This window comes from Podarcis erhardii, assembly GCF_964252035.2.
Source record: "Podarcis erhardii genome assembly, chromosome: 6".
NCBI classification, from domain to species: Eukaryota; Metazoa; Chordata; class Lepidosauria; order Squamata; family Lacertidae; genus Podarcis; species Podarcis erhardii.
This window is the reverse complement of record NC_138510.1, coordinates 92,272,897-92,344,985: the sequence shown is the minus strand read 5'-3', so window position 1 is coordinate 92,344,985 and position 72,089 is coordinate 92,272,897.

The following is a 72,089-nucleotide window of genomic DNA, read 5'->3' as shown; positions in this document are numbered from 1 at the left end:
CAATTCACTCAAAAATGGTGCCAAACTGTTGCAAACGATCCCCTGAAAGGTTTTTCGGTGGAAACAGATGCGGTTTTATCATCGGAAACAAAATTAGCCCTCGATGTCTGAACAACTTTTTTTTAAAAAAATCCCTAAGCCGCGCGGTCACAATTTCTTCAAGATTTCTGACGTTCTGCAATTCACTCAAAAATGGTGCCAAACTGTTGCAAACGATCCCCTGAAAGGTTTTTCGGTGGAAACAGGTGGGTTTTTATCATCGGAAACAAAATTAGCCCTCGATGTCTGAACAACTTTTTTAAAAAAAAATCCCTAAGCCGCGCGGTCACAATTTCAGCAAAAATCTGACATTCTGCAATTCACTCAAAAATGGTGCCAAAGTGTTGCAAACGATCCCTGAAAGGTTTTTCGGTGGAAACAGATGCGTTTTTATCATCGGAAACAAAATTAGCCCTCGACGTCTGAACAACTTTTTTTTTGAAAAATCCCTAAGCCGCGCGGTCACAATTTCTTCAAAATTTCTGATGTTTTGCAATTCACTCAAAAATGGTGCCAAGCTGTTGCAAACGATCCCCTGAAAGGTTTTTCGGTGGAAACAGGTGGGTTTTTATCATCGGAAACAAAATTAGCCCTCGATTTCTGAACAACTTTTTTTTAAAAAAATCCCTAAGCCGCGCGGTCACAATTTCAGCAAAAATCTGACGTTCTGCAATTCACTCAAAAATGGTGCCAAACTGTTGCAAACGATCCCCTGAAGGGTTTTTCGGTGGAAACAGGTGGGTTTTTATCATCGGAAACAGAATTAGCACTCGACGTCTGAAAAACTTTTTTTTGAAAAATCCCTAAGCCGCGCGGTCACAATTTCTTCAAAATTTCTGACGTTCTGCAATTCACTCAAAAATGGTGCCAAACTGCTGCAAAAGATCCCCTGAAAGGTTTTTCGGTGGAAACAGGTGGGTTTTTATCATCTGAAACAAAATTAGCCATCGACGTCTGAACAACTTTTTTTTGAAAAAATCCCTAAGCCGCGCGGTCACAATTTCTTCAAGATTTCTGACGTTCTGCAATTCACTCAAAAATGGTGCCAAACTGTTGCAAACGATCCCCTGAAAGGTTTTTCGGTGGAAACAGGTGGGTTTTTATCATCGGAAACAAAATTAGCACTCGACGTCTGAACAACTTTTTTTTGAAAAATCCCTAAGCCGCGCGGTCACAATTTCTTCAAGATTTCTGACGTTCTGCAATTCACTCAAAAATGGTGCCAAAGTGTTGCAAACGATCCCCTGAAAGGTTTTTCGGTGGAAACAGATGCGTTTTTATCATCGGAAACAAAATTAGCCCTCGATGTCTGAACAACTTTTTTTTAAAAAAATCCCTAAGCCGCGCGGTCAGAATTTCAGCAAAAATCTGACGTTCTGCAATTCACTCAAAAATGGTGCCAAACTGTTGCAAACGATCCCTGAAAGGTTTTTCGGTGGAAACAGATGCGTTTTTATCATCGGAAACAAAATTAGCCCTCGACGTCTGAACAACTTTTTTTTTGAAAAATCTCTAAGCCGCGCGGTCACAATTTCTTTAAAATTTCTGAAGTTTTGCAATTCACTCAAAAATGGTGCCAAGCTGTTGCAAACGATCCCCTGAAAGGTTTTTCGGTGGAAACAGGTGGGTTTTTATCATCGGAAACAAAATTAGCCCTCGATGTGTGAACAACTTTTTTTTAAAAAAATCCCTAAGCCGCGCGGTCACAATTTCAGCAAAAATCTGACGTTCTGCAATTCACTCAAAAATGGTGCCAAACTGTTGCAAACGATCCCCTGAAGGGTTTTTCGGTGGAAACAGGTGGGTTTTTATCATCGGAAACAGAATTAGCACTCGACGTCTGAAAAACTTTTTTTTGAAAAATCCCTAAGCCGCGCGGTCACAATTTCTTCAAAATTTCTGACGTTCTGCAATTCACTCAAAAATGGTGCCAAACTGCTGCAAACGATCCTCTGAAAGGTTTTTTGGTGGAAACAGATGCGTTTTTATCATCAGAAACAAAATTAGCCATCGACGTCGGAACAACTTTTTTTTGAAAAAATCCCTAAGCCGCGCGGTCACAATTTCTTCAAAATTTCTGACGTTCTGCAATTCACTCAAAAATGGTGCCAAACTGTTGCAAACGATCCCCTGAAAGGTTTTTCGGTGGAAACAGATGCGTTTTTATCATCGGAAACAAAATTAGCCCTCGATGTCTGAACAACTTTTTTTAAAAAAAATCCCTAAGCCGCGCGGTCACAATTTCAGCAAAAATCTGACGTTCTGCAATTCACTCAAAAATGGTGCCAAACTGTTGGAAACGATCCCCTGAAAGGTTTTTCGGTGGAAACAGATGCGTTTTTATCATCGGAAACAAAATTAGCCCTCAATGTCTGAACAACTTTTTTTTGAAAAATCCCTAAGCCGCGCGGTCACAATTTCTTCAAGATTTCTGACGTTCTGCAATTCACTCAAAAATGGTGCCAAAGTGTTGCAAACGATCCCCTGAAAGGTTTTTCGGTGGAAACAGGTGGGTTTTTATCATCGGAAACAAAATTAGCACTCGACGTCTGAACAACTTTTTTTTTGAAAAATCCCTAAGCCGCGCGGTCACAATTTCTTCAAAATTTCTGACGTTCTGCAATTCACTCAAAAATGGTGCCAAACTGTTGCAAACGATCCCCTGAAAGGTTTTTCGGTGGAAACAGATGCGTTTTTATCATCGGAAACAAAATTAGCCCTCGATGTCTGAACAACTTTTTTTAAAAAAAATCCCTAAGCCGCGCGGTCACAATTTCTTCAAAATTTCTGACGTTCTGCAATTCACTCAAAAATGGTGCCAAACTGTTGCAAACGATCCCCTGAAAGGTTTTTCGGTGGAAACAGATGCGTTTTTATCATCGGAAACAAAATTAGCCCTCGATGTCTGAACAACTTTTTTTTAAAAAAATCCCTAAGCCGCGCGGTCAGAATTTCAGCAAAAATCTGACGTTCTGCAATTCACTCCAAAATGGTGCCAAACTGTTGCAAACAATCCCTGAAAGGTTTTTCGGTGGAAACAGATGCGTTTTTATCATCGGAAACAAAATTAGCCCTCGACGTCTGAACAACTTTTTTTTTGAAAAATCTCTAAGCCGCGCGGTCACAATTTCTTCAAAATTTCTGAAGTTTTGCAATTCACTCAAAAATGGTGCCAAACTGTTGCAAACGATCCCCTGAAAGGTTTTTCGGTGGAAACAGATGCGTTTTTATCATCGGAAACAAAATTAGCCCTCGATGTCTGAACAATTTTTTTTAAAAAAATCCCTAAGCCGCGCGGTCAGAATTTCAGCAAAAATCTGACGTTCTGCAATTCACTCAAAAATGGTGCCAAACTGTTGCAAACGATCCCCTGAAAGGTTTTTCGGTGGAAACAGATGCGTTTTTATCATCGGAAACAAAATTAGCCCTCGACGTCTGAAAAACTTTTTTTTTGAAAAATCTCTAAGCCGCGCGGTCACAATTTCTTCAAAATTTCTGAAGTTTTGCAATTCACTCAAAAATGGTGCCAAGCTGTTGCAAACGATCCCCTGAAAGGTTTTTCGGTGGAAACAGGTGGGTTTTTATCATCGGAAACAAAATTAGCCCTCGATTTCTGAACAACTTTTTTTTAAAAAAATCCCTAAGCCGCGCGGTCACAATTTCAGCAAAAATCTGACGTTCTGCAATTCACTCAAAAATGGTGCCAAACTGTTGCAAACGATCCCCTGAAGGGTTTTTCGGTGGAAACAGGTGGGTTTTTATCATCGGAAACAGAATTAGCACTCGACGTCTGAAAAACTTTTTTTTGAAAAATCCCTAAGCCGCGCGGTCACAATTTCTTCAAAATTTCTGACGTTCTGCAATTCACTCAAAAATGGTGCCAAACTGTTGCAAACGATCCCCTGAAAGGTTTTTTGGTGGAAACAGATGCGTTTTTATCATCAGAAACAAAATTAGCCATCGACGTCTGAACAACTTTTTTTTGAAAAAATCCCTAAGCCGCGCGGTCACAATTTCTTCAAAATTTCTGACGTTCTGCAATTCACTCAAAAATGGTGCCAAACTGTTGCAAACGATCCCCTGAAAGGTTTTTCGGTGGAAACAGATGCGTTTTTATCATCGGAAACAAAATTAGCCCTCGATGTCTGAACAACTTTCTTTAAAAAAAATCCCTAAGCCGCGCGGTCACAATTTCAGCAAAAATCTGACGTTCTGCAATTCACTCAAAAATGGTGCCAAACTGTTGCAAACGATCCCCTGAAAGGTTTTTCGGTGGAAACAGATGCGTTTTTATCATCGGAAACAAAATTAGCCCTCAATGTCTGAACAACTTTTTTTTGAAAAATCCCTAAGCCGCGCGGTCACAATTTCTTCAAGATTTCTGACGTTCTGCAATTCACTCAAAAATGGTGCCAAACTGTTGCAAACGATCCCCTGAAAGGTTTTTCGGTGGAAACAGGTGGGTTTTTATCATCGGAAACAAAATTAGCACTCGACGTCTGAACAACTTTTTTTTTGAAAAATCCCTAAGCCGCGCGGTCACAATTTCTTCAAAATTTCTGACGTTCTGCAATTCACTCAAAAATGGTGCCAAACTGTTGCAAACGATCCCCTGAAAGGTTTTTCGGTGGAAACAGATGCGTTTTTATCATCGGAAACAAAATTAGCCCTCGATGTCTGAACAACTTTTTTTTAAAAAAATCCCTAAGCCGCGCGGTCACAATTTCAGCAAAAATCTGACGTTCTGCAATTCACTCAAAAATGGTGCCAAACTGCTGCAAACGATCCTCTGAAAGGTTTTTTGGTGGAAACAGATGCGTTTTTATCATCAGAAACAAAATTAGCCATCGACGTCTGAACAACTTTTTTTTGAAAAAATCCCTAAGCCGCGCGGTCACAATTTCTTCAAAATTTCTGACGTTCTGCAATTCACTCAAAAATGGTGCCAAACTGTTGCAAACGATCCCCTGAAAGGTTTTTCGGTGGAAACAGGTGGGTTTTTATCATCGGAAACAAAATTAGCCCTCGATTTCTGAACAACTTTTTTTAAAAAAAATCCCTAAGCCGCGCGGTCACAATTTCAGCAAAAATCTGACGTTCTGCAATTCACTCAAAAATGGTGCCAAACTGTTGCAAACGATCCCCTGAAGGGTTTTTCGGTGGAAACAGGTGGGTTTTTATCATCGGAAACAGAATTAGCACTCGACGTCTGAAAAACTTTTTTTTGAAAAATCCCTAAGCCGCGCGGTCACAATTTCTTCAAAATTTCTGACGTTTTGCAATTCACTCAAAAATGGTGCCAAACTGCTGCAAACGATCCTCTGAAAGGTTTTTTGGTGGAAACAGATGCGTTTTTATCATCAGAAACAAAATTAGCCATCGACGTCTGAACAACTTTTTTTTGAAAAAATCCCTAAGCCGCGCGGTCACAATTTCTTCAAAATTTCTGACGTTCTGCAATTCACTCAAAAATGGTGCCAAACTGTTGCAAACGATCCCCTGAAAGGTTTTTCGGTGGAAACAGATGCGTTTTTATCATCGGCAACAAAATTAGCCCTCGATGTCTGAACAACTTTTTTTAAAAAAAATCCCTATGCCGCGCGGTCACAATTTCAGCAAAAATCTGACGTTCTGCAATTCACTCAAAAATGGTGCCAAACTGTTGCAAACGATCCCCTGAAAGGTTTTTCGGTGGAAACAGATGCGTTTTTATCATCGGAAACAAAATTAGCCCTCGATGTCTGAACAACTTTTTTTTGAAAAATCCCTAAGCCGCGCGGTCACAATTTCTTCAAGATTTCTGACGTTCTGCAATTCACTCAAAAATGGTGCCAAACTGTTGCAAACGATCCCCTGAAAGGTTTTTCGGTGGAAACAGGTGGGTTTTTATCATCGGAAACAAAATTAGCACTCGACGTCTGAACAACTTTTTTTTTGAAAAATCCCTAAGCCGCGCGGTCACAATTTCTTCAAAATTTCTGACGTTCTGCAATTCACTCAAAAATGGTGCCAAACTGTTGCAAACGATCCCCTGAAAGGTTTTTCGGTGGAAACAGATGCGTTTTTATCATCGGAAACAAAATTAGCCCTCGATGTCTGAACAACTTTTTTTTAAAAAAATCCCTAAGCCGCGCGGTCACAATTTCAGCAAAAATCTGACGTTCTGCAATTCACTCAAAAATGGTGCCAAACTGCTGCAAACGATCCTCTGAAAGGTTTTTTGGTGGAAACAGATGCGTTTTTATCATCAGAAACAAAATTAGCCATCGACGTCTGAACAACTTTTTTTTGAAAAAATCCCTAAGCCGCGCGGTCACAATTTCTTCAAAATTTCTGACGTTCTGCAATTCACTCAAAAATGGTGCCAAACTGTTGCAAACGATCCCCTGAAAGGTTTTTCGGTGGAAACAGATGCGTTTTTATCATCGGAAACAAAATTAGCCCTCGATGTCTGAACAACTTTTTTTTAAAAAAATCCCTAAGCCGCGCGGTCACAATTTCAGCAAAAATCTGACGTTCTGCAATTCACTCAAAAATGGTGCCAAACTGTTGCAAACGATCCCTGAAAGGTTTTTCGGTGGAAACAGATGCGTTTTTATCATCGGAAACAAAATTAGCCCTCGACGTCTGAACAACTTTTTTTTTGAAAAATCTCTAAGCCGCGCGGTCACAATTTCTTTAAAATTTCTGAAGTTTTGCAATTCACTCAAAAATGGTGCCAAGCTGTTGCAAACGATCCCCTGAAAGGTTTTTCGGTGGAAACAGGTGGGTTTTTATCATCGGAAACAAAATTAGCCCTCGATGTGTGAACAACTTTTTTTTAAAAAAATCCCTAAGCCGCGCGGTCACAATTTCAGCAAAAATCTGACGTTCTGCAATTCACTCAAAAATGGTGCCAAACTGTTGCAAACGATCCCCTGAAGGGTTTTTCGGTGGAAACAGGTGGGTTTTTATCATCGGAAACAGAATTAGCACTCGACGTCTGAAAAACTTTTTTTTGAAAAATCCCTAAGCCGCGCGGTCACAATTTCTTCAAAATTTCTGACGTTCTGCAATTCACTCAAAAATGGTGCCAAACTGCTGCAAACGATCCTCTGAAAGGTTTTTTGGTGGAAACAGATGCGTTTTTATCATCAGAAACAAAATTAGCCATCGACGTCGGAACAACTTTTTTTTGAAAAAATCCCTAAGCCGCGCGGTCACAATTTCTTCAAAATTTCTGACGTTCTGCAATTCACTCAAAAATGGTGCCAAACTGTTGCAAACGATCCCCTGAAAGGTTTTTCGGTGGAAACAGATGCGTTTTTATCATCGGAAACAAAATTAGCCCTCGATGTCTGAACAACTTTTTTTAAAAAAAATCCCTAAGCCGCGCGGTCACAATTTCAGCAAAAATCTGACGTTCTGCAATTCACTCAAAAATGGTGCCAAACTGTTGGAAACGATCCCCTGAAAGGTTTTTCGGTGGAAACAGATGCGTTTTTATCATCGGAAACAAAATTAGCCCTCAATGTCTGAACAACTTTTTTTTGAAAAATCCCTAAGCCGCGCGGTCACAATTTCTTCAAGATTTCTGACGTTCTGCAATTCACTCAAAAATGGTGCCAAAGTGTTGCAAACGATCCCCTGAAAGGTTTTTCGGTGGAAACAGGTGGGTTTTTATCATCGGAAACAAAATTAGCACTCGACGTCTGAACAACTTTTTTTTTGAAAAATCCCTAAGCCGCGCGGTCACAATTTCTTCAAAATTTCTGACGTTCTGCAATTCACTCAAAAATGGTGCCAAACTGTTGCAAACGATCCCCTGAAAGGTTTTTCGGTGGAAACAGATGCGTTTTTATCATCGGAAACAAAATTAGCCCTCGATGTCTGAACAACTTTTTTTAAAAAAAATCCCTAAGCCGCGCGGTCACAATTTCTTCAAAATTTCTGACGTTCTGCAATTCACTCAAAAATGGTGCCAAACTGTTGCAAACGATCCCCTGAAAGGTTTTTCGGTGGAAACAGATGCGTTTTTATCATCGGAAACAAAATTAGCCCTCGATGTCTGAACAACTTTTTTTTAAAAAAATCCCTAAGCCGCGCGGTCAGAATTTCAGCAAAAATCTGACGTTCTGCAATTCACTCCAAAATGGTGCCAAACTGTTGCAAACAATCCCTGAAAGGTTTTTCGGTGGAAACAGATGCGTTTTTATCATCGGAAACAAAATTAGCCCTCGACGTCTGAACAACTTTTTTTTTGAAAAATCTCTAAGCCGCGCGGTCACAATTTCTTCAAAATTTCTGAAGTTTTGCAATTCACTCAAAAATGGTGCCAAACTGTTGCAAACGATCCCCTGAAAGGTTTTTCGGTGGAAACAGATGCGTTTTTATCATCGGAAACAAAATTAGCCCTCGATGTCTGAACAATTTTTTTTAAAAAAATCCCTAAGCCGCGCGGTCAGAATTTCAGCAAAAATCTGACGTTCTGCAATTCACTCAAAAATGGTGCCAAACTGTTGCAAACGATCCCCTGAAAGGTTTTTCGGTGGAAACAGATGCGTTTTTATCATCGGAAACAAAATTAGCCCTCGACGTCTGAAAAACTTTTTTTTTGAAAAATCTCTAAGCCGCGCGGTCACAATTTCTTCAAAATTTCTGAAGTTTTGCAATTCACTCAAAAATGGTGCCAAGCTGTTGCAAACGATCCCCTGAAAGGTTTTTCGGTGGAAACAGGTGGGTTTTTATCATCGGAAACAAAATTAGCCCTCGATTTCTGAACAACTTTTTTTTAAAAAAATCCCTAAGCCGCGCGGTCACAATTTCAGCAAAAATCTGACGTTCTGCAATTCACTCAAAAATGGTGCCAAACTGTTGCAAACGATCCCCTGAAGGGTTTTTCGGTGGAAACAGGTGGGTTTTTATCATCGGAAACAGAATTAGCACTCGACGTCTGAAAAACTTTTTTTTGAAAAATCCCTAAGCCGCGCGGTCACAATTTCTTCAAAATTTCTGACGTTCTGCAATTCACTCAAAAATGGTGCCAAACTGCTGCAAACGATCCTCTGAAAGGTTTTTTGGTGGAAACAGATGCGTTTTTATCATCAGAAACAAAATTAGCCATCGACGTCTGAACAACTTTTTTTTGAAAAAATCCCTAAGCCGCGCGGTCACAATTTCTTCAAAATTTCTGACGTTCTGCAATTCACTCAAAAATGGTGCCAAACTGTTGCAAACGATCCCCTGAAAGGTTTTTCGGTGGAAACAGATGCGTTTTTATCATCGGAAACAAAATTAGCCCTCGATGTCTGAACAACTTTCTTTAAAAAAAATCCCTAAGCCGCGCGGTCACAATTTCAGCAAAAATCTGACGTTCTGCAATTCACTCAAAAATGGTGCCAAACTGTTGCAAACGATCCCCTGAAAGGTTTTTCGGTGGAAACAGATGCGTTTTTATCATCGGAAACAAAATTAGCCCTCAATGTCTGAACAACTTTTTTTTGAAAAATCCCTAAGCCGCGCGGTCACAATTTCTTCAAGATTTCTGACGTTCTGCAATTCACTCAAAAATGGTGCCAAACTGTTGCAAACGATCCCCTGAAAGGTTTTTCGGTGGAAACAGGTGGGTTTTTATCATCGGAAACAAAATTAGCACTCGACGTCTGAACAACTTTTTTTTTGAAAAATCCCTAAGCCGCGCGGTCACAATTTCTTCAAAATTTCTGACGTTCTGCAATTCACTCAAAAATGGTGCCAAACTGTTGCAAACGATCCCCTGAAAGGTTTTTCGGTGGAAACAGATGCGTTTTTATCATCGGAAACAAAATTAGCCCTCGATGTCTGAACAACTTTTTTTTAAAAAAATCCCTAAGCCGCGCGGTCACAATTTCAGCAAAAATCTGACGTTCTGCAATTCACTCAAAAATGGTGCCAAACTGCTGCAAACGATCCTCTGAAAGGTTTTTTGGTGGAAACAGATGCGTTTTTATCATCAGAAACAAAATTAGCCATCGACGTCTGAACAACTTTTTTTTGAAAAAATCCCTAAGCCGCGCGGTCACAATTTCTTCAAAATTTCTGACGTTCTGCAATTCACTCAAAAATGGTGCCAAACTGTTGCAAACGATCCCCTGAAAGGTTTTTCGGTGGAAACAGGTGGGTTTTTATCATCGGAAACAAAATTAGCCCTCGATTTCTGAACAACTTTTTTTAAAAAAAATCCCTAAGCCGCGCGGTCACAATTTCAGCAAAAATCTGACGTTCTGCAATTCACTCAAAAATGGTGCCAAACTGTTGCAAACGATCCCCTGAAGGGTTTTTCGGTGGAAACAGGTGGGTTTTTATCATCGGAAACAGAATTAGCACTCGACGTCTGAAAAACTTTTTTTTGAAAAATCCCTAAGCCGCGCGGTCACAATTTCTTCAAAATTTCTGACGTTTTGCAATTCACTCAAAAATGGTGCCAAACTGCTGCAAACGATCCTCTGAAAGGTTTTTTGGTGGAAACAGATGCGTTTTTATCATCAGAAACAAAATTAGCCATCGACGTCTGAACAACTTTTTTTTGAAAAAATCCCTAAGCCGCGCGGTCACAATTTCTTCAAAATTTCTGACGTTCTGCAATTCACTCAAAAATGGTGCCAAACTGTTGCAAACGATCCCCTGAAAGGTTTTTCGGTGGAAACAGATGCGTTTTTATCATCGGCAACAAAATTAGCCCTTGATGTCTGAACAACTTTTTTAAAAAAAAATCCCTATGCCGCGCGGTCACAATTTCAGCAAAAATCTGACGTTCTGCAATTCACTCAAAAATGGTGCCAAACTGTTGCAAACGATCCCCTGAAAGGTTTTTCGGTGGAAACAGATGCGTTTTTATCATCGGAAACAAAATTAGCCCTCGATGTCTGAACAACTTTTTTTTGAAAAATCCCTAAGCCGCGCGGTCACAATTTCTTCAAGATTTCTGACGTTCTGCAATTCACTCAAAAATGGTGCCAAACTGTTGCAAACGATCCCCTGAAAGGTTTTTCGGTGGAAACAGGTGGGTTTTTATCATCGGAAACAAAATTAGCACTCGACGTCTGAACAACTTTTTTTTTGAAAAATCCCTAAGCCGCGCGGTCACAATTTCTTCAAAATTTCTGACGTTCTGCAATTCACTCAAAAATGGTGCCAAACTGTTGCAAACGATCCCCTGAAAGGTTTTTCGGTGGAAACAGATGCGTTTTTATCATCGGAAACAAAATTAGCCCTCGATGTCTGAACAACTTTTTTTTAAAAAAATCCCTAAGCCGCGCGGTCACAATTTCAGCAAAAATCTGACGTTCTGCAATTCACTCAAAAATGGTGCCAAACTGCTGCAAACGATCCTCTGAAAGGTTTTTTGGTGGAAACAGATGCGTTTTTATCATCAGAAACAAAATTAGCCATCGACGTCTGAACAACTTTTTTTTGAAAAAATCCCTAAGCCGCGCGGTCACAATTTCTTCAAAATTTCTGACGTTCTGCAATTCACTCAAAAATGGTGCCAAACTGTTGCAAACGATCCCCTGAAAGGTTTTTCGGTGGAAACAGATGCGTTTTTATCATCGGAAACAAAATTAGCCCTCGATGTCTGAACAACTTTTTTTAAAAAAAATCCCTAAGCCGCGCGGTCACAATTTCAGCAAAAATCTGACGTTCTGCAATTCACTCAAAAATGGTGCCAAACTGCTGCAAACGATCCTCTGAAAGGTTTTTCGGTGGAAACAGATGCGTTTTTATCATCAGAAACAAAATTAGCCATCGACGTCTGAACAACTTTTTTTTGAAAAAATCCCTAAGCCGCGCGGTCACAATTTCTTCAAAATTTCTGACGTTCTGCAATTCACTCAAAAATGGTGCCAAACTGTTGCAAACGATCCCCTGAAAGGTTTTTCGGTGGAAACAGATGCGTTTTTATCATCGGAAACAAAATTAGCCCTCGATGTCTGAACAACTTTTTTAAAAAAAAATCCCTAAGCCGCGCGGTCACAATTTCAGCAAAAATCTGACGTTCTGCAATTCACTCAAAAATGGTGCCAAACTGTTGCAAACGATCCCCTGAAAGGTTTTTCGGTGGAAACAGATGCGTTTTTATCATCGGAAACAAAATTAGCCCTCGATGTCTGAACAACTTTTTTTTGAAAAATCCCTAAGCCGCGCGGTCACAATTTCTTCAAGATTTCTGACGTTCTGCAATTCACTCAAAAATGGTGCCAAACTGTTGCAAACGATCCCCTGAAAGGTTTTTCGGTGGAAACAGGTGGGTTTTTATCATCGGAAACAAAATTAGCACTCGACGTCTGAACAACTTTTTTTTTGAAAAATCCCTAAGCCGTGCGGTCACAATTTCTTCAAAATTTCTGACGTTCTGCAATTCACTCAAAAATGGTGCCAAACTGTTGCAAACGATCCCCTGAAAGGTTTTTCGGTGGAAACAGATGCGTTTTTATCATCGGAAACAAAATTAGCCCTCGATGTCTGAACAACTTTTTTTTAAAAAAATCCCTAAGCCGCGCGGTCAGAATTTCAGCAAAAATCTGACGTTCTGCAATTCACTCAAAAATGGTGCCAAACTGTTGCAAACGATCCCTGAAAGGTTTTTCGGTGGAAACAGGTGGGTTTTTATCATCGGAAACAAAATTAGCCCTCGACGTCTGAACAACTTTTTTTTTGAAAAATCCCTAAGCCGCGCGGTCACAATTTCTTCAAAATTTCTGACGTTCTGCAATTCACTCAAAAATGGTGCCAAACTGTTGCAAACGATCCCCTGAAAGGTTTTTCGGTGGAAACAGATGCGTTTTTATCATCGGAAACAAAATTAGCCCTCGATGTCTGAACAACTTTTTTTTGAAAAATCCCTAAGCCGCGCGGTCACAATTTCTTCAAGATTTCTGACGTTCTGCAATTCACTCAAAAATGGTGCCAAACTGTTGCAAACGATCCCTGAAAGGTTTTTCGGTGGAGACAGATGCGTTTTTATCATCGGAAACAAAATTAGCCCTCGACGTCTGAACAACTTTTTTTTTGAAAAATCCCTAAGCCGCGCGGTCACAATTTCAGCAAAAATCTGACGTTCTGCAATTCACTCAAAAATGGTGCCAAACTGTTGCAAACGATCCCTGAAAGGTTTTTCGGTGGAAACAGATGCGTTTTTATCATCGGAAACAAAATTAGCCCTCGACGTCTGAACAACTTTTTTTTTGAAAAATCCCTAAGCCGCGCGGTCACAATTTCTTCAAAATTTCTGACGTTTTGCCATTCACTCAAAAATGGTGCCAAGCTGTTGCAAACGATCCCCTGAAAGGTTTTTCGGTGGAAACAGGTGGGTTTTTATCATCGGAAACAAAATTAGCCCTCGATTTCTGAGCAACTTTTTTTAAAAAAAATCCCTAAGCCGCGCGGTCAGAATTTCAGCAAAAATCTGACGTTCTGCAATTCACTCAAAAATGGTGCCAAACTGTTGCAAACGATCCCTGAAAGGTTTTTCGGTGGAGACAGATGCGTTTTTATCATCGGAAACAGAATTAGCCCTCGACGTCTGAACAACTTTTTTTTTGAAAAATCCCTAAGCCGCGCGGTCACAATTTCTTCAAAATTTCTGACGTTCTGCAATTCACTCAAAAATGGTGCCAAACTGTTGCAAACAATCCCTGAAAGGTTTTTCGGTGGAAACAGGTGGGTTTTTATCATCAGAAACTGAATTAGCACTCGACGTCTGAACAACTTTTTTTTGAAAAATCCCTAAGCCGCGCGGTCACAATTTCAGGAAAAATTTCTGACGTTTTGCAATTCACTCAAAAATGGTGCCAAGCTGTTGCAAACGATCCCCTGAAAGGTTTTTCGGTGGAAACAGGTGGGTTTTTATCATCGGAAACAAAATTAGCCCTCGATTTCTGAACAACTTTTTTTTAAAAAAATCCCTAAGCCGCGCGTTCACAATTTCTTCAAGATTCCTGACGTTCTGCAATTCACTCAAAAATGGTGCCAAACTGTTGCAAACGATCCTCTGAAAGGTTTTTTGGTGGAAACAGATGCGTTTTTATCATCAGAAACAAAATTAGCCATCGACGTCTGAACAACTTTTTTTTGAAAAAATACCTAAGCCGCGTCGTCACAATTTCTTCAAAATTTCTGACGTTCTGCAATTCACTCAAAAATGGTGCCAAACTGTTGCAAACGATCCCCTGAAAGGTTTTTCGGTGGAAACAGATGCGTTTTTATCATCGGAAACAAAATTAGCCCTCGATTTCTGAAAAACTTTTTTAAAAAAAAATCCCTAAGCCGCGCGGTCAGAATTTCAGCAAAAATCTGACGTTCTGCAATTCACTCAAAAATGGTGCCAAACTGTTGCAAACGATCCCCTGAAAGGTTTTTCGGTGGAAACAGGTGGGTTTTTATCATCGGAAACAGAATTAGCACTCGACGTCTGAAGAACTTTTTTTTTGAAAAATCCCTAAGCCGTGCGGTCACAATTTCTTCAAAATTTCTGACGTTCTGCAATTCACTCAAAAATGGTGCCAAATTGTTGCAAACGATCCCCTGAAAGGTTTTTCGGTGGAAACAGATGCGTTTTTATCATCGGAAAGAAAATTAGCCCTCGATGTCTGAACAATTTTTTTTAAAAAAATCCCTAAGCCGCGCGGTCACAATTATAGCAAAAATCTGACGTTCTGCAATTCACTCAAAAATGGTGCCAAACTGTTGCAAACGATCCCCTGAAAGGTTTTTCGGTGGAAACAGATGCGTTTTTATCATCGGAAACAAAATTAGCCCTCGACGATTGAGCAACTTTTTTTTTGAAAAAATCCCTAAGCCGCGTCGTCACAATTTCTATAAAATTTCTGACGTTCTGCAATTCACTCAAAAATGGTGCCAAACTGCTGCAAACGATCCCCTGAAAGGTTTTTCGGTGGAAACAGGTGGGTTTTTATCATCTGAAACAAAATTAGCACTCGACGTCTGAACAACTTTTTTTTGAAAAAATCCCTAAGCCGCGTCGTCACAATTTCTTCAAAATTTCTGACGTTCTGCAATTCACTCAAAAATGGTGCCAAACTGTTCCAAACGATCCCTTGAAGGGTTTTTCGGTGGAAACAGGTGGGTTTTTATCATCGGAAACAGAATTAGCACTCGACGTTTGAAAAACTTTTTTTTGAAAAATCCCTAAGCCGCGCGGTCACAATTTCTTCAAAATTTCTGACGTTCTGCAATTCACTCAAAAATGGTGCCAAACTGCTGCAAACGATCCTCTGACAGGTTTTTTGGTGGAAACAGATGCGTTTTTATCATCAGAAACAAAATTAGCCATCGACGTCTGAACAACTTTTTTTTGAAAAAATCCCTAAACCGCGCGGTCACAATTTCTTCAAAATTTCTGACGTTCTGCAATTCACTCAAAAATGGTGCCAAACTGTTGCAAACGATCCCCTGAAAGGTTTTTCGGTGGAAACAGATGCGTTTTTATCATCGGAAACAAAATTAGCCCTCGATGTCTGAACAACTTTTTTTAAAAAAAATCCCTAAGCCGCGCGGTCACAATTTCAGCAAAAATCTGACGTTCTGCAATTTACTCAAAAATGGTGCCAAACTGTTGCAAACGATCCCCTGAAAGGTTTTTCGGTGGAAACAGATGCGTTTTTATCATCGGAAACAAAATTAGCCCTCGATGTCTGAAGAACTTTTTTTTGAAAAATCCCTAAGCCGCGCGGTCACAATTTCTTTAAAATTTCTGACGTTTTGCAATTCACTCAAAAATGGTGCCAAGCTGTTGCAAACGATCCCCTGAAAGGTTTTTCGGTGGAAACAGGTGGGTTTTTATCATCGGAAACAAAATTAGCACTCGACGTCTGAACAACTTTTTTTTTGAAAAATCCCTAAACCGCGCGGTCACAATTTCTTCAAAATTTCTGACGTTCTGCAATTCACTCAAAAATGGTGCCAAACTGTTGCAAACGATCCCCTGAAAGGTTTTTCGGTGGAAACAGATGCGTTTTTATCATCGGAAACAAAATTAGCCCTCGATGTCTGAACAACTTTTTTTAAAAAAAATCCCTAAGCCGCGCGGTCACAATTTCTTCAAAATTTCTGACGTTCTGCAATTCACTCAAAAATGGTGCCAAACTGCTGCAAACGATCCCCTGAAAGGTTTTTCGGTGGAAACAGGTGGGTTTTTATCATCTGAAACAAAATTAGCACTCGACGTCTGAACAACTTTTTTTTGAAAAAATCCCTAAGCCGCGTCGTCACAATTTCTTCAAAATTTCTGACGTTCTGCAATTCACTCAAAAATGGTGCCAAACTGTTCCAAACGATCCCCTGAAGGGTTTTTCGGTGGAAACAGGTGGGTTTTTATCATCGGAAACAGAATTAGCACTCGACGTTTGAAAAACTTTTTTTTGAAAAATTCCTAAGCCGCGCGGTCACAATTACTTCAAGATTTCTGACGTTCTGCAATTCACTCAAAAATGGTGCCAAACTGCTGCAAACGATCCTCTGACAGGTTTTTTGGTGGAAACAGATGCGTTTTTATCATCAGAAACAAAATTAGCCATCGACGTCTGAACAACTTTTTTTTGAAAAAATCCCTAAGCCGCGCGGTCACAATTTCTTCAAAATTTCTGACGTTCTGCAATTCACTCAAAAATGGTGCCAAACTGTTGCAAACGATCCCCTGAAAGGTTTTTCGGTGGAAACAGATGCGTTTTTATCATCGGAAACAAAATTAGCCCTCGATGTCTGAACAACTTTTTTTTAAAAAAATCCCTAAGCCGCGCGGTCACAATTTCAGCAAAAATCTGACGTTCTGCAATTCACTCAAAAATGGTGCCAAACTGTTGCAAACGATCCCCTGAAAGGTTTTTCGGTGGAAACAGATGCGTTTTTATCATCGGAAACAAAATTAGCCCTCGATGTCTGAACAACTTTTTTTTGAAAAATCCCTAAGCCGCGCGGTCACAATTTCTTCAAGATTTCTGACGTTCTGCAATTCACTCAAAAATGGTGCCAAACTGTTGCAAACGATCCCCTGAAAGGTTTTTCGGTGGAAACAGATGCGGTTTTATCATCGGAAACAAAATTAGCCCTCGATGTCTGAACAACTTTTTTTTAAAAAAATCCCTAAGCCGCGCGGTCACAATTTCTTCAAGATTTCTGACGTTCTGCAATTCACTCAAAAATGGTGCCAAACTGTTGCAAACGATCCCCTGAAAGGTTTTTCGGTGGAAACAGGTGGGTTTTTATCATCGGAAACAAAATTAGCCCTCGATGTCTGAACAACTTTTTTAAAAAAAAATCCCTAAGCCGCGCGGTCACAATTTCAGCAAAAATCTGACATTCTGCAATTCACTCAAAAATGGTGCCAAAGTGTTGCAAACGATCCCTGAAAGGTTTTTCGGTGGAAACAGATGCGTTTTTATCATCGGAAACAAAATTAGCCCTCGACGTCTGAACAACTTTTTTTTTGAAAAATCCCTAAGCCGCGCGGTCACAATTTCTTCAAAATTTCTGATGTTTTGCAATTCACTCAAAAATGGTGCCAAGCTGTTGCAAACGATCCCCTGAAAGGTTTTTCGGTGGAAACAGGTGGGTTTTTATCATCGGAAACAAAATTAGCCCTCGATTTCTGAACAACTTTTTTTAAAAAAAATCCCTAAGCCGCGCGGTCACAATTTCAGCAAAAATCTGACGTTCTGCAATTCACTCAAAAATGGTGCCAAACTGTTGCAAACGATCCCCTGAAGGGTTTTTCGGTGGAAACAGGTGGGTTTTTATCATCGGAAACAGAATTAGCACTCGACGTCTGAAAAACTTTTTTTTGAAAAGTCCCTAAGCCGCGCGGTCACAATTTCTTCAAAATTTCTGACGTTCTGCAATTCACTCAAAAATGGTGCCAAACTGCTGCAAAAGATCCCCTGAAAGGTTTTTCGGTGGAAACAGGTGGGTTTTTATCATCGGAAACAAAATTAGCCATCGACGTCTGAAAAACTTTTTTTTGAAAAAATCCCTAAGCCGCGCGGTCACAATATCTTCAAGATTTCTGACGTTCTGCAATTCACTCAAAAATGGTGCCAAACTGTTGCAAACGATCCCCTGAAAGGTTTTTCGGTGGAAACAGGTGGGTTTTTATCATCGGAAACAAAATTAGCACTCGACGTCTGAACAACTTTTTTTTAAAAAAATCCCTAAGCCGCGCGGTCACAATTTCTTCAAAATTTCTGACGTTCTGCAATTCACTCAAAAATGGTGCCAAACTGTTGCAAACGATCCCCTGAAAGGTTTTTCGGTGGAAACAGATGCGTTTTTATCATCGGAAACAAAATTAGCCCTCGATGTCTGAACAACTTTTTTTTAAAAAAATCCCTAAGCCGCGCGGTCAGAATTTCAGCAAAAATCTGACGTTCTGCAATTCACTCAAAAATGGTGCCAAACTGTTGCAAACGATCCCTGAAAGGTTTTTCGGTGGAAACAGATGCGTTTTTATCATCGGAAACAAAATTAGCCCTCGACGTCTGAACAACTTTTTTTTTGAAAAATCTCTAAGCCGCGCGGTCACAATTTCTTCAAAATTTCTGAAGTTTTGCAATTCACTCAAAAATGGTGCCAAGCTGTTGCAAACGATCCCCTGAAAGGTTTTTCGGTGGAAACAGGTGGGTTTTTATCATCGGAAACAAAATTAGCCCTCGATTTCTGAACAACTTTTTTTAAAAAAAATCCCTAAGCCGCGCGGTCACAATTTCAGCAAAAATCTGACGTTCTGCAATTCACTCAAAAATGGTGCCAAACTGTTGCAAACGATCCCCTGAAGGGTTTTTCGGTGGAAACAGGTGGGTTTTTATCATCGGAAACAGAATTAGCACTCGACGTCTGAAAAACTTTTTTTTGAAAAATCCCTAAGCCGCGCGGTCACAATTTCTTCAAAATTTCTGACGTTCTGCAATTCACTCAAAAATGGTGCCAAACTGCTGCAAACGATCCCCTGAAAGGTTTTTTGGTGGAAACAGATGCGTTTTTATCATCAGAAACAAAATTAGCCATCGACGTCTGAACAACTTTTTTTTGAAAAAATCCCTAAGCCGCGCGGTCACAATTTCTTCAAAATTTCTGACGTTCTGCAATTCACTCAAAAATGGTGCCAAACTGTTGCAAACGATCCCCTGAAAGGTTTTTCGGTGGAAACAGATGCGTTTTTATCATCGGAAACAAAATTAGCCCTCGATGTCTGAACAACTTTTTTTAAAAAAAATCCCTAAGCCGCGCGGTCAGAATTTCAGCAAAAATCTGACGTTCTGCAATTCACTCCAAAATGGTGCCAAACTGTTGCAAACGATCCCTGAAAGGTTTTTCGGTGGAAACAGATGCGTTTTTATCATCGGAAACAAAATTAGCCCTCGACGTCTGAACAACTTTTTTTTTGAAAAATCTCTAAGCCGCGCGGTCACAATTTCTTCAAAATTTCTGAAGTTTTGCAATTCACTCAAAAATGGTGCCAAGCTGTTGCAAACGATCCCCTGAAAGGTTTTTCGGTGGAAACAGGTGGGTTTTTATCATCGGAAACAAAATTAGCCCTCGATTTCTGAACAACTTTTTTTAAAAAAAATCCCTAAGCCGCGCGGTCACAATTTCAGCAAAAATCTGACGTTCTGCAATTCACTCAAAAATGGTGCCAAACTGCTGCAAACGATCCTCTGACAGGTTTTTTGGTGGAAACAGATGTGTTTTTATCATCAGAAACAAAATTAGCCATCGACGTCTGAACAACTTTTTTTTGAAAAAATCCCTAAGCCGCGCGGTCACAATTTCTTCAAAATTTCTGACGTTCTGCAATTCACTCAAAAATGGTGCCAAACTGTTGCAAACGATCCCCTGAAAGGTTTTTCGGTGGAAACAGATGCGTTTTTATCATCGGAAACAAAATTAGCCCTCGATGTCTGAACAACTTTTTTTAAAAAAAATCCCTAAGCCGCGCGGTCACAATTTCAGCAAAAATCTGACGTTCTGCAATTCACTAAAAAATGGTGCCAAACTGTTGCAAACGATCCCCTGAAAGGTTTTTCGGTGGAAACAGATGCGTTTTTATCATCGGAAACAAAATTAGCCCTCGATGTCTGAACAACTTTTTTTTGAAAAATCCCTAAGCCGCGCGGTCACAATTTCTTCAAGATTTCTGACGTTCTGCAATTCACTCAAAAATGGTGCCAAACTGTTGCAAACGATCCCCTGAAAGGTTTTTCGGTGGAAACAGGTGGGTTTTTATCATCGGAAACAAAATTAGCACTCGACGTCTGAACAACTTTTTTTAAAAAAAATCCCTAAGCCGCGCGGTCACAATTTCTTCAAAATTTCTGACGTTCTGCAATTCACTCAAAAATGGTGCCAAACTGTTGCAAACGATCCCCTGAAAGGTTTTTCGGTGGAAACAGATGCGTTTTTATCATCGGAAACAAAATTAGCCCTCGACGTCTGAACAACTTTTTTTTTGAAAAATCCCTAAGCCGCGCGGTCACAATTTCTTCAAAATTTCTGATGTTTTGCAATTCACTCAAAAATGGTGCCAAGCTGTTGCAAACGATCCCCTGAAAGGTTTTTCGGTGGAAACAGGTGGGTTTTTATCATCGGAAACAAAATTAGCCCTCGATTTCTGAACAACTTTTTTTAAAAAAAAACCCTAAGCCGCGCGGTCACAATTTCAGCAAAAATCTGACGTTCTGCAATTCACTCAAAAATGGTGCCAAACTGTTGCAAACGATCCCCTGAAGGGTTTTTCGGTGGAAACAGGTGGGTTTTTATCATCGGAAACAGAATTAGCACTCGACGTCTGAAAAACTTTTTTTTGAAAAATCCCTAAGCCGCGCGGTCACAATTTCTTCAATATTTCTGACGTTCTTCAATTCACTCAAAAATGGTGCCAAACTGCTGCAAACGATCCCCTGAAAGGTTTTTCGGTGGAAACAGGTGGGTTTTTATCATCTGAAACAAAATTAGCCATCGACGTCTGAACAACTTTTTTTTGAAAAAATCCCTAAGCCGCGTCGTCACAATTTCTTCAAAATTTCTGACGTTCTGCAATTCACTCAAAAATGGTGCCAAACTGTTGCAAACGATCCCCTGAAAGGTTTTTCGGTGGAAACAGCTGGGTTTTTATCATCAGAAACAAAATTAGCCCTCGATGTCTGAACAACTTTTTTTAAAAAAAATCCCTAAGCCGCGCGGTCACAATTTCAGCAAAAATCTGACTTTCTGCAATTCACTCAAAAATGGTGCCAAACTGTTGCAAACGATCCCTGAAAGGTTTTTCGGTGGAAACAGATGCGTTTTTATCATCGGAAACAAAATTAGCCCTCGACGTCTGAACAACTTTTTTTTTGAAAAATCTCTAAGCCGCGCGGTCACAATTTCTTCAAAATTTCTGAAGTTTTGCAATTCACTCAAAAATGGTGCCAAGCTGTTGCAAACGATCCCCTGAAAGGTTTTTCGGTGGAAACAGGTGGGTTTTTATCATCGGAAACAAAATTAGCCCTCGATTTCTGAACAACTTTTTAAAAAAAAAATCCCTAAGCCGCGCGGTCACAATTTCAGCAAAAATCTGACGTTCTGCAATTCACTCAAAAATGGTGCCAAACTGTTGCAAACGATCCCCTGAAGGGTTTTTCGGTGGAAACAGGTGGGTGTTTATCATCGGAAACAGAATTAGCACTCGACGTCTGAAAAACTTTTTTTTGAAAAATCCCTAAGCCGCGCGGTCACAATTTCTTCAAAATTTCTGACGTTCTGCAATTCACTCAAAAATGGTGCCAAACTGCTGCAAACGATCCTCTGACAGGTTTTTTGGTGGAAACAGATGCGTTTTTATCATCAGAAACAAAATTAGCCATCGACGTCTGAACAACTTTTTTTTGAAAAAATCCCTAAGCCGCGCGGTCACAATTTCTTCAAAATTTCTGACGTTCTGCAATTCACTCAAAAATGGTGCCAAACTGTTGCAAACGATCCCCTGAAAGGTTTTTCGGTGGAAACAGATGCGTTTTTATCATCGGAAACAAAATTAGCCCTCGATGTCTGAACAACTTTTTTTAAAAAAAATCCCTAAGCCGCGCGGTCACAATTTCAGCAAAAATCTGACGTTCTGCAATTCACTCAAAAATGGTGCCAAACTGTTGCAAACGATCCCCTGAAAGGTTTTTCGGTGGAAACAGATGCGTTTTTATCATCGGAAACAAAATTAGCCCTCGATGTCTGAACAACTTTTTTTTGAAAAATCCCTAAGCCGCGCGGTCACAATTTCTTCAAGATTTCTGACGTTCTGCAATTCACTCAAAAATGGTGCCAAACTGTTGCAAACGATCCCCTGAAAGGTTTTTCGGTGGAAACAGGTGGGTTTTTATCATCGGAAACAAAATTAGCACTCGACGTCTGAACAACTTTTTTTAAAAAAAATCCCTAAGCCGCGCGGTCACAATTTCTTCAAAATTTCTGACGTTCTGCAATTCACTCAAAAATGGTGCCAAACTGTTGCAAACGATCCCCTGAAAGGTTTTTCGGTGGAAACAGATGCGTTTTTATCATCGGAAACAAAATTAGCCCTCGACGTCTGAACAACTTTTTTTTTGAAAAATCCCTAAGCCGCGCGGTCACAATTTCTTCAAAATTTCTGATGTTTTGCAATTCACTCAAAAATGGTGCCAAGCTGTTGCAAACGATCCCATGAAAGGTTTTTCGGTGGAAACAGGTGGGTTTTTATCATCGGAAACAAAATTAGCCCTCGATTTCTGAACAACTTTTTTTAAAAAAAATCCCTAAGCCGCGCGGTCACAATTTCAGCAAAAATCTGACGTTCTGCAATTCACTCAAAAATGGTGCCAAACTGTTGCAAACGATCCCCTGAAGGGTTTTTCGGTGGAAACAGGTGGGTTTTTATCATCGGAAACAGAATTAGCACTCGACGTCTGAAAAACTTTTTTTTGAAAAATCCCTAAGCCGCGCGGTCACAATTTCTTCAATATTTCTGACGTTCTTCAATTCACTCAAAAATGGTGCCAAACTGCTGCAAACGATCCCCTGAAAGGTTTTTCGGTGGAAACAGGTGGGTTTTTATCATCTGAAACAAAATTAGCCATCGACGTCTGAACAACTTTTTTTTGAAAAAATCCCTAAGCCGCGTCGTCACAATTTCTTCAAAATTTCTGACGTTCTGCAATTCACTCAAAAATGGTGCCAAACTGTTGCAAACGATCCCCTGAAAGGTTTTTCGGTGGAAACAGGTGGGTTTTTATCATCAGAAACAAAATTAGCCCTCGATGTCTGAACAACTTTTTAAAAAAGAAATCCCTAAGCCGCGCGGTCACAATTTCAGCAAAAATCTGACGTTCTGCAATTCACTCAAAAATGGTGCCAAACTGTTGCAAACGATCCCTGAAAGGTTTTTCGGTGGAAACAGATGCGTTTTTATCATCGGAAACAAAATTAGCCCTCGACGTCTGAACAACTTTTTTTTTGAAAAATCCCTAAGCCGCGCGGTCACAATTTCTTCAAAATTTCTGATGTTTTGCAATTCACTCAAAAATGGTGCCAAACTGTTGCAAACGATCCCCTGAAGGGTTTTTCGGTGGAAACAGGTGGGTTTTTATCATCGGAAACAGAATTAGCACTCGACGTCTGAAAAACTTTTTTTTGAAAAAAAATTTCTTCAAAATTTCTGACGTTCTGCAATTCACTCAAAAATGGTGCCAAACTGCTGCAAAAGATCCCCTGAAAGGTTTTTCGGTGGAAACAGGTGGGTTTTTATCATCTGAAACAAAATTAGCCATCGACGTCTGAACAACTTTTTTTTGAAAAAATCCCTAAGCCGCGCGGTCACAATTTCTTCAAGATTTCTGACGTTCTGCAATTCACTCAAAAATGGTGCCAAACTGTTGCAAACGATCCCCTGAAAGGTTTTACGGTGGAAACAGGTGGGTTTTTATCATCGGAAACAAAATTAGCACTCGACGTCTGAACAACTTTTTTTTTAAAAAATCCCTAAGCCGCGCGGTCACAATTTCTTCAAAATTTCTGACGTTCTGCAATTCACTCAAAAATGGTGCCAAACTGTTGCAAACGATCCCCTGAAAGGTTTTTCGGTGGAAACAGATGCGTTTTTATCATCGGAAACAAAATTAGCCCTCGATGTCTGAACAACTTTTTTTTAAAAAAATCCCTAAGCCGCGCGGTCAGAATTTCAGCAAAAATCTGACGTTCTGCAATTCACTCAAAAATGGTGCCAAACTGTTGCAAACGATCCCTGAAAGGTTTTTCGGTGGAAACAGATGCGTTTTTATCATCGGAAACAAAATTAGCCCTCGACGTCTGAACAACTTTTTTTTTGAAAAATCTCTAAGCCGCGCGGTCACAATTTCTTCAAAATTTCTGAAGTTTTGCAATTCACTCAAAAATGGTGCCAAGCTGTTGCAAACGATCCCCTGAAAGGTTTTTCGGTGGAAACAGGTGGGTTTTTATCATCGGAAACAAAATTAGCCCTCGATTTCTGACAACTTTTTTTTAAAAAAATCCCTAAGCCGCGCGGTCACAATTTCAGCAAAAATCTGACGTTCTGCAATATACTCAAAAATGGTGCCAAACTGTTGCAAACGATCCCCTGAAGGGTTTTTCGGTGGAAACAGGTGGGTTTTTATCATCGGAAACAGAATTAGCACTCGACGTCTGAAAAACTTTTTTTTGAAAAATCCCTAAGCCGCGCGGTCACAATTTCTTCAAAATTTCTGACGTTCTGCAATTCACTCAAAAATGGTGCCAAACTGCTGCAAACGATCCTCTGAAAGGTTTTTTGGTGGAAACAGATGCGTTCTTATCATCAGAAACAAAATTAGCCATCGACGTCTGAACAACTTTTTTTTGAAAAAATCCCTAAGCCGCGCGGTCACAATTTCTTCAAAATTTCTGACGTTCTGCAATTCACTCAAAAATGGTGCCAAACTGTTGCAAACGATCCCCTGAAAGGTTTTTCGGTGGAAACAGATGCGTTTTTATCATCGGAAACAAAATTAGCCCTCAATGTCTGAACAACTTTTTTTAAAAAAAATCCCTAAGCCGCGCGGTCACAATTTCAGCAAAAATCTGACGTTCTGCAATTCACTCAAAAATGGTGCCAAACTGTTGCAAACGATCCCCTGAAAGGTTTTTCGGTGGAAACAGATGCGTTTTTATCATCGGAAACAAAATTAGCCCTCAATGTCTGAACAACTTTTTTTTGAAAAATCCCTAAGCCGCGCGGTCACAATTTCTTCAAGATTTCTGACGTTCTGCAATTCACTCAAAAATGGTGCCAAAGTGTTGCAAACGATCCCCTGAAAGGTTTTTCGGTGGAAACAGGTGGGTTTTTATCATCGGAAACAAAATTAGCACTCGACGTCTGAACAACTTTTTTTTTGAAAAATCCCTAAGCCGCGCGGTCACAATTTCTTCAAAATTTCTGACGTTCTGCAATTCACTCAAAAATGGTGCCAAACTGTTGCAAACGATCCCCTGAAAGGTTTTTCGGTGGAAACAGATGCGTTTTTATCATCGGAAACAAAATTAGCCCTCAATGTCTGAACAACTTTTTTTTGAAAAATCCCTAAGCCGCGCGGTCACAATTTCTTCAAGATTTTTGACGTTCTGCAATTCACTCAAAAATGGTGCCAAAGTGTTGCAAACGATCCCCTGAAAGGTTTTTCGGTGGAAACAGGTGGGTTTTTATCATCGGAAACAAAATTAGCCCTCGATGTCTGAACAACTTTTTTTAAAAAAAATCCCTAAGCCGCGCGGTCACAATTTCAGCAAAAATCTGACGTTCTGCAATTCACTCAAAAATGGTGCCAAACTGTTGCAAACGATCCCTGAAAGGTTTTTTGGTGGAAACAGATGCGTTTTTATCATCGGAAACAAAATTAGCCCTCGACGTCTGAACGCCTTTTTTTTTGAAAAATCCCTAAGCTGCGCGGTCACTATTTCTTCAAAATTTCTGACGTTTTGCAATTCACTCAAAAATGGTGCCAAGCTGTTGCAAACGATCCCCTGAAAGGTTTTTCGGTGGAAACAGGTGGGTTTTTATCATCGGAAACAAAATTAGCCCTCGATTTCTGAACAACTTTTTTTAAAAAAAATCCCTAAGCCGCGCGGTCACAATTTCAGCAAAAATCTGACGTTCTGCAATTCACTCAAAAATGGTGCCAAACTGTTGCAAACGATCCCCTGAAGGGTTTTTCGGTGGAAACAGGTGGGTTTTTATCATCGGAAACAGAATTAGCACTCGACGTCTGAAAAACTTTTTTTTGAAAAATCCCTAAGCCGCGCGGTCACAATTTCTTCAAAATTTCTGACGTTCTGCAATTCACTCAAAAATGGTGCCAAACTGCTGCAAAAGATCCCCTGAAAGGTTTTTCGGTGGAAACAGGTGGGTTTTTATCATCTGAAACAAAATTAGCCATCGACGTCTGAACAACTTTTTTTTGAAAAAATCCCTAAGCCGCGCGGTCACAATTTCTTCAAGATTTCTGACGTTCTGCAATTCACTCAAAAATGGTGCCAAACTGTTGCAAACGATCCCCTGAAAGGTTTTTCGGTGGAAACAGGTGGGTTTTTATCATCGGAAACAAAATTAGCACTCGACGTCTGAACAACTTTTTTTTAAAAAAATCCCTAAGCCGCGCGGTCACAATTTCTTCAAAATTTCTGACGTTCTGCAATTCACTCAAAAATGGTGCCAAACTGTTGCAAACGATCCCCTGAAAGGTTTTTCGGTGGAAACAGATGCGTTTTTATCATCGGAAACAAAATTAGCCCTTGATGTCTGAACAACTTTTTTTTGAAAAATCCCTAAGCCGCGCGGTCACAATTTCTTTAAAATTTCTGACGTTTTGCAATTCACTCAAAAATGGTGCCAAGCTGTTGCAAACGATCCCCTGAAAGGTTTTTCGGTGGAAACAGGTGGGTTTTTATCTTCGGAAACAGAATTAGCCCTCGACGTCTGAACAACTTTTTTCTGAAAAATCTCTAAGCCGCGCGGTCACAATTTCAGGAAAAATCTGACGTTCTGCAATTCACTCAAAAATGGTGCCAAACCTTTGCAAACGATCCCCTGAAAGGTTTTTCGGTGGAAACAGGTGGGTTTTATCATCGGAAACAGAATTAGCTCTCGACGTCTGAACAACTTTTTTTTGAAAAATCCCTAAGCCGCGTGGTCACAATTTCTTCAAGAGTTCTGACGTTCTGCACTTAACTCAAAAATGGTGCCAAACTGTTGCAAACGATCCTCTGAACGGTTTCTTGGTGGAAACAGATGCGTTTTTATCATCGGAAACAGAATTAGCCCTCGATGTCTGAACAACTTTTTTTTGAAAAATCCCTAAGCCGCGCGGTCGCAATTTCAGCAAAAATCTGACGTTCTGCAATTCACTCAAAAATGGTGCCAAGCTGTTACAAACGATTCCCTGAAAGGTTTTTCGGTGGCAACAGATGCGTTTTTATCATCGGAAACAAAATTAGCCCTCGATGTCTGAACAACTTTTTTTTAAAAAAATCCCTAAGCCGCGCGGTCAGAATTTCAGCAAAAATCTGACGTTCTGCAATTCACTCAAAAATGGTGCCAAACTGTTGCAAATCGATCCCCAGAAAGGTTTTTTGGTTGAAACAGATGCGTTTTTATCATCGGAAACAGAATTAGCCCTTGATGTCTGAACAACTTTTTGTTGAAAAATCCCTAAGCCGCGCGGTCACAATTTCTTTAAAATTTCTGACGTTTTGCAATTCACTCAAAAATGGTGCCAAGCTGTTGCAAACGATCCCCTGAAAGGTTTTTCGGTGGAAACAGGTGGGTTTTTATCATCGGAAACAGAATTAGCCCTCGACGTCTGAACAACTTTTTTCTGAAAAATCCCTAAGCCGCGCGGTCACAATTTCAGGAAAAATCTGACGTTCTGCAATTCACTCAAAAATGGTGCCAAACCTTTGCAAACGATTCCCTGAAAGGTTTTTCAGTGGAAACAGGTGGGTTTTATCATCGGAAACAGAATTAGCTCTCGACGTCTGAACAACTTTCTTTTGAAAAATCCCTAAGCCGCGCGGTCACAATTTCTTCAAAATTTCTGACGTTCTGCAATTCACTTCAAAATGGTGCCAAACTGTTGCAAACGATCCCTGAAAGGTTTTTCAGTGGAAACAGGTGGGTTTTTATCATCAGAAACTGAATTAGCACTTGACGTCTGAACAAATTTTTTTTGAAAAATCCCTAAGCCGCGCGGTCACAATTTCAGGAAAAATCTGAAGTTTTGCAATTCACTCAAAAATGGTGCCAAGCTGTTACAAACGATCCCCTGAAAGGTTTTTCGGTGGCAACAGATGCGTTTCTATCATCGGAAACAAAATTAGCCCTCGATGTCTGAACGACTTTTTTTTAAAAAAAATCCCTAAGCCGCGCGGTCACAATTTCAGCAAAAATCTGACGTTTTGCAATTCACTCAAAAATGGTGCCAAACTGTTGCAAACGATCCCCTGAAAGGTTTTTCGGTGGAAACAGATGCGTTTTTATCATCGGAAACAAAATTAGCCCTCGATGTCTGAACAACTTTTTTTTGAAAAATCCCTAAGCCGCGCGGTCACAATTTCTTTAAAATTTCTGACGCTTTGCAATTCACTCAAAAATGGTGCCAAGCTGTTACAAACGATTCCCTGAAAGGTTTTTCGGTGGCAACAGATGCGTTTTTATCATCGGAAACAAAATTAGCCCTCGACGTCTGAACAACTTTTTTTTTGAAAAATCCCTAAGCTGCGCGGTCACAATTTCTTCAAAATTTCTGTCGTTTTGCAATTCACTCAAAAATGTTGCCAAGCTGTTGGAAACGATCCCCTGAAAGGTTTTTCGGTGGAAACAGATGCGTTTTTATCATCGGAAACAAAATTAGCCCTCAATGTCTGAACAACTTTTTTTTGAAAAATCCCTAAGCCGCGCGGTCACAATTTCTTCAAGATTTTTGACGTTCTGCAATTCACTCAAAAATGGTGCCAAAGTGTTGCAAACGATCCCCTGAAAGGTTTTTCGGTGGAAACAGGTGGGTTTTTATCATCGGAAACAAAATTAGCCCTCGATGTCTGAACAACTTTTTTTTAAAAAAATCCCTAAGCCGCGCGGTCACAATTTCAGCAAAAATCTGACGTTCTGCAATTCACTCAAAAATGGTGCCAAACTGTTGCAAACGATCCCTGAAAGGTTTTTAGGTGGAAACAAATGCGTTTTTATCATCGGAAACAAAATTAGCCCTCGACGTCTGAACGCCTTTTTTTTTTAAAAATCCCTAAGCTGCGCGGTCACAATTTCTTCAAAATTTCTGACGTTTTGCAATTCACTCAAAAATGGTGCCAAGCTGTTGCAAACGATCCCCTGAAAGGTTTTTCGGTGGAAACAGGTGGGTTTTTATCATCGGAAACAAAATTAGCCCTCGATTTCTGAACAACTTTTTTTAAAAAAAATCCCTAAGCCGCGCGGTCACAATTTCAGCAAAAATCTGACGTTCTGCAATTCACTCAAAAATGGTGCCAAACTGTTGCAAACGATCCCCTGAAGGGTTTTTCGGTGGAAACAGGTGGGTTTTTATCATCGGAAACAGAATTAGCACTCGACGTCTGAAAAACTTTTTTTTGAAAAATCCCTAAGCCGCGCGGTCACAATTTCTTCAAAATTTCTGACGTTCTGCAATTCACTCAAAAATGGTGCCAAACTGCTGCAAAAGATCCCCTGAAAGGTTTTTCGGTGGAAACAGGTGGGTTTTTATCATCTGAAACAAAATTAGCCATCGACGTCTGAACAACTTTTTTTTGAAAAAATCCCTAAGCCGCGCGGTCACAATTTCTTCAAGATTTCTGACGTTCTGCAATTCACTCAAAAATGGTGCCAAACTGTTGCAAACGATCCCCTGAAAGGTTTTTCGGTGGAAACAGGTGGGTTTTTATCATCGGAAACAAAATTAGCACTCGACGTCTGAACAACTTTTTTTTAAAAAATCCCTAAGCCGCGCGGTCACAATTTCTTCAAAATTTCTGACGTTCTGCAATTCACTCAAAAATGGTGCCAAACTGTTGCAAACGATCCCCTGAAAGGTTTTTCGGTGGAAACAGATGCGTTTTTATCATCGGAAACAAAATCAGCCCTCGATGTCTGAACAACTTTTTTTAAAAAAAATCCCTAAGCCGCGCGGTCAGAATTTCAGCAAAAATCTGACGTTCTGCAATTCACTCAAAAATGGTGCCAAACTGTTGCAAACGATCCCTGAAAGGTTTTTCGGTGGAAACAGATGCGTTTTTATCATCGGAAACAAAATTAGCCCTCGACGTCTGAACAACTTTTTTTTTGAAAAATCTCTAAGCCGCGCGGTCACAATTTCTTCAAAATTTCTGAAGTTTTGCAATTCACTCAAAAATGGTGCCAAGCTGTTGCAAACGATCCCCTGAAAGGTTTTTCGGTGGAAACAGGTGGGTTTTTATCATCGGAAACAAAATTAGCCCTCGATTTCTGAACAACTTTTTTTAAAAGAAATCCCTAAGCCGCGCGGTCACAATTTCAGCAAAAATCTGACGTTCTGCAATTCACTCAAAAATGGTGCCAAACTGTTGCAAACGATCCCCTGAAAGGTTTTACGGTGGAAACAGGTGGGTTTTTATCATCGGAAACAGAATTAGCACTCGACGTCTGAAAAACTTTTTTTTGAAAAATCCCTAAGCCGCGCGGTCACAATTTCTTCAAAATTTCTGACGTTCTGCAATTCACTCAAAAATGGTGCCAAACTGCTGCAAACGATCCTCTGAAAGGTTTTTTGGTGGAAACAGATGCGTTTTTATCATCAGAAACAAAATTAGCCATCGACGTCTGAACAACTTTTTTTTGAAAAAATCCCTAAGCCGCGCGGTCACAATTTCTTCAAAATTTCTGACGTTCTGCAATTCACTCAAAAATGGTGCCAAACGGTTGCAAACGATCCCCTGAAAGGTTTTTCGATGGAAACAGGTGGGTTTTTATCATCGGAAACAAAATTAGCCCTCGATGTCTGAACAACTTTTTTTTAAAAAAATCCCTAAGCCGCGCGGTCACAATTTCAGCAAAAATCTGACGTTCTGCAATTCACTCAAAAATGGTGCCAAACTGTTGCAAACGATCCCCTGAAAGGTTTTTCGGTGGAAACAGATGCGTTTTTATCATCGGAAACAAAATTAGCCCTCAATGTCTGAACAACTTTTTTTTGAAAAATCCCTAAGCCGCGCGGTCACAATTTCTTCAAGATTTCTGACGTTCTGCAATTCACTCAAAAATGGTGCCAAAGTGTTGCAAACGATCCCCTGAAAGGTTTTTCGGTGGAAACAGATGCGTTTTTATCATCGGAAACAAAATTAGCCCTCGATGTCTGAACAACTTTTTTTTAAAAAAATCCCTAAGTCGCGCGGTCAGAATTTCAGCAAAAATCTGACGTTCTGCAATTCACTCAAAAATGGTGCCAAACTGTTGCAAACGATCCCTGAAAGGTTTTTCGGTGGAAACAGATGCGTTTTTATCATCGGAAACAAAATTAGCCCTCGACGTCTGAACAACTTTTTTTTTGAAAAATCTCTAAGCCGCGCGGTCACAATTTCTTCAAAATTTCTGAAGTTTTGCAATTCACTCAAAAATGGTGCCAAGCTGTTGCAAACGATCCCCTGAAAGGTTTTTCGGTGGAAACAGGTGGGTTTTTATCATCGGAAACAAAATTAGCCCTCGATTTCTGAACAACTTTTTTAAAAAAAAATCCCTAAGCCGCGCGGTCACAATTTCAGCAAAAATCTGACGTTCTGCAATTCACTCAAAAATGGTGCCAAACTGTTGCAAACGATCCCCTGAAGGGTTTTTCGGTGGAAACAGGTGGGTTTTTATCATCGGAAACAGAATTAGCACTCGACGTCTGAAAAACTTTTTTTTGAAAAATCCCTAAGCCGCGCGGTCACAATTTCTTCAAAATTTCTGACGTTCTGCAATTCACTCAAAAATGGTGCCAAACTGCTGCAAACGATCCTCTGAAAGGTTTTTTGGTGGAAACAGATGTGTTTTTATCATCAGAAACAAAATTAGCCATCGACGTCTGAACAACTTTTTTTTGAAAAAATCCCTAAGCCGCGCGGTCACAATTTCTTCAAAATTTCTGACGTTCTGCAATTCACTCAAAAATGGTGCCAAACTGTTGCAAACGATCCCCTGAAAGGTTTTTCGGTGGAAACAGATGCGTTTTTATCATCGGAAACAAAATTAGCCCTCGATGTCTGAACAACTTTTTTTAAAAAAAATCCCTAAGCCGCGCGGTCACAATTTCAGCAAAAATCTGACGTTCTGCAATTCACTAAAAAATGGTGCCAAACTGTTGCAAACGATCCCCTGAAAGGTTTTTCGGTGGAAACAGATGCGTTTTTATCATCGGAAACAAAATTAGCCCTCAATGTCTGAACAACTTTTTTTTGAAAAATCCCTAAGCCGCGCGGTCACAATTTCTTCAAGATTTCTGACGTTCTGCAATTCACTCAAAAATGGTGCCAAAGTGTTGCAAACGATCCCCTGAAAGGTTTTTCGGTGGAAACAGGTGGGTTTTTATCATCGGAAACAAAATTAGCACTCGACGTCTGAACAACTTTTTTTTTGAAAAATCCCTAAGCCGCGCGGACACAATTTCTTCAAAATTTCTGACGTTCTGCAATTCACTCAAAAATGGTGCCAAACTGTTGCAAACGATCCCCTGAAAGGTTTTTCGGTGGAAACAGATGCGTTTTTATCATCGGAAACAAAATTAGCCCTCGATGTCTGAACAACTTTTTTTAAAAAAAATCCCTAAGCCGCGCGGTCACAATTTCTTCAAAATTTCTGACGTTCTGCAATTCACTCAAAAATGGTGCCAAACTGTTGCAAACGATCCCCTGAAAGGTTTTTCGGTGGAAACAGATGCGTTTTTATCATCGGAAACAAAATTAGCCCTCGATGTCTGAACAACTTTTTTTTAAAAAAATCCCTAAGCCGCGCGGTCAGAATTTCAGCAAAAATCTGACGTTCTGCAATTCACTCCAAAATGGTGCCAAACTGTTGCAAACGATCCCTGAAAGGTTTTTCGGTGGAAACTGATGCGTTTTTATCATCGGAAACAAAATTAGCCCTCGACGTCTGAACAACTTTTTTTTTGAAAAATCTCTAAGCCGCGCGGTCACAATTTCTTCAAAATTTCTGAAGTTTTGCAATTCACTCAAAAATGGTGCCAAACTGTTGCAAACGATCCCCTGAAAGGTTTTTCGGTGGAAACAGATGCGTTTTTATCATCGGAAACAAAATTAGCCCTCGATGTCTGAACAACTTTTTTTTAAAAAAATCCCTAAGCCGCGCGGTCAGAATTTCAGCAAAAATCTGACGTTCTGCAATTCACTCAAAAATGGTGCCAAACTGTTGCAAACGATCCCTGAAAGGTTTTTCGGTGGAAACAGATGCGTTTTTATCATCGGAAACAAAATTAGCCCTCGACGTCTGAAAAACTTTTTTTTTGAAAAATCTCTAAGCCGCGCGGTCACAATTTCTTCAAAATTTCTGAAGTTTTGCAATTCACTCAAAAATGGTGCCAAGCTGTTGCAAACGATCCCCTGAAAGGTTTTTCGGTGGAAACAGGTGGGTTTTTATCATCGGAAACAAAATTAGCCCTCGATTTCTGAACAACTTTTTTTTAAAAAAATCCCTAAGCCGCGCGTTCACAATTTCATCAAAAATCTGACGTTCTGCAATTCACTCAAAAATGGTGCCAAACTGTTGCAAACGATCCCCTGAAGGGTTTTTCGGTGGAAACAGGTGGGTTTTTATCATCGGAAACAGAATTAGCACTCGACGTCTGAAAAACTTTTTTTTGAAAAATCCCTAAGCCGCGCGGTCACAATTTCTTCAAAATTTCTGACGTTCTGCAATTCACTCAAAAATGGTGCCAAACTGCTGCAAACGATCCTCTGAAAGGTTTTTTGGTGGAAACAGATGCGTTTTTATCATCAGAAACAAAATTAGCCATCGACGTCTGAACAACTTTTTTTTGAAAAAATCCCTAAGCCGCGCGGTCACAATTTCAGCAAAAATCTGACGTTCTGCAATTCACTCAAAAATGGTGCCAAACTGTTGCAAACGATCCCCTGAAAGGTTTTTCGGTGGAAACAGATGCGTTTTTATCATCGGAAACAAAATTAGCCCTCAATGTCTGAACAACTTTTTTTTGAAAAATCCCTAAGCCGCGCGGTCACAATTCCTTCAAGATTTCTGACGTTCTGCAATTCACTCAAAAATGGTGCCAAAGTGTTGCAAACGATCCCCTGAAAGGTTTTTCGGTGGAAACAGGTGGGTTTTTATCATCGGAAACAAAATTAGCACTCGACGTCTGAACAACTTTTTTTTTGAAAAATCCCTAAGCCTCGCGGTCACAATTTCTTCAAAATTTCTGACGTTCTGCAATTCACTCAAAAATGGTGCCAAACTGTTGCAAACGATCCCCTGAAAGGTTTTTCGGTGGAAACAGATGCGTTTTTATCATCGGAAACAAAATTAGCCCTCGATGTCTGAACAACTTTTTTTAAAAAAAATCCCTAAGCCGCGCGGTCACAATTTCTTCAAAATTTCTGACGTTCTGCAATTCACTCAAAAATGGTGCCAAACTGTTGCAAACGATCCCTGAAAGGTTTTTTGGTGGAAACAGATGCGTTTTTATCATCGGAAACAAAATTAGCCCTCGACGTCTGAACGCCTTTTTTTTTGAAAAATCCCTAAGCTGCGCGGTCACAATTTCTTCAAAATTTCTGACGTTTTGCAATTCACTCAAAAATGGTGCCAAGCTGTTGCAAACGATCCCCTGAAAGGTTTTTCGGTGGAAACAGGTGGGTTTTTATCATCGGAAACAAAATTAGCCCTCGATTTCTGAACAACTTTTTTTAAAAAAAATCCCTAAGCCGCGCGGTCACAATTTCAGCAAAAATCTGACGTTCTGCAATTCACTCAAAAATGGTGCCAAGCTGTTGCAAACGATCCCCTGAAGGGTTTTTCGGTGGAAACAGGTGGGTTTTTATCATCGGAAACAGAATTAGCACTCGACGTCTGAAAAACTTTTTTTTGAAAAATCCCTAAGCCGCGCGGTCACAAATTCTTCAAAATTTCTGACGTTCTGCAATTCACTCAAAAATGGTGCCAAACTGCTGCAAACGATCCTCTGAAAGGTTTTTTGGTGGAAACAGATGCGTTTTTATCATCAGAAACAAAATTAGCCATCGACGTCTGAACAACTTTTTTTTGAAAAAATCCCTAAGCCGCGCGGTCACAATTTCTTCAAAATTTCTGACGTTCTGCAATTCACTCAAAAATGGTGCCAAACTGTTGCAAACGATCCCCTGAAAGGTTTTTCGGTGGAAACAGATGCGTTTTTATCATCGGCAACAAAATTAGCCCTCGATGTCTGAACAACTTTTTTAAAAAAAAATCCCTATGCCGCGCGGTCACAATTTCAGCAAAAATCTGACGTTCTGCAATTCACTCAAAAATGGTGCCAAACTGTTGCAAACGATCCCCTGAAAGGTTTTTCGGTGGAAACAGATGCGTTTTTATCATCGGAAACAGAATTAGCCCTCGATGTCTGAACAACTTTTTTTTGAAAAATCCCTAAGCCGCGCGGTCACAATTTCTTCAAAATTTCTGACGTTTTGCAATTCACTCAAAAATGGTGCCAAACTGTTGCAAACGATCCCTGAAAGGTTTTTCGGTGGAAACAGATGCGTTTTTATCATCGGAAACAGAATTAGCACTCGACGTCTGAAAAACTTTTTTTTGAAAAATCCCTAAGCCGCGCGGTCACAATTTCTTCAAAATTTCTGACGTTCTGCAATTCACTCAAAAATGGTGCCAAACTGTTGCAAACGATCCCTGAAAGGTTTTTCGGTGGAAACAGGTGGGTTTTTATCATCGGAAACAGAATTAGCACTCGACGTCTGAAGAACTTTTTTTTTGAAAAATCCCTAAGCCGTGCGGTCACAATTTCTTCAAAATTTCTGACGTTCTGCAATTCACTCAAAAATGGTGCCAAACTGTTGCAAACGATCCCCTGAAAGGTTTTTCGGTGGAAACAGATGCGTTTTTATCATCGGAAAGAAAATTAGCCCTCGATGTCTGAACAATTTTTTTAAAAAAAATCCCTAAGCCGCGCGGTCACAATTATAGCAAAAATCTGACGTTCTGCAATTCACTCAAAAATGGTGCCAAACTGTTGCAAACGATCCCCTGAAAGGTTTTTCGGTGGAAACAGATGCGTTTTTATCATCGGAAACAAAATTAGCCCTCGACGTCTGAGCAACTTTTTTTTTGAAAAATCCCTAAGCCGCGCGGTCACAATTTCTTCAAAATTTCTGACGTTTTGCAATTCACTCAAAAGTGGTGCCAAGCTGTTGCAAACGATCCCCTGAAAGGTTTTTCGGTGGAAACAGGTGGGTTTTTATCATCGGAAACAAAATTAGCCCTCGATTTCTGAACAACTTTTTAAAAAAAAAATCCCTAAGCCGCGCGGTCACAATTTCAGCAAAAATCTGACGTTCTGCAATTCACTCCAAAATGGTGCCAAACTGTTGCAAACGATCCCCTGAAGGGTTTTTCGGTGGAAACAGGTGGGTTTTTATCATCGGAAACAGAATTAGCACTCGACGTCTGAACAACTTTTTTTTTGAAAAATCCCTAAGCCGCGCGGTCACAATTTCTTCAAAATTTCTGACGTTTTGCAATTCACTCAAAAATGGTGCCAAGCTGTTGCAAACGATCCCCTGAAAGGTTTTTCGGTGGAAACAGGTGGGTTTTTATCATCAGAAACTGAATTAGCACTCGACGTCTGAACAACTTTTTTTTGAAAAATCCCTAAGCCGCGCGGTCACAATTTCTTCAAAATTTCTGACGTTCTGCAATTCACTCAAAAATGGTGCCAAACTGTTGCAAACAATCCCTGAAAGGTTTTTCGGTGGAAACAGGTGGGTTTTTATCATCAGAAACTGAATTAGCACTCGACGTCTGAACAACTTTTTTTTGAAAAATCCCTAAGCCGCGCGGTCACAATTTCAGGAAAAATCTGACGTTCTGCAATTCACTCAAAAATGGTGCCAAACCTTTGCAAACGATCCCCTGAAAGGTTTTTTGATGGAAACAAGTGGGTTTTTATCATCGGAAACAGAATTAGCCCTCGATGTCTGAACAACTTTTTTTTGAAAAATCCCTAAGCCGCGCGGTCACAATTTCTTTAAAATTTCTGAGGTTTTGCAATTCACTCAAAAATGGTGCCAAGCTGTTGCAAACGATCCCCTGAAAGGTTTTTCGGTGGCAACAGATGCGTTTTTATCATCGGAAACAGAATTAGCACTCGACGTCTGAAAAACTTTTTTTTGAAAAATCCCTAAGCCGCGCGGTCACTATTTCTTCAAAATTTCTGACGTTCTGCAATTCACTCAAAAATGGTGCCAAACTGTTGCAAACGATCCCGTGAAAGGTTTTTCGGTGGAAACAGATGCGTTTTTATCATCGGAAACAAAATTAGCCATCGACGTCTGAACAACTTTTTTTAAAAAAAATCCCTAAGCCGCGCGGTCACAATTTCAGCAAAAATCTGACGTTCTGCAATTCACTCAAAAATGGTGCCAAACTGTTGCAAACGATCCCCTGAAAGGTTTTTCGGTGGAAACAGATGCGTTTTTATCATCGGAAACAAAATTAGCCCTCGATGTCTGAACAACTTTTTTTTGAAAAATCCCTAAGCCGCGCGGTCACAATTTCTTCAAAATTTCTGAAGTTCTGCAATTCACTCAAAAATGGTGCCAAACTGTTGCAAACAATCCCTGAAAGGTTTTTCGGTGGAAACAGGTGGGTTTTTATCATCAGAAACAGAATTAGCCCTCGACGTCTGAACAACTTTTTTTTGAAAAATCCCTAAGCCGCGCGGTCACAATTTCAGCAAAAATCTGACGTTCTGCAATTCACTCAAAAATGGTGCCAAACCTTTGCAAACGATCCCCTGAAAGGTTTTTCGGTGGAAACAGATGCGTTTTTATCATCGGAAACAAAATTAGCCCTCGATTTCTGAACAACTTTTTTTAACAAAAATCCCTAAGCCGCGCGGTCACAATTTCAGCAAAAATCTGACGTTCTGCAATTCACTCAAAAATGGTGCCAAACTGTTGCAAACGATCCCCTGAAAGGTTTTTCGGTGGAAACAGGTGGGTTTTATCATCGGAAACAAAATTAGCCCTCGATGTCTGAACAACTTTTTTTTAAAAAAATACCTAAGCCGCGCGGTCACAATTTCTTCAAAATTTCTGACGTTTTGCAATTCACTCAAAAATGGTGCCAAGCTGTTGCAAACGATCCCCTGAAAGGTTTTTCGGTGTAAACAGGTGGGTTTTTATCATCGGAAACAAAATTAGCCCTCGATTTCTGAACAACTTTTTTTTAAAAAAATCCCTAAGCCGCGCGGTCACAATTTCAGCAAAAATCTGACGTTCTGCAATTCACTCAAAAATGGTGCCAAACCTTTGCAAACGATCCCCTGAAAGGTTTTTCGGTGGAAACAGATGCGTTTTTATCATCGGAAACAAAATTAGCCCTCGATGTCTGAACAACTTTTTTTAAAAAAAATCCCTTAGCCGCGCGGTCACAATTTCAGCAAAAATCTGACGTTCTGCAATTCACTCAAAAATGGTGCCAAACTGTTGCAAACGATCCCCTGAAAGGTTTTTCGGTGGAAACAGATGCGTTCTTATCATTGGAAACAGAATTAGCCCTCGATGTCTGAACAACTTTTTTTTGAAAAATCCCTAAGCCGCGCGGTCACAATTTCTTCAAAATTTCTGACGTTTTGCAATTCACTCAAAAGTGGTGCCAAGCTGTTGCAAACGATCCCCTGAAAGGTTTTTCGGTGGAAACAGGTGGGTTTTTATCATCGGAAACAAAATTAGCCCTCGATTTCTGAACAACTTTTTTTTAAAAAAATCCCTAAGCCGCGCGGTCACAATTTCAGCAAAAATCTGACGTTCTGCAATTCACTCAAAAATGGTGCCAAACTGTTGCAAACGATCCCCTGAAGGGTTTTTCGGTGGAAACAGGTGGGTTTTTATCATCGGAAACAGAATTAGCACTCGACGTCTGAACAACTTTTTTTTTGAAAAATCCCTAAGCCGCGCGGTCACAATTTCTTCAAAATTTCTGACGTTTTGCAATTCACTCAAAAATGGTGCCAAGCTGTTGCAAACGATCCCCTGAAAGGTTTTTCGGTGGAAACAGGTGGGTTTTTATCATCAGAAACTGAATTAGCACTCGAAGTCTGAACAACTTTTTTTTGAAAAATCCCTAAGCCGCGCAGTCACAATTTCAGGAAAAATCTGACGTTCTGCAATTCACTCAAAAATGGTGCCAAACCTTTGCAAACGATCCCCTGAAAGGTTTTTTGATGGAAACAAGTGGGTTTTTATCATCGGAAACAGAATTAGCCCTCGATGTCTGAACAACTTTTTTTTGAAAAATCCCTAAGCCGCGCGGTCACAATTTCTTCAAAATTTCTGACGTTTTGCAATTCACTCAAAAATGGTGCCAAACTGTTGCAAACGATCCCTGAAAGGTTTTTCGGTGGAAACAGATGCGTTTTTATCATCGGAAACAGAATTAGCACTCGACGTCTGAAAAACTTTTTTTTGAAAAATCCCTAAGCCGCGCGGTCACAATTTCTTCAAAATTTCTGACGTTCTGCAATTCACTCAAAAATGGTGCCAAACTGTTGCAAACGATCCCTGAAAGGTTTTTCGGTGGAAACAGGTGGGTTTTTGTCATAAGAAACAGAATTAGCCCTCGACGTCTGAACAACTTTTTTTTGAAAAATCCCTAAGCCGCGCGGTCACAATTTCAGGAAAAATCTGACGTTCTGCAATTCACTCAAAAATGGTGCCAAACCTTTGCAAACGATCCCCTGAAAGGTTTTTCTGTGGAAACAGATTCGTTTTTATCATCGGAAACAAAATTAGCCCTCGATGTCTGAACAACTTTTTTTTGAAAAATCCCTAAGCCGCGAGGTCACAATTTCTTTAAAATTTCTGACGTTTTGCAATTCACTCAAAAATGGTGCCAAGCTGTTGCAAACGATCCCCTGAAAGGTTTTTCGGTGGAAAGAGATGCGTTTTTATCATTGGAAACAGAATTAGCACTCGACGTCTGAAAAACTTTTTTTTGAAAAATCCCTAAGCCGCGCGGTCACAATTTCTTCAACATTTCTGACGTTCTGCAATTCACTCAAAAATGGTGCCAAACTGTTGCAAACGATCCCCTGAAAGGTTTTTCGGTGGAAACAGATGCGTTTTTATCATCGGAAACAAAATTAGCCCTCGATTTCTGAACAACTTTTTTTAACAAAAATCCCTAAGCCGCGCGGTCACAATTTCAGCAAACATCTGACGTTCTGCAATTCACTCAAAAATGGTGCCAAACCTTTGCAAACGATCCCCTGAAAGGTTTTTTGGTGGAAACAGATGCGTTTTTATCATCGGAGACAAAATTAGCCCTCGATGTCTGAACAACTTTTTTTTGAAAAATCCCTAAGCCGCGCGGTCACAATTTCTTCAAGATTTCTGACGTTCTGCAATTCACTCAAAAATGGTGCCAAACTGTTGCAAACGATCCTCTGAAAGGTTTTTTGGTGGAAACAGATGCGTTTTTATCATCAGAAACAAAATTAGCCATCGACGTCTGAACAACTTTTTTTTGAAAAAATACCTAAGCCGCGTCGTCACAATTTCTTCAAAATTTCTGACGTTCTGCAATTCACTCAAAAATGGTGCCAAACTGTTGCAAACGATCCCCTGAAAGGTTTTTCGGTGGAAACAGATGAGTTTTTATCATCGGAAACAAAATTAGCCCTCGATGTCTGAACAACTTTTTTTAAAAAAAATCCCTTAGCCGCGCAGTCACAATTTCAGCAAAAATCTGACGTTCTGCAATTCACTCAAAAATGGTGCCAAACTGTTGCAAACGATCCCCTGAAAGGTTTTTCGGTGGAAACAGGTGGGTTTTATCATCGGAAACAAAATTAGCCCTCGATGTCTGAACAACTTTTTTTTAAAAAAATACCTAAGCCGCGCGGTCACAATTTCTTCAAAATTTCTGACGTTTTGCAATTCACTCAAAAATGGTGCCAAGCTGTTGCAAACGATCCCCTGAAAGGTTTTTCGGTGTAAACAGGTGGGTTTTTATCATCGGAAACAAAATTAGCCCTCGATTTCTGAACAACTTTTTTAAAAAAAAATCCCTAAGCCGCGCGGTCACAATTTCAGCAAAAATCTGACGTTCTGCAATTCACTCAAAAATGGTGCCAAACTGTTGCAAACGATCCCCTGAAGGGTTTTTCTGTGGAAACAGGTGGGTTTTTATCATCGGAAACAGAATTAGCACTCGACGTCTGAAGAACTTTTTTTTTGAAAAATCCCTAAGCCGCGCGGTCACAATTTCTTCAAAATTTCTGACCTTTTTTCAATTCACTCAAAAATGGCGCCAAGCTGTTGCAAACGATCCCCAGAAAGGTTTTTCGGTGGAAACAGGTGGGTTTTTATCATCAGAAACTGAATTAGCACTCGACGTCTGAACAACTTTTTTTTGAAAAATCCCTAAGCCGCGCGGTCACAATTTCTTCAAAATTTCTGACGTTCTGCAATTCACTCAAAAATGGTGCCAAACTGTTGCAAACGATCCCTGAAAGGTTTTTCGGTGGAAACAGGTGGGTTTTTATCATCAGAAACTGAATTAGCACTCGACGTCTGAACAACTTTTTTTTGAAAAATCCCTAAGCCGCGCGGTCACAATTTCTTTAAAATTTCTGACGTTTTGCAATTCACTCAAAAATGGTGCCAAGCTGTTGCAAACGATCCCCTGAAAGGTTTTTCGGTGGCAACAGATGCGTTTTTATCATCGGAAACAGAATTAGTACTCGATGTCTGAACAACTTTTTTTTGAAAAATCCCTAAGCCGCGCGGTCACAATTTCTTCAAAATTTCTGACGTTCTTCAATTCACTCAAAAATGGTGCCAAACTGTTGCAAACGATCCCCTGAAAGGTTTTTCGGTGGAAACAGATGCGTTTTTATCATCGGAAACAAAATTAGCCCTCGATTTCTGAACAACTTTTTTTTTGAAAAATCCCTAAGCCGCGCGGTCACAATTTCTTCAAAATATCTGACGTTTTGCAATTCACTCAAAAATGGTGCCAAACTGTTGCAAACGATCCCTGAAAGGTTTTTCGGTGGAAACAGGTGGGTTTTTGTCATCAGAAACTGAATTAGCACTCGACGTCTGAACAACTTTTTTTTGAAAAATCCCTAAGCCGAGCGGTCACAATTTCTGGAAAAATCTGACGTTCTGCAATTCACTCAAAAATGGTGCCAAACCTTTGCAAACGATCCCCTGAAAGGTTTTTTGATGGAAACAAGTGGGTTTTTATCATCGGAAACAGAATTAGCCCTCGATGTCTGAACAACTTTTTTTTGAAAAATCCCTAAGCCGCGCGGTCACAATTTCTTTAAAATTTCTGACGTTTTGCAATTCACTCAAAAATGGTGCCAAGCTGTTGCAAACGATCCCCTGAAAGGTTTTTCGGTGGCAACAGATGCGTTTTTATCATCGGAAACAGAATTAGCACTCGACGTCTGAAAAACTTTTTTTTGAAAAATCCCTAAGCCGCGCGGTCACAATTTCTTCAAAATTTCTGAGGTTTTGCAATTCTCTCAGAAATGTTGCCAAGCTGTTGCAAACGATCCCTTGAAAGGTTTTTTGGTGGAAACAGATGCGTTTTTATCATCGGAAACAAAATTAGCCATCGACGTCTGAACAACATTTTTTTGAAAAAATACCTAAGCCGCGTCGTCACAATTTCTTCAAAATTTCTGACGTTCTGCAATTCACTCAAAAATGGTGCCAAACTGTTGCAAACGATCCCCTGAAAGGTTTTTCGGTGGAAACAGATGCGTTTTTATCATCGGAAACAAAATTAGCCCTCGATGTCTGAACAACTTTAAAAAAAAAAAATCCCTAAGCCGCGCGGTCACAATTTCAGCAAAAATCTGACGTTCTGCAATTCACTCAAAAATGGTGCCAAACTGTTGCAAACGATCCCCTGAAAGGTTTTTCGGTGGAAACAGGTGGGTTTTTATCATCGGAAACAAAATTAGCACTCGACGTTTGAACACCTTTTTTTTGAAAAATCCCAAAGCCGCGCGGTAACAATTTCTTCAAAATTTCTGACGTTTTCCAATTCTCTCAGAAATGGTGCCAAACTGTTGCAAACGATCCCTGAAAGGTTTTTCGGTGTAAACAGGTGGGTTTTTATCATCGGAAACAAAATTAGCCCTCGATTTCTGAACAACGTTTTTAAAAAAAAATCCCTAAGCCGCGCGGTCACAATTTCAGCAAAAATCTGACGTTCTGCAATTCACTCAAAAATGGTGCCAAACCTTTGCAAACGATCCCCTGAAAGCTTTTTTGATGGAAACAAGTGGGTTTTTATCATCGGAAAAAGAATTAGCCCTCGATGTCTGAACAACTTTTTTTAAAAAAAATCCCTAAGCCGCGCGGTCACAATTTCAGCAAAAATCTGACGTTCTGCAATTCACTCAAAAATGGTGCCAAACTGTTGCAAACGATCCCCTGAAGGGTTTTTCTGTGGAAACAGGTGGGTTTTTATCATCGGAAACAGAATTAGCACTCGACGTCTGAAGAACTTTTTTTTTGAAAAATCCCTAAGCCGCGCGGTCACAATTTCTTCAAAATTTCTGACCTTTTTTCAATTCACTCAAAAATGGCGCCAAACTGTTGCAAACGATCCCTGAAAGGTTTTTCGGTGGAAACAGGTGGGTTTTTATCATCAGAAACTGAATTAGCACTCGACGTCTGAACAACTTTTTTTTGAAAAATCCCTAAGCCGCGCGGTCACAATTTCTTTAAAATTTCTGACGTTTTGCAATTCACTCAAAAATGGTGCCAAGCTGTTGCAAACGATCCCCTGAAAGGTTTTTCGGTGGAAACAGGTGGGTTTTTATCATCGGAAACAAAATTAGCCCTCGATTTCTGAACAACTTTTTTTTTGAAAAATCCCTAAGCCGCGCGGTCACAATTTCTTCAAAATATCTGACGTTTTGCAATTCACTCAAAAATGGTGCCAAACTGTTGCAAACGATCCCTGAAAGGTTTTTCGGTGGAAACAGGTGGGTTTTTGTCATCAGAAACTGAATTAGCACTCGACGTCTGAACAACTTTTTTTTGAAAAATCCCTAAGCCGAGCGGTCACAATTTCTGGAAAAATCTGACGTTCTGCAATTCACTCAAAAATGGTGCCAAACCTTTGCAAACGATCCCCTGAAAGGTTTTTTGATGGAAACAAGTGGGTTTTTATCATCGGAAACAGAATTAGCCCTCGATGTCTGAACAACTTTTTTTTGAAAAATCCCTAAGCCGCGCGGTCACAATTTCTTTAAAATTTCTGACGTTTTGCAATTCACTCAAAAATGGTGCCAAGCTGTTGCAAACGATCCCCTGAAAGGTTTTTCGGTGGCAACAGATGCGTTTTTATCATCGGAAACAGAATTAGCACTCGACGTCTGAAAAACTTTTTTTTGAAAAATCCCTAAGCCGCGCGGTCACAATTTCTTCAAAATTTCTGAGGTTTTGCAATTCTCTCAGAAATGTTGCCAAGCTGTTGCAAACGATCCCTTGAAAGGTTTTTTGGTGGAAACAGATGCGTTTTTATCATCGGAAACAAAATTAGCCATCGACGTCTGAACAACATTTTTTTGAAAAAATACCTAAGCCGCGTCGTCACAATTTCTTCAAAATTTCTGACGTTCTGCAATTCACTCAAAAATGGTGCCAAACTGTTGCAAACGATCCCCTGAAAGGTTTTTCGGTGGAAACAGATGCGTTTTTATCATCGGAAACAAAATTAGCCCTCGATGTCTGAACAACTTTAAAAAAAAAAAATCCCTAAGCCGCGCGGTCACAATTTCAGCAAAAATCTGACGTTCTGCAATTCACTCAAAAATGGTGCCAAACTGTTGCAAACGATCCCCTGAAAGGTTTTTCGGTGGAAACAGGTGGGTTTTTATCATCGGAAACAAAATTAGCACTCGACGTTTGAACACCTTTTTTTTGAAAAATCCCAAAGCCGCGCGGTAACAATTTCTTCAAAATTTCTGACGTTTTCCAATTCTCTCAGAAATGGTGCCAAACTGTTGCAAACGATCCCTGAAAGGTTTTTCGGTGTAAACAGGTGGGTTTTTATCATCGGAAACAAAATTAGCCCTCGATTTCTGAACAACTTTTTTTTAAAAAAATCCCTAAGCCGCGCGGTCACAATTTCAGCAAAAATCTGACGTTCTGCAATTCACTCAAAAATGGTGCCAAACCTTTGCAAACGATCCCCTGAAAGGTTTTTTGATGGAAACAAGTGGGTTTTTATCATCGGAAAAAGAATTAGCCCTCGATGTCTGAACAACTTTTTTAAAAAAAAATCCCTAAGCCGCGCGGTCACAATTTCAGCAAAAATCTGACGTTCTGCAATTCACTCAAAAATGGTGCCAAACTGTTGCAAACGATCCCCTGAAGGGTTTTTCTGTGGAAACAGGTGGGTTTTTATCATCGGAAACAGAATTAGCACTCGACGTCTGAAGAACTTTTTTTTTGAAAAATCCCTAAGCCGCGCGGTCACAATTTCTTCAAAATTTCTGACCTTTTTTCAATTCACTCAAAAATGGCGCCAAACTGTTGCAAACGATCCCTGAAAGGTTTTTCGGTGGAAACAGGTGGGTTTTTATCATCAGAAACTGAATTAGCACTCGACGTCTGAACAACTTTTTTTTGAAAAATCCCTAAGCCGCGCGGTCACAATTTCTTTAAAATTTCTGACGTTTTGCAATTCACTCAAAAATGGTGCCAAGCTGTTGCAAACGATCCCCTGAAAGGTTTTTCGGTGGCAACACATGCGTTTTTATCATCGGAAACAGAATTAGTACTCGATGTCTGAACAACTTTTTTTTGAAAAATCCCTAAGCCGCGCGGTCACAATTTCTTCAAAATTTCTGAGGTTTTGCAATTCTCTCAGAAATGGTGCCAAGCTGTTGCAAACGATCCCCTGAAAGGTTTTTCGGTGGAAACAGATGCGTTTTTATCATCGGAAACAAAATTAGCCCTCGATGTCTGAACAACTTTTATTAAAAAAAATCCCTAAGCCACGCGGTCACAATTTCAGCAAAAATCTGACGTTCTGCAATTCACTCAAAAATGGTGCCAAACGGTTGCAAACGATCCCCTGAAAGGTTTTTCGGTGGAAATAGATGCGTTTTTATCATCGGAAACAAAATTAGCCCTCGATGTCTGAACAACTTTTTTTTGAAAAATCCCTAAGCCGCGCGGTCACAATTTCTTCAAGATTTCTGACGTTCTGCAATTCACTCAAAAATGGTGCCAAACTGTTGCAAACGATCCTCTGAAAGGTTTTTTGGTGGAAACAGATGCGTTTTTATCATCAGAAACAAAATTAGCCATCGACGTCTGAACAACTTTTTTTTGAAAAAATACCTAAGCCGCGTCGTCACAATTTCTTCAAAATTTCTGACGTTCTGCAATTCACTCAAAAATGGTGCCAAACTGTTGCAAACGATCCCCTGAAAGGTTTTTCGGTGGAAACAGATGCGTTTTTATCATCGGAAACAAAATTAGCCCTCGATGTCTGAACAACTTTTTTTTAAAAAAATCCCTAAGCCGCGCGGTCACAATTTCAGCAAAAATCTGACGTTCTGCAATTCACTCAAAAATGGTGCCAAACTGTTGCAAACGATCCCCTGAAAGGTTTTTCGGTGGAAACAGGTGGGTTTTTATCATCAGAAACTGAATTAGCACTCGACGTCTGAACAACTTTTTTTTTGAAAAATACCTAAGCCGCGCGGTCACAATTTCTTCAAAATTTCTGACGTTTTGCAATTCACTCAAAAATGGTGCCAAACTGTTGCAAACGATCCCTGAAAGGTTTTTCGGTGGAAACAGGTGGGTTTTTGTCATAAGAAACTGAATTAGCACTCGACGTCTGAACAACTTTTTTTGAAAAATCCCTAAGCCGAGCGGTCACAATTTCAGGAAAAATCTGACGTTCTGCAATTCACTCAAATATGGTGCCAAACCTTTGCAAACGATCCCCTGAAAGGTTTTTTGATGGTAACAAGTGGGTTTTTATCATCGGAAACAGAATTAGCCCTCGATGTCTGAACAACTTTTTTTTGAAAAATCCCTAAGCCGCGCGGTCACAATTTCTTCAAAATTTCTGACGTTTTGCAATTCACTCAAAAATGGTGCCAAGCTGTTGCAAACGATCCCCTGAAAGGTTTTTCGGTGGCAACAGATGCGTTTTTATCATCGGAAACAGAATTAGCACTCGACGTCTGAAAAACTTTTTTTTGAAAAATCCCTAAGCCGCGCGTTCACAATTTCTTCAAAATTTCTGACGTTCTGCAATTCACTCAAAAATGGCGCCAAACTGTTGCAAACGATCCCCTGAAAGGTTTTTCGGTGGAAACAGGTGGGTTTTTATCATCAGAAACTGAATTAGCACTCGACGTCTGAACAACTTTTTTTTGAAAAATCCCTAAGCCGCGCGGTCACAATTTCTTCAAAATTTCTGACGTTCTGCAATTCACTCAAAAATGGTGCCAAACTGTTGCAAACGATCCCTGAAAGGTTTTTCGGTGGAAACAGGTGGGTTTTTATCATCAGAAACTGAATTAGCACTCGACGTCTGAACAACTTTTTTTTGAAAAATCCCTAAGCCGCGCGGTCACAATTTCTTTAAAATTTCTGACGTTTTGCAATTCACTCAAAAATGGTGCCAAGCTGTTGCAAACGATCCCCTGAAAGGTTTTTCGGTGGCAACAGATGCGTTTTTATCATCGGAAACAGAATTAGTACTCGATGTCTGAACAACTTTTTTTTGAAAAATCCCTAAGCCGCGCGGTCACAATTTCTTCAAAATTTCTGACGTTCTTCAATTCACTCAAAAATGGTGCCAAACTGTTGCAAACGATCCCCTGAAAGGTTTTTCGGTGGAAACAGATGCGTTTTTATCATCGGAAACAAAATTAGCCCTCGATTTCTGAACAACTTTTTTTTTGAAAAATCCCTAAGCCGCGCGGTCACAATTTCTTCAAAATATCTGACGTTTTGCAATTCACTCAAAAATGGTGCCAAACTGTTGCAAACGATCCCTGAAAGGTTTTTCGGTGGAAACAGGTGGGTTTTTGTCATCAGAAACTGAATTAGCACTTGACGTCTGAACAACTTTTTTTTGAAAAATCCCTAAGCCGAGCGGTCACAATTTCTGGAAAAATCTGACGTTCTGCAATTCACTCAAAAATGGTGCCAAACCTTTGCAAACGATCCCCTGAAAGGTTTTTTGATGGAAACAAGTGGGTTTTTATCATCGGAAAAAGAATTAGCCCTCGATGTCTGAACAACTTTTTTTTGAAAAATCCCTAAGCCGCGCGGTCACAATTTCTTTAAAATTTCTGACGTTTTGCAATTCACTCAAAAATGGTGCCAAGCTGTTGCAAACGATCCCCTGAAAGGTTTTTCGGTGGCAACAGATGCGTTTTTATCATCGGAAACAGAATTAGCACTCGACGTCTGAAAAACTTTTTTTTGAAAAATCCCTAAGCCGCGCGGTCACAATTTCTTCAAAATTTCTGAGGTTTTGCAATTCTCTCAGAAATGTTGCCAAGCTGTTGCAAACGATCCCTTGAAAGGTTTTTTGGTGGAAACAGATGCGTTTTTATCATCGGAAACAAAATTAGCCATCGACGTCTGAACAACATTTTTTTGAAAAAATACCTAAGCCGCGTCGTCACAATTTCTTCAAAATTTCTGACGTTCTGCAATTCACTCAAAAATGGTGCCAAACTGTTGCAAACGATCCCCTGAAAGGTTTTTCGGTGGAAACAGATGCGTTTTTATCATCGGAAACCAAATTAGCCCTCGATGTCTGAACAACTTAAAAAAAAAAAAATCCCTAAGCCGCGCGGTCACAATTTCAGCAAAAATCTGACGTTCTGCAATTCACTCAAAAATGGTGCCAAACTGTTGCAAATGATCCCCTGAAAGGTTTTTCGGTGGAAACAGGTGGGTTTTTATCATCGGAAACAAAATTAGCACTCGACGTTTGAACACCTTTTTTTTGAAAAATCCCAAAGCCGCGCGGTAACAATTTCTTCAAAATTTCTGACGTTTTGCAATTCTCTCAGAAATGGTGCCAAACTGTTGCAAACGATCCCTGAAAGGTTTTTCGGTGGAAACAGGTGGGTTTTTGTCATCAGAAACTGAATTAGCACTCGACGTCTGAACAACTTTTTTTTGACAAATCCCTAAGCCGAGCGGTCACAATTTCAGGAGAAATCTGACGTTCTGCAATTCACTCAAAAATGGTGCCAAACCTTTGCAAACGATCCCCTGAAAGGTTTTTTGATGGAAACAAGTGGGTTTTTATCATCGGAAACAGAATTAGCCCTCGATGTCTGAACAACTTTTTTTTGAAAAATCCCTAAACCGCGCGGTCACAATTTCTTCAAAATTTCTGAGGTTTTGCAATTCTCTCAGAAATGGTGCCAAGCTGTTGCAAACGATCCCCTGAAAGGTTTTTCGGTGGAAACAGATGCGTTTTTATCATCGGAAACAAAATTAGCCCTCGATGTCTGAACAACTTTTATTAAAAAAAATCCCTAAGCCGCGCGGTCACAATTTCAGCAAAAATCTGACGTTCTGCAATTCACTCAAAAATGGTGCCAAACTGTTGCAAACGATCCCCTGAAAGGTTTTTCGGTGGAAATAGATGCGTTTTTATCATCGGAAACAAAATTAGCCCTCGATGTCTGAACAACTTTTTTTTGAAAAATCCCTAAGCCGCGCGGTCACAATTTCTTCAAGATTTCTGACGTTCTGCAATTCACTCAAAAATGGTGCCAAACTGTTGCAAACGATCCTCTGAAAGGTTTTTTGGTGGAAACAGATGCGTTTTTATCATCAGAAACAAAATTAGCCATCGACGTCTGAACAACTTTTTTTTGAAAAAATACCTAAGCCGCGTCGTCACAATTTCTTCAAAATTTCTGACGTTCTGCAATTCACTCAAAAATGGTGCCAAACTGTTGCAAACGATCCCCTGAAAGGTTTTTCGGTGGAAACAGATGCGTTTTTATCATCGGAAACAAAATTAGCCCTCGATGTCTGAACAACTTTTTTTTAAAAAAATCCCTAAGCCGCGCGGTCACAATTTCAGCAAAAATCTGACGTTCTGCAATTCACTCAAAAATGGTGCCAAACTGTTGCAAACGATCCCCTGAAAGGTTTTTCGGTGGAAACAGGTGGGTTTTTATCATCAGAAACTGAATTAGCACTCGACGTCTGAACAACTTTTTTTTTGAAAAATACCTAAGCCGCGCGGTCACAATTTCTTCAAAATTTCTGACGTTTTGCAATTCACTCAAAAATGGTGCCAAACTGTTGCAAACGATCCCTGAAAGGTTTTTCGGTGGAAACAGGTGGGTTTTTGTCATAAGAAACTGAATTAGCACTCGACGTCTGAACAACTTTTTTTGAAAAATCCCTAAGCCGAGCGGTCACAATTTCAGGAAAAATCTGACGTTCTGCAATTCACTCAAATATGGTGCCAAACCTTTGCAAACGATCCCCTGAAAGGTTTTTTGATGGTAACAAGTGGGTTTTTATCATCGGAAACAGAATTAGCCCTCGATGTCTGAACAACTTTTTTTTGAAAAATCCCTAAGCCGCGCGGTCACAATTTCTTCAAAATTTCTGACGTTTTGCAATTCACTCAAAAATGGTGCCAAGCTGTTGCAAACGATCCCCTGAAAGGTTTTTCGGTGGCAACAGATGCGTTTTTATCATCGGAAACAGAATTAGCACTCGACGTCTGAAAAACTTTTTTTTGAAAAATCCCTAAGCCGCGCGTTCACAATTTCTTCAAAATTTCTGACGTTCTGCAATTCACTCAAAAATGGCGCCAAACTGTTGCAAACGATCCCCTGAAAGGTTTTTCGGTGGAAACAGGTGGGTTTTTATCATCAGAAACTGAATTAGCACTCGACGTCTGAACAACTTTTTTTTGAAAAATCCCTAAGCCGCGCGGTCACAATTTCTTCAAAATTTCTGACGTTCTGCAATTCACTCAAAAATGGTGCCAAACTGTTGCAAACGATCCCTGAAAGGTTTTTCGGTGGAAACAGGTGGGTTTTTATCATCAGAAACTGAATTAGCACTCGACGTCTGAACAACTTTTTTTTGAAAAATCCCTAAGCCGCGCGGTCACAATTTCTTTAAAATTTCTGACGTTTTGCAATTCACTCAAAAATGGTGCCAAGCTGTTGCAAACGATCCCCTGAAAGGTTTTTCGGTGGCAACAGATGCGTTTTTATCATCGGAAACAGAATTAGTACTCGATGTCTGAACAACTTTTTTTTGAAAAATCCCTAAGCCGCGCGGTCACAATTTCTTCAAAATTTCTGACGTTCTTCAATTCACTCAAAAATGGTGCCAAACTGTTGCAAACGATCCCCTGAAAGGTTTTTCGGTGGAAACAGATGCGTTTTTATCATCGGAAACAAAATTAGCCCTCGATTTCTGAACAACTTTTTTTTTGAAAAATCCCTAAGCCGCGCGGTCACAATTTCTTCAAAATATCTGACGTTTTGCAATTCACTCAAAAATGGTGCCAAACTGTTGCAAACGATCCCTGAAAGGTTTTTCGGTGGAAACAGGTGGGTTTTTGTCATCAGAAACTGAATTAGCACTTGACGTCTGAACAACTTTTTTTTGAAAAATCCCTAAGCCGAGCGGTCACAATTTCTGGAAAAATCTGACGTTCTGCAATTCACTCAAAAATGGTGCCAAACCTTTGCAAACGATCCCCTGAAAGGTTTTTTGATGGAAACAAGTGGGTTTTTATCATCGGAAAAAGAATTAGCCCTCGATGTCTGAACAACTTTTTTTTGAAAAATCCCTAAGCCGCGCGGTCACAATTTCTTTAAAATTTCTGACGTTTTGCAATTCACTCAAAAATGGTGCCAAGCTGTTGCAAACGATCCCCTGAAAGGTTTTTCGGTGGCAACAGATGCGTTTTTATCATCGGAAACAGAATTAGCACTCGACGTCTGAAAAACTTTTTTTTGAAAAATCCCTAAGCCGCGCGGTCACAATTTCTTCAAAATTTCTGAGGTTTTGCAATTCTCTCAGAAATGTTGCCAAGCTGTTGCAAACGATCCCTTGAAAGGTTTTTTGGTGGAAACAGATGCGTTTTTATCATCGGAAACAAAATTAGCCATCGACGTCTGAACAACATTTTTTTGAAAAAATACCTAAGCCGCGTCGTCACAATTTCTTCAAAATTTCTGACGTTCTGCAATTCACTCAAAAATGGTGCCAAACTGTTGCAAACGATCCCCTGAAAGGTTTTTCGGTGGAAACAGATGCGTTTTTATCATCGGAAACCAAATTAGCCCTCGATGTCTGAACAACTTAAAAAAAAAAAAATCCCTAAGCCGCGCGGTCACAATTTCAGCAAAAATCTGACGTTCTGCAATTCACTCAAAAATGGTGCCAAACTGTTGCAAATGATCCCCTGAAAGGTTTTTCGGTGGAAACAGGTGGGTTTTTATCATCGGAAACAAAATTAGCACTCGACGTTTGAACACCTTTTTTTTGAAAAATCCCAAAGCCGCGCGGTAACAATTTCTTCAAAATTTCTGACGTTTTGCAATTCTCTCAGAAATGGTGCCAAACTGTTGCAAACGATCCCTGAAAGGTTTTTCGGTGGAAACAGGTGGGTTTTTGTCATCAGAAACTGAATTAGCACTCGACGTCTGAACAACTTTTTTTTGACAAATCCCTAAGCCGAGCGGTCACAATTTCAGGAGAAATCTGACGTTCTGCAATTCACTCAAAAATGGTGCCAAACCTTTGCAAACGATCCCCTGAAAGGTTTTTTGATGGAAACAAGTGGGTTTTTATCATCGGAAACAGAATTAGCCCTCGATGTCTGAACAACTTTTTTTTGAAAAATCCCTAAACCGCGCGGTCACAATTTCTTCAAAATTTCTGAGGTTTTGCAATTCTCTCAGAAATGGTGCCAAGCTGTTGCAAACGATCCCCTGAAAGGTTTTTCGGTGGAAACAGATGCGTTTTTATCATCGGAAACAAAATTAGCCCTCGATGTCTGAACAACTTTTATTAAAAAAAATCCCTAAGCCGCGCGGTCACAATTTCAGCAAAAATCTGACGTTCTGCAATTCACTCAAAAATGGTGCCAAACTGTTGCAAACGATCCCCTGAAAGGTTTTTCGGTGGAAATAGATGCGTTTTTATCATCGGAAACAAAATTAGCCCTCGATGTCTGAACAACTTTTTTTTGAAAAATCCCTAAGCCGCGCGGTCACAATTTCTTCAAGATTTCTGACGTTCTGCAATTCACTCAAAAATGGTGCCAAACTGTTGCAAACGATCCTCTGAAAGGTTTTTTGGTGGAAACAGATGCGTTTTTATCATCAGAAACAAAATTAGCCATCGACGTCTGAACAACTTTTTTTTGAAAAAATACCTAAGCCGCGTCGTCACAATTTCTTCAAAATTTCTGACGTTCTGCAATTCACTCAAAAATGGTGCCAAACTGTTGCAAACGATCCCCTGAAAGGTTTTTCGGTGGAAACAGATGCGTTTTTATCATCGGAAACAAAATTAGCCCTCGATGTCTGAACAACTTTTTTTTAAAAAAATCCCTAAGCCGCGCGGTCACAATTTCAGCAAAAATCTGACGTTCTGCAATTCACTCAAAAATGGTGCCAAACTGTTGCAAACGATCCCCTGAAAGGTTTTTCGGTGGAAACAGGTGGGTTTTTATCATCAGAAACTGAATTAGCACTCGACGTCTGAACAACTTTTTTTTTTAAAAATACCTAAGCCGCGCGGTCACAATTTCTTCAAAATTTCTGACGTTTTGCAATTCACTCAAAAATGGTGCCAAACTGTTGCAAACGATCCCTGAAAGGTTTTTCGGTGGAAACAGGTGGGTTTTTGTCATAAGAAACTGAATTAGCACTCGACGTCTGAGCAACTTTTTTTGAAAAATCCCTAAGCCGAGCGGTCACAATTTCAGGAAAAATCTGACGTTCTGCAATTCACTCAAATATGGTGCCAAACCTTTGCAAACGATCCCCTGAAAGGTGTTTTGATGGTAACAAGTGGGTTTTTATCATCGGAAACAGAATTAGCCCTCGATGTCTGAACAACTTTTTTTTGAAAAATCCCTAAGCCGCGCGGTCACAATTTCTTCAAAATTTCTGACGTTTTGCAATTCACTCAAAAATGGTGCCAAGCTGTTGCAAACGATCCCCTGAAAGGTTTTTCGGTGGCAACAGATGCGTTTTTATCATCGGAAACAGAATTAGCACTCGACGTCTGAACAACTTTTTTTTGACAAATCCCTAAGCCGCGCGTTCACAATTTCTTCAAAATTTCTGAGGTTTTGCAATTCTCTCAGAAATGGTGCCAAGCTGTTGCAAACGATCCCCTGAAAGGTTTTTCGGTGGAAACAGATGCGTTTTTATCATCGGAAACAAAATTAGCCCTCGATGTCTGAACAACTTTTTTTAAAAAAAATCCCTAAGCCGCGCGGTCACAATTTCAGCAAAAATCTGACGTTCTGCAATTCACTCAAAAATGGTGCCAAACTGTTGCAAACGATCCCCTGAAAGGTTTTTCGGTGGAAACAGATGCGTTTTTATCATCGGAAACAAAATTAGCCCTCGATGTCTGAACAACTTTTTTTTGAAAAATCCCTAAGCCGCGCGGTCACAATTTCTTCAAGATTTCTGACGTTCTGCAATTCACTCAAAAATGGTGCCAAACTGTTGCAAACGATCCTCTGAATGGTTTTTTGGTGGAAACAGATGCGTTTTTATCATCAGAAACAAAATTAGCCATCGACGTCTGAACAACTTTTTTTTGAAAAAATACCTAAGCCGCGTCGTCACAATTTCTTCAAAATTTCTGACGTTCTGCAATTCACTCAAAAATGGTGCCAAACTGTTGCAAACGATCCCCTGAAAGGTTTTTCGGTGGAAACAGATGCGTTTTTATCATCGGAAACAGAATTAGCACTCGACGTCTGAACAACTTTTTTTTTGCAAAATCCCTAAGCCGCGCTGTCACAATTTCTTCAAAATTTCTGAGGTTTTGCAATTCACTCAAAAATGGTGCCAAGCTGTTGCAATCGATCCCCTGAAAGGTTTATCGGTGGAAACAGATGCGTTTTTATCATCAGAAACTGAATTAGCACTCGACGTCTGAACAACTTTTTTTTGAAAAATCCCTAAGCCGCGCGGTCACAATTTCTTCAAAATTTATGAGGTTTTGCAATTCTCTCAGAAATGGTGCCAAGCTGTTGCAAACGATCCCCTGAAAGGTTTTTCGGTGGAAACAGATGCGTTTTTATCATCGGAAACAAAATTAGCCATCGACGTCTGAACAACTTTTATTAAAAAAAATCCCTAAGCCGCGCGGTCACAATTTCAGCAAAAATCTGACGTTCTGCAATTCACTCAAAAATGGTGCCAAGCTGTTGCAAACGATCCCCTGAAAGGTTTTTCGGTGGAAATAGATGCGTTTTTATCATCGGAAACAAAATTAGCCCTCGATGTCTGAACAACTTTTTTTTGAAAAATCCCTAAGCCGCGCGGTCACAATTTCTTCAAGATTTCTGACGTTCTGCAATTCACTCAAAAATGGTGCCAAACTGTTGAAACCAATCCTCTGAAAGGTTTTTTGGTGGAAACAGATGCGTTTTTATCATCAGAAACAAAATTAGCCATCGACGTCTGAAAAACTTTTTTTTGAAAAAATACCTAAGCCGCGTCGTCACAATTTCTTCAAAATTTCTGACGTTCTGCAATTCACTCAAAAATGGTGCCAAACTGTTGCAAACGATCCCCTGAAATGTTTTTCGGTGGAAACAGATGCGTTTTTATCATCGGAAACAAAATTAGTCCTCGATGTCTGAACAACTTTTTTTTAAAAAAATCCCTAAGCCGCGCGGTCACAATTTCAGCAAAAATCTGACGTTCTGCAATTCACTCAAAAATGGTGCCAAACTGTTGCAAACGATCCCCTGAAAGGTTTTTCGGTGGAAACAGGTGGGTTTTTATCATCGGAAACAGAATTAGCACTCGACGTCTGAACAACTTTTTTTTTGAAAAATACCTAAGCCGCGCGGTCACAATTTCTTCAAAATTTCTGACGTTTTGCAATTCACTCAAAAATGGTGCCAAACTGTTGCAAACGATCCCTGAAAGGTTTTTCGGTGGAAACAGGTGGGTTTTTGTCATAAGAAACTGAATTAGCACTCGACGTCTGAACAACTTTTTTTGAAAAATCCCTAAGCCGAGCGGTCACAATTTCAGGAAAAATCTGACGTTCTGCAATTCACTCAAAAATGGTGCCAAACCTTTGCAAACGATCCCCTGAAAGGTTTTTTGATGGAAACAAGTGGGTTTTTATCATCAGAAACAGAATTAGCCCTCGATGTCTGAAAAACTTTTTTTTGAAAAATCCCTAAGCCGCGCGGTCACAATTTCTTCAAAATTTCTGAGGTTTTGCAATTCACTCAAAAATGGTGCCAAGCTGTTGCAAACGATCCCCTGAAAGGTTTTTCGGTGGCAACAGATGCGTTTTTATCATCGGAAACAGAATTAGCACTCGACGTCTGAAAAACTTTTTTTTGAAAAATCCCTAAGCCGCGCGTTCACAATTTCTTCAAAATTTCTGAGGTTTTGCAATTCTCTCAGAAATGGTGCCAAGCTGTTGCAAACGATCCCCTGAAAGGTTTTTCGGTGGAAACAGATGCGTTTTTATCATCGGAAACAAAATTAGCCCTCGATGTCTGAACAACTTTTTTTAAAAAAAATCCCTAAGCCGCGCGGTCACAATTTCAGCAAAAATCTGACTTTCTGCAATTCACTCAAAAATGGTGCCAAACTGTTGCAAACGATCCCCTGAAAGGTTTTTCGGTGGAAACAGATGCGTTTTTATCATCGGAAACAAAATTAGCCCTCGATTTCTGAACAACTTTTTTTTTGAAAAATCCCTAAGCCGCGCGGTCACAATTTCTTCAAAATATCTGACGTTTTGCAATTCACTCAAAAATGGTGCCAAACTGTTGCAAACGATCCCTGAAAGGTTTTTCGGTGGAAACAGGTGGGTTTTTGTCATCAGAAACTGAATTAGCACTCGACGTCTGAACAACTTTTTTTTGAAAAATCCCTAAGCCGAGCGGTCACAATTTCTGGAAAAATCTGACGTTCTGCAATTCACTCAAAAATGGTGCCAAACCTTTGCAAACGATCCCCTGAAAGGTTTTTTGATGGAAACAAGTGGGTTTTTATCATCGGAAACAGAATTAGCCCTCGATGTCTGAACAACTTTTTTTTGAAAAATCCCTAAGCCGCGCGGTCACAATTTCTTTAAAATTTCTGACGTTTTGCAATTCACTCAAAAATGGTGCCAAGCTGTTGCAAACGATCCCCTGAAAGGTTTTTCGGTGGAAACAGATGCGTTTTTATCATCGGAAACAAAATTAGCCCTCGATGTCTGAACAACTTTTATTAAAAAAAATCCCTAAGCCGCGCGGTCACAATTTCAGCAAAAATCTGACGTTCTGCAATTCACTCAAAAATGGTGCCAAACTGTTGCAAACGATCCCCTGAAAGGTTTTTCGGTGGAAATAGATGCGTTTTTATCATCGGAAACAAAATTAGCCCTCGATGTCTGAACAACTTTTTTTTGAAAAATCCCTAAGCCGCGCGGTCACAATTTCTTCAAGATTTCTGACGTTCTGCAATTCACTCAAAAATGGTGCCAAACTGTTGCAAACGATCCTCTGAAAGGTTTTTTGGTGGAAACAGATGCGTTTTTATCATCAGAAACAAAATTAGCCATCGACGTCTGAACAACTTTTTTTTGAAAAAATACCTAAGCCGCGTCGTCACAATTTCTTCAAAATTTCTGACGTTCTGCAATTCACTCAAAAATGGTGCCAAACTGTTGCAAACGATCCCCTGAAAGGTTTTTCGGTGGAAACAGATGCGTTTTTATCATCGGAAACAAAATTAGCCCTCGATGTCTGAACAACTTTTTTTAAAAAAAATCCCTAAGCCGCGCGGTCACAATTTCAGCAAAAATCTGACTTTCTGCAATTCACTCAAAAATGGTGCCAAACTGTTGCAAACGATCCCCTGAAAGGTTTTTCGGTGGAAACAGATGCGTTTTTATCATCGGAAACAAAATTAGCCCTCGATTTCTGAACAACTTTTTTTTTGAAAAATCCCTAAGCCGCGCGGTCACAATTTCTTCAAAATATCTGACGTTTTGCAATTCACTCAAAAATGGTGCCAAACTGTTGCAAACGATCCCTGAAAGGTTTTTCGGTGGAAACAGGTGGGTTTTTGTCATCAGAAACTGAATTAGCACTCGACGTCTGAACAACTTTTTTTTGAAAAATCCCTAAGCCGAGCGGTCACAATTTCTGGAAAAATCTGACGTTCTGCAATTCACTCAAAAATGGTGCCAAACCTTTGCAAACGATCCCCTGAAAGGTTTTTTGATGGAAACAAGTGGGTTTTTATCATCGGAAACAGAATTAGCCCTCGATGTCTGAACAACTTTTTTTTGAAAAATCCCTAAGCCGCGCGGTCACAATTTCTTTAAAATTTCTGACGTTTTGCAATTCACTCAAAAATGGTGCCAAGCTGTTGCAAACGATCCCCTGAAAGGTTTTTCGGTGGAAACAGATGCGTTTTTATCATCGGAAACAAAATTAGCCCTCGATGTCTGAACAACTTTTATTAAAAAAAATCCCTAAGCCGCGCGGTCACAATTTCAGCAAAAATCTGACGTTCTGCAATTCACTCAAAAATGGTGCCAAACTGTTGCAAACGATCCCCTGAAAGGTTTTTCGGTGGAAATAGATGCGTTTTTATCATCGGAAACAAAATTAGCCCTCGATGTCTGAACAACTTTTTTTTGAAAAATCCCTAAGCCGCGCGGTCACAATTTCTTCAAGATTTCTGACGTTCTGCAATTCACTCAAAAATGGTGCCAAACTGTTGCAAACGATCCTCTGAAAGGTTTTTTGGTGGAAACAGATGCGTTTTTATCATCAGAAACAAAATTAGCCATCGACGTCTGAACAACTTTTTTTTGAAAAAATACCTAAGCCGCGTCGTCACAATTTCTTCAAAATTTCTGACGTTCTGCAATTCACTCAAAAATGGTGCCAAACTGTTGCAAACGATCCCCTGAAAGGTTTTTCGGTGGAAACAGATGCGTTTTTATCATCGGAAACAAAATTAGCCCTCGATGTCTGAACAACTTTTTTTAAAAAAAATCCCTAAGCCGCGCGGTCACAATTTCAGCAAAAATCTGACGTTCTGCAATTCATTCAAAAATGGTGCCAAACTGTTGCAAACGATCCCCTGAAAGGTTTTTCGGTGGAAACAGGTGGGTTTTTATCATCAGAAACTGAATTAGCACTCGACGTCTGAACAACTTTTTTTTTGAAAAATACCTAAGCCGCGCGGTCACAATTTCTTCAAAATTTCTGACGTTTTGCAATTCACTCAAAAATGGTGCCAAACTGTTGCAAACGATCCCTGAAAGGTTTTTCGGTGGAAACAGGTGGGTTTTTGTCATAAGAAACTGAATTAGCACTCGACGTCTGAACAACTTTTTTTGAAAAATCCCTAAGCCGAGCGGTCACAATTTCAGGAAAAATCTGACGTTCTGCAATTCACTCAAATATGGTGCCAAACCTTTGCAAACGATCCCCTGAAAGGTGTTTTGATGGTAACAAGTGGGTTTTTATCATCGGAAACAGAATTAGCCCTCGATGTCTGAACAACTTTTTTTTGAAAAATCCCTAAGCCGCGCGGTCACAATTTCTTCAAAATTTCTGACGTTTTGCAATTCACTCAAAAATGGTGCCAAGCTGTTGCAAACGATCCCCTGAAAGGTTTTTCGGTGGCAACAGGTGGGTTTTTATCATCAGAAACTGAATTAGCACTCGACGTCTGAACAACTTTTTTTTGAAAAATCCCTAAGCCGCGCGGTCACAATTTCTTCAAAATTTATGAGGTTTTGCAATTCTCTCAGAAATGGTGCCAAGCTGTTGCAAACGATCCCCTGAAAGGTTTTTCGGTGGAAACAGATGCGTTTTTATCATCGGAAACAAAATTAGCCATCGACGTCTGAACAACTTTTATTAAAAAAAATCCCTAAGCCGCGCGGTCACAATTTCAGCAAAAATCTGACGTTCTGCAATTCACTCAAAAATGGTGCCAAGCTGTTGCAAACGATCCCCTGAAAGGTTTTTCGGTGGAAATAGATGCGTTTTTATCATCGGAAACAAAATTAGCCCTCGATGTCTGAACAACTTTTTTTTGAAAAATCCCTAAGCCGCGCGGTCACAATTTCTTCAAGATTTCTGACGTTCTGCAATTCACTCAAAAATGGTGCCAAACTGTTGCAAACGATCCTCTGAAAGGTTTTTTGGTGGAAACAGATGCGTTTTTATCATCAGAAACAAAATTAGCCATCGACGTCTGAAAAACTTTTTTTTGAAAAAATACCTAAGCCGCGTCGTCACAATTTCTTCAAAATTTCTGACGTTCTGCAATTCACTCAAAAATGGTGCCAAACTGTTGCAAACGATCCCCTGAAAGGTTTTTCGGTGGAAACAGATGCGTTTTTATCATCGGAAACAAAATTAGTCCTCGATGTCTGAACAACTTTTTTTTAAAAAAATCCCTAAGCCGCGCGGTCACAATTTCAGCAAAAATCTGACGTTCTGCAATTCACTCAAAAATGGTGCCAAACTGTTGCAAACGATCCCCTGAAAGGTTTTTCGGTGGAAACAGGTGGGTTTTTATCATCGGAAACAGAATTAGCACTCGACGTCTGAACAACTTTTTTTTTGAAAAATACCTAAGCCGCGCGGTCACAATTTCTTCAAAATTTCTGACGTTTTGCAATTCACTCAAAAATGGTGCCAAACTGTTGCAAACGATCCCTGAAAGGTTTTTCGGTGGAAACAGGTGGGTTTTTGTCATAAGAAACTGAATTAGCACTCGACGTCTGAACAACTTTTTTTGAAAAATCCCTAAGCCGAGCGGTCACAATTTCAGGAAAAATCTGACGTTCTGCAATTCACTCAAAAATGGTGCCAAACCTTTGCAAACGATCCCCTGAAAGGTTTTTTGATGGAAACAAGTGGGTTTTTATCATCAGAAACAGAATTAGCCCTCGATGTCTGAAAAACTTTTTTTTGAAAAATCCCTAAGCCGCGCGGTCACAATTTCTTCAAAATTTCTGAGGTTTTGCAATTCACTCAAAAATGGTGCCAAGCTGTTGCAAACGATCCCCTGAAAGGTTTTTCGGTGGCAACAGATGCGTTTTTATCATCGGAAACAGAATTAGCACTCGACGTCTGAAAAACTTTTTTTTGAAAAATCCCTAAGCCGCGCGTTCACAATTTCTTCAAAATTTCTGAGGTTTTGCAATTCTCTCAGAAATGGTGCCAAGCTGTTGCAAACGATCCCCTGAAAGGTTTTTCGGTGGAAACAGATGCGTTTTTATCATCGGAAACAAAATTAGCCCTCGATGTCTGAACAACTTTTTTTAAAAAAAATCCCTAAGCCGCGCGGTCACAATTTCAGCAAAAATCTGACTTTCTGCAATTCACTCAAAAATGGTGCCAAACTGTTGCAAACGATCCCCTGAAAGGTTTTTCGGTGGAAATAGATGCGTTTTTATCATCGGAAACAAAATTAGCCCTCGATGTCTGAACAACTTTTTTTTGAAAAATCCCTAAGCCGCGCGGTCACAATTTCTTCAAGATTTCTGACGTTCCGCAATTCACTCAAAAATGGTGCCAAACTGTTGCAAACGATCCTCTGAAAGGTTTTTTGGTGGAAACAGATGCGTTTTTATCATCAGAAACAAAATTAGCCATCGACGTCTGAACAACTTTTTTTTTGAAAAAATACCTAAGCCGCGTCGTCACAATTTCTTCAAAATATCTGACGTTTTGCAATTCACTCAAAAATGGTGCCAAACTGTTGCAAACGATCCCTGAAAGGTTTTTCGGTGGAAACAGGTGGGTTTTTGTCATCAGAAACTGAATTAGCACTCGACGTCTGAACAACTTTTTTTTGAAAAATCCCTAAGCCGAGCGGTCACAATTTCTGGAAAAATCTGACGTTCTGCAATTCACTCAAAAATGGTGCCAAACCTTTGCAAACGATCCCCTGAAAGGTTTTTTGATGGAAACAAGTGGGTTTTTATCATCGGAAACAGAATTAGCCCTCGATGTCTGAACAACTTTTTTTTGAAAAATCCCTAAGCCGCGCGGTCACAATTTCTTTAAAATTTCTGACGTTTTGCAATTCACTCAAAAATGGTGCCAAGCTGTTGCAAACGATCCCCTGAAAGGTTTTTCGGTGGCAACAGATGCGTTTTTATCATCGGAAACAGAATTAGCACTCGACGTCTGAAAAACTTTTTTTTGAAAAATCCCTAAGCCGCGCGGTCACAATTTCTTCAAAATTTCTGAGGTTTTGCAATTCTCTCAGAAATGTTGCCAAGCTGTTGCAAACGATCCCTTGAAAGGTTTTTTGGTGGAAACAGATGCGTTTTTATCATCGGAAACAAAATTAGCCATCGACGTCTGAACAACATTTTTTTGAAAAAATACCTAAGCCGCGTCGTCACAATTTCTTCAAAATTTCTGACGTTCTGCAATTCACTCAAAAATGGTGCCAAACTGTTGCAAACGATCCCCTGAAAGGTTTTTCGGTGGAAACAGGTGGGTTTTTATCATCGGAAACAAAATTAGCACTCGACGTTTGAACACCTTTTTTTTGAAAAATCCCAAAGCCGCGCGGTAACAATTTCTTCAAAATTTCTGACGTTTTCCAATTCTCTCAGAAATGGTGCCAAACTGTTGCAAACGATCCCTGAAAGGTTTTTCGGTGGAAACAGGTGGGTTTTTGTCATCAGAAACTGAATTAGCACTCGACGTCTGAACAACTTTTTTTTGACAAATCCCTAAGCCGAGCGGTCACAATTTCAGGAGAAATCTGACGTTCTGCAATTCACTCAAAAATGGTGCCAAACCTTTGCAAACGATCCCCTGAAAGGTTTTTTGATGGAAACAAGTGGGTTTTTATCATCGGAAACAGAATTAGCCCTCGATGTCTGAACAACTTTTTTTTGAAAAATCCCTAAGCCGCGCGGTCACAATTTCTTCAAAATTTCTGAGGTTTTGCAATTCTCTCAGAAATGTTGCCAAGCTGTTGCAAACGATCCCTTGAAAGGTTTTTTGGTGGAAACAGATGCGTTTTTATCATCGGAAACAAAATTAGCCATCGACGTCTGAACAACATTTTTTTGAAAAAATACCTAAGCCGCGTCGTCACAATTTCTTCAAAATTTCTGACGTTCTGCAATTCACTCAAAAATGGTGCCAAACTGTTGCAAACGATCCCCTGAAAGGTTTTTCGGTGGAAACAGATGCGTTTTTATCATCGGAAACAAAATTAGCCCTCGATGTCTGAACAACTTTAAAAAAAAAAAATCCCTAAGCCGCGCGGTCACAATTTCAGCAAAAATCTGACGTTCTGCAATTCACTCAAAAATGGTGCCAAACTGTTGCAAACGATCCCCTGAAAGGTTTTTCGGTGGAAACAGGTGGGTTTTTATCATCGGAAACAAAATTAGCACTCGACGTTTGAACACCTTTTTTTTGAAAAATCCCAAAGCCGCGCGGTAACAATTTCTTCAAAATTTCTGATGTTTTGCAATTCTCTCAGAAATGGTGCCAAACTGTTGCAAACGATCCCTGAAAGGTTTTTCGGTGGAAACAGGTGGGTTTTTGTCATAAGAAACTGAATTAGCACTCGACGTCTGAACAACTTTTTTTGAAAAATCCCTAAGCCGAGCGGTCACAATTTCAGGAAAAATCTGACGTTCTGCAATTCACTCAAATATGGTGCCAAACCTTTGCAAACGATCCCCTGAAAGGTGTTTTGATGGTAACAAGTGGGTTTTTATCATCGGAAACAGAATTAGCCCTCGATGTCTGAACAACTTTTTTTTGAAAAATCCCTAAGCCGCGCGGTCACAATTTCTTCAAAATTTCTGACGTTTTGCAATTCACTCAAAAATGGTGCCAAGCTGTTGCAAACGATCCCCTGAAAGGTTTTTCGGTGGCAACAGATGCGTTTTTATCATCGGAAACAGAATTAGCACTCGACGTCTGAAAAACTTTTTTTTGAAAAATCCCTAAGCCGCGCGTTCACAATTTCTTCAAAATTTCTGAGGTTTTGCAATTCTCTCAGAAATGGTGCCAAGCTGTTGCAAACGATCCCCTGAAAGGTTTTTCGGTGGAAACAGATGCGTTTTTATCATCGGAAACAAAATTAGCCCTCGATGTCTGAACAACTTTTTTTAAAAAAAATCCCTAAGCCGCGCGGTCACAATTTCAGAAAAAATCTGACGTTCTGCAATTCACTCAAAAATGGTGCCAAACTGTTGCAAACGATCCCCTGAAAGGTTTTTCGGTGGAAATAGATGCGTTTTTATCATCGGAAACAAAATTAGCCCTCGATGTCTGAACAACTTTTTTTTGAAAAATCCCTAAGCCGCGCGGTCACAATTTCTTCAAGATTTCTGACGTTCTGCAATTCACTCAAAAATGGTGCCAAACTGTTGCAAACGATCCTCTGAAAGGTTTTTTGGTGGAAACAGATGCGTTTTTATCATCAGAAACAAAATTAGCCATCGACGTCTGAACAACTTTTTTTTGAAAAAATACCTAAGCCGCGTCGTCACAATTTCTTCAAAATTTCTGACGTTCTGCAATTCACTCAAAAATGGTGCCAAACTGTTGCAAACGATCCATGAAAGGTTTTTCGGTGGAAACAGATGCGTTTTTATCATCGGAAACAGAATTAGCACTCGACGTCTGAACAACTTTTTTTTTGCAAAATCCCTAAGCCGCGCTGTCACAATTTCTTCAAAATTTCTGAGGTTTTGCAATTCACTCAAAAATGGTGCCAAGCTGTTGCAATCGATCCCCTGAAAGGTTTATCGGTGGAAACAGGTGGGTTTTTATCATCAGAAACTGAATTAGCACTCGACGTCTGAACAACTTTTTTTTGAAAAATCCCTAAGCCGCGCGGTCACAATTTCTTCAAAATTTATGAGGTTTTGCAATTCTCTCAGAAATGGTGCCAAGCTGTTGCAAACGATCCCCTGAAAGGTTTTTCGGTGGAAACAGATGCGTTTTTATCATCGGAAACAAAATTAGCCATCGACGTCTGAACAACTTTTATTAAAAAAAATCCCTAAGCCGCGCGGTCACAATTTCAGCAAAAATCTGACGTTCTGCAATTCACTCAAAAATGGTGCCAAGCTGTTGCAAACGATCCCCTGAAAGGTTTTTCGGTGGAAATAGATGCGTTTTTATCATCGGAAACAAAATTAGCCCTCGATGTCTGAACAACTTTTTTTTGAAAAATCCCTAAGCCGCGCGGTCACAATTTCTTCAAGATTTCTGACGTTCTGCAATTCACTCAAAAATGGTGCCAAACTGTTGCAAACGATCCTCTGAAAGGTTTTTTGGTGGAAACAGATGCGTTTTTATCATCAGAAACAAAATTAGCCATCGACGTCTGAAAAACTTTTTTTTGAAAAAATACCTAAGCCGCGTCGTCACAATTTCTTCAAAATTTCTGACGTTCTGCAATTCACTCAAAAATGGTGCCAAACTGTTGCAAACGATCCCCTGAAAGGTTTTTCGGTGGAAACAGATGCGTTTTTATCATCGGAAACAAAATTAGTCCTCGATGTCTGAACAACTTTTTTTTAAAAAAATCCCTAAGCCGCGCGGTCACAATTTCAGCAAAAATCTGACGTTCTGCAATTCACTCAAAAATGGTGCCAAACTGTTGCAAACGATCCCCTGAAAGGTTTTTCGGTGGAAACAGGTGGGTTTTTATCATCGGAAACAGAATTAGCACTCGACGTCTGAACAACTTTTTTTTTGAAAAATACCTAAGCCGCGCGGTCACAATTTCTTCAAAATTTCTGACGTTTTGCAATTCACTCAAAAATGGTGCCAAACTGTTGCAAACGATCCCTGAAAGGTTTTTCGGTGGAAACAGGTGGGTTTTTGTCATAAGAAACTGAATTAGCACTCGACGTCTGAACAACTTTTTTTGAAAAATCCCTAAGCCGAGCGGTCACAATTTCAGGAAAAATCTGACGTTCTGCAATTCACTCAAAAATGGTGCCAAACCTTTGCAAACGATCCCCTGAAAGGTTTTTTGATGGAAACAAGTGGGTTTTTATCATCAGAAACAGAATTAGCCCTCGATGTCTGAAAAACTTTTTTTTGAAAAATCCCTAAGCCGCGCGGTCACAATTTCTTCAAAATTTCTGAGGTTTTGCAATTCACTCAAAAATGGTGCCAAGCTGTTGCAAACGATCCCCTGAAAGGTTTTTCGGTGGCAACAGATGCGTTTTTATCATCGGAAACAGAATTAGCACTCGACGTCTGAAAAAGTTTTTTTTGAAAAATCCCTAAGCCGCGCGTTCACAATTTCTTCAAAATTTCTGAGGTTTTGCAATTCTCTCAGAAATGGTGCCAAGCTGTTGCAAACGATCCCCTGAAAAGTTTTTCGGTGGAAACAGATGCGTTTTTATCATCGGAAACAAAATTAGCCCTCGATGTCTGAACAACTTTTTTTTAAAAAAATCCCTAAGCCGCGCGGTCACAATTTCAGCAAAAATCTGACTTTCTGCAATTCACTCAAAAATGGTGCCAAACTGTTGCAAACGATCCCCTGAAAGGTTTTTCGGTGGAAATAGATGCGTTTTTATCATCGGAAACAAAATTAGCCCTCGATGTCTGAACAACTTTTTTTTGAAAAATCCCTAAGCCGCGCGGTCACAATTTCTTCAAAATTTCTGACGTTCCGCAATTCACTCAAAAATGGTGCCAAACTGTTGCAAACGATCCTCTGACAGGTTTTTTGGTGGAAACAGATGCGTTTTTATCATCAGAAACAAAATTAGCCATCGACGTCTGAACAACTTTTTTTTTAAAAAATACCTAAGCCGCGTCGTCACAATTTCTTCAAAATTTCTGACGTTCTGCAATTCACTCAAAAATGGTGCCAAACTGTTGCAAACGATCCCCTGAAAGGTTTTTCGGTGGAAACAGATGCGTTTTTATCATCGGAAACAAAATTAGCCCTCGATGTCTGAACAACTTTTTTTAAAAAAAATCCCTAAGCCGCGCGGTCACGATTTCTTCAAAATTTCTGACGTTCTGCAATTCACTCAAAAATGGTGCCAAACTGTTGCAAACGATCCCTGAAAGGTTTTTCGGTGGAAACAGATGCGTTTTTATCATCGGAAACAGAATTAGCACTCGACGTCTGAAAAACTTTTTTTTGAAAAATCCCTAAGCCGCGCGGTCACAATTTCTTCAAAATTTCTGACGTTCTGCAATTCACTCAAAAATGGTGCCAAACTGTTGCAAACGATCCATGAAAGGTTTTTCGGTGGAAACAGATGCGTTTTTATCATCGGAAACAGAATTAGCACTCGACGTCTGAGCAACTTTTTTTTGAAAAAATCCCTAAGCCGCGCGGTCACAATTTCTTCAAAATTTCTGAGGTTTTGCAATTCACTCAAAAATGGTGCCAAGCTGTTGCAATCGATCCCCTGAAAGGTTTTTCGGTGGAAACAGGTGGGTTTTTATCATCAGAAACTGAATTAGCACTCGACGTCTGAACAACTTTTTTTTGAAAAATCCCTAAGCCACGCGGTCACAATTTCTTCAAAATTTCTGAGGTTTTGCAATTCACTCAAAAATGGTGCCAAACTGTTGCAAACGATCCTCTGAAAGGTTTTTGGTGGAAACAGATGCGTTTTTATCATCAGAAACAAAATTAGCCATCGACGTCTGAACAACTTTTTTTTGAAAAAATACCTAAGCAACGTCGTCACAATTTTTTCAAAATTTCTGACGTTCTGCAATTCACTCAAAAATGGTGCCAAACTGTTGCAAACGATCCCCTGAAAGGTTTTTCGGTGGAAACAGATGCGTTTTTATCATCGGAAACAAAATTAGCCCTCGATGTCTGAACAACTTTTTTAAAAAAAAATCCGTAAGCCGCGCGGTCACAATTTCAGCAAAAATCTGACGTTCTGCAATTCACTCAAAAATGGTGCCAAACTGTTGCAAACGATCCCCTGAAAGGTTTTTCGGTGGAAACAGGTGGGTTTTTATCATCGGAAACAGAATTAGCACTCGACGTCTGAACAACTTTTTTTTTGAAAAATACCTAAGCCGCGCGGTCACAATTTCTTCAAAATTTCTGACGTTTTGCAATTCACTCAAAAATGGTGCCAAACTGTTGCAAACGATCCCTGAAAGGTTTTTCGGTGGAAACAGGTGGGTTTTTGTCATAAGAAACTGAATTAGCACTCGACGTCTGAACAACTTTTTTTGAAAAATCCCTAAGCCGAGCAGTCACAATTTCAGGAAAAATCTGACGTTCTGCAATTCACTCAAAAATGGTGCCAAACCTTTGCAAACGATCCCCTGAAAGGTTTTTTGATGGAAACAAGTGGGTTTTTATCATCAGAAACAGAATTAGCCCTCGATGTCTGAAAAACTTTTTTTTGAAAAATCCCTAAGCCGCGCGGTCACAATTTCTTCAAAATTTCTGAGGTTTTGCAATTCACTCAAAAATGGTGCCAAGCTGTTGCAAACGATCCCCTGAAAGGTTTTTCGGTGGCAACAGATGCGTTTTTATCATCGGAAACAGAATTAGCACTCGACGTCTGAAAAAGTTTTTTTTGAAAAATCCCTAAGCCGCGCGTTCACAATTTCTTCAAAATTTCTGAGGTTTTGCAATTCTCTCAGAAATGGTGCCAAGCTGTTGCAAACGATCCCCTGAAAGGTTTTTCGGTGGAAACAGATGCGTTTTTATCATCGGAAACAAAATTAGCCCTCGATGTCTGAACAACTTTTTTTTAAAAAAATCCCTAAGCCGCGCGGTCACAATTTCAGCAAAAATCTGACTTTCTGCAATTCACTCAAAAATGGTGCCAAACTGTTGCAAACGATCCCCTGAAAGGTTTTTCGGTGGAAATAGATGCGTTTTTATCATCGGAAACAAAATTAGCCCTCGATGTCTGAACAACTTTTTTTTGAAAAATCCCTAAGCCGCGCGGTCACAATTTCTTCAAGATTTCTGACGTTCCGCAATTCACTCAAAAATGGTGCCAAACTGTTGCAAACGATCCTCTGAAAGGTTTTTTGGTGGAAACAGATGCGTTTTTATCATCAGAAACAAAATTAGCCATCGACGTCTGAACAACTTTTTTTTGAAAAAATACCTAAGCCGCGTCGTCACAATTTCTTCAAAATTTCTGACGTTCTGCAATTCACTCAAAAATGGTGCCAAACTGTTGCAAACGATCCCCTGAAAGGTTTTTCGGTGGAAACAGATGCGTTTTTATCATCGGAAACAAAATTAGCCCTCGATGTCTGAACAACTTTTTTTAAAAAAAATCCCTAAGCCGCGCGGTCACGATTTCTTCAAAATTTCTGACGTTCTGCAATTCACTCAAAAATGGTGCCAAACTGTTGCAAACGATCCCTGAAAGGTTTTTCGGTGGAAACAGATGCGTTTTTATCATCGGAAACAGAATTAGCACTCGACGTCTGAAAAACTTTTTTTTGAAAAATCCCTAAGCCGCGCGGTCACAATTTCTTCAAAATTTCTGACGTTCTGCAATTCACTCAAAAATGGTGCCAAACTGTTGCAAACGATCCATGAAAGGTTTTTCGGTGGAAACAGATGCGTTTTTATCATCGGAAACAGAATTAGCACTCGACGTCTGAGCAACTTTTTTTTGAAAAAATCCCTAAGCCGCGCGGTCACAATTTCTTCAAAATTTCTGAGGTTTTGCAATTCACTCAAAAATGGTGCCAAGCTGTTGCAATCGATCCCCTGAAAGGTTTTTCGGTGGAAACAGGTGGGTTTTTATCATCAGAAACTGAATTAGCACTCGACGTCTGAACAACTTTTTTTTGAAAAATCCCTAAGCCACGCGGTCACAATTTCTTCAAAATTTCTGAGGTTTTGCAATTCACTCAAAAATGGTGCCAAACTGTTGCAAACGATCCTCTGAAAGGTTTTTGGTGGAAACAGATGCGTTTTTATCATCAGAAACAAAATTAGCCATCGACGTCTGAACAACTTTTTTTTGAAAAAATACCTAAGCAACGTCGTCACAATTTTTTCAAAATTTCTGACGTTCTGCAATTCACTCAAAAATGGTGCCAAACTGTTGCAAACGATCCCCTGAAAGGTTTTTCGGTGGAAACAGATGCGTTTTTATCATCGGAAACAAAATTAGCCCTCGATGTCTGAACAACTTTTTTTAAAAAAAATCCGTAAGCTGCGCGGTCACAATTTCAGCAAAAATCTGACGTTCTGCAATTCACTCAAAAATGGTGTCAAACTGTTGCAAACGATCCCCTGAAAGGTTTTTCGGTGGAAACAGGTGGGTTTTTATCATCGGAAACAGAATTAGCACTCGACGTCTGAACAACTTTTTTTTTGAAAAATACCTAAGCCGCGCGGTCACAATTTCTTCAAAATTTCTGACGTTTTGCAATTCACTCAAAAATGGTGCCAAACTGTTGCAAACGATCCCTGAAAGGTTTTTCGGTGGAAACAGGTGGGTTTTTGTCATAAGAAACTGAATTAGCACTCGACGTCTGAACAACTTTTTTTGAAAAATCCCTAAGCCGAGCAGTCACAATTTCAGGAAAAATCTGACGTTCTGCAATTCACTCAAAAATGGTGCCAAACCTTTGCAAACGATCCCCTGAAAGGTTTTTTGATGGAAACAAGTGGGTTTTTATCATCAGAAAGAGAATTAGCCCTCGATGTCTGAACAACTTTTTTTTGAAAATTCCCTAAGCCGCGCGGTCACAATTTCTTCAAAATTTCTGACGTTCTGCAATTCACTCAAAAATGGTGCCAAACTGTTGCAAACGATCCCTGAAAGGTTTTTCGGTGGAAACAGATGTGTTTTTATCATCGGAAACAGAATTAGCACTCGACGTCTGAAAAACATTTTTTTGAAAAATCCCTAAGCCGCGCGGTCACAATTTCTTCAAAATTTCTGACGTTTTGCAATTCACTCAAAAATGGTGCCAAACTGTTGCAAACGATCCCTGAAAGGTTTTTCGGTGGCAACAGATGCGTTTTTATCATTGGAAACAGAATTAGCACTCGACGTCTGAAAAACTTTTTTTTGAAAAATCCCTAAGCCGCGCGGTCACAATTTCTTCAAAATTTCTGACGTTCTGCAATTCACTCAAAAATGGTTCCAAACTGTTGCAAACGATCCATGAAAGGTTTTTCGGTGGAAACAGATGCGTTTTTATCATCGGAAACAGAATTAGCACTCGACGTCTGAACAACTTTTTTTTTGCAAAATCCCTAAGCCGCGCTGTCACAATTTCTTCAAAATTTCTGAGGTTTTGCAATTCACTAAAAAATGGTGCCAAGCTGTTGCAATCGATCCCCTGAAAGGTTTTTCGGTGGAAACAGGTGGGTTTTTATCATCGGAAACAGAATTAGCACTCGACGTCTGAACAACTTTTTTTTTGAAAAATCCCTAAGCCGCGCGGTCACAATTTCTTCAAAATTTCTGACGTTCTGCAATTCACTCAAAAATGGTGCCAAACTGTTGCAAACGAT